The 54478-nt window shown below is 36.9% G+C and overlaps 8 protein-coding genes across 11 annotated transcripts; 3 read left to right on the plus strand and 5 right to left on the minus strand.

Moving 5' to 3' along the window:
- The first annotated feature begins 1493 nt into the window (after nucleotides 1-1493).
- On the plus strand, nucleotides 1494-6802 carry LOC122314190 (transmembrane protein 87A). The gene is made up of 5 exons (XM_043129607.1): nucleotides 1494-1845; nucleotides 3513-4449; nucleotides 4589-4684; nucleotides 5563-5699; nucleotides 6451-6802. The coding sequence occupies exons 1-5, from the start codon at nucleotides 1502-1504 to the stop codon at nucleotides 6617-6619; spliced, it is 1683 nt and encodes a 560-aa protein (XP_042985541.1). The 5' UTR covers nucleotides 1494-1501; the 3' UTR covers nucleotides 6620-6802.
- Nucleotides 6803-6945: 143 nt separating this feature from the next.
- LOC122314191 (adenylosuccinate lyase-like) lies at nucleotides 6946-12310 on the plus strand. The gene is made up of 10 exons (XM_043129609.1): nucleotides 6946-7524; nucleotides 7692-7835; nucleotides 9002-9217; nucleotides 9347-9529; nucleotides 10010-10231; nucleotides 10616-10732; nucleotides 10814-10957; nucleotides 11245-11346; nucleotides 11566-11634; nucleotides 11855-12310. Exons 1-10 carry the CDS (start codon nucleotides 7309-7311, stop codon nucleotides 12089-12091), a joined length of 1650 nt encoding a protein of 549 aa, XP_042985543.1. The 5' UTR covers nucleotides 6946-7308; the 3' UTR covers nucleotides 12092-12310.
- A 240-nt stretch (nucleotides 12311-12550) lies between these two features.
- Nucleotides 12551-16085, minus strand: LOC122314192 (probable dolichyl pyrophosphate Man9GlcNAc2 alpha-1,3-glucosyltransferase). 2 transcript variants are annotated; one of them, XM_043129610.1, is made up of 7 exons: nucleotides 15929-16085; nucleotides 14765-15224; nucleotides 14464-14647; nucleotides 14244-14351; nucleotides 13606-13767; nucleotides 13184-13436; nucleotides 12551-13072 (listed from the first exon to the last, which is right to left on the minus strand). In XM_043129610.1, the coding sequence occupies exons 2-7, from the start codon at nucleotides 15166-15168 to the stop codon at nucleotides 12636-12638; spliced, it is 1548 nt and encodes a 515-aa protein (XP_042985544.1). In that variant the 5' UTR covers nucleotides 15169-15224; nucleotides 15929-16085; the 3' UTR covers nucleotides 12551-12635. The 2 variants fall into 2 exon arrangements, with proteins under 2 accessions (XP_042985544.1, XP_042985545.1); XM_043129611.1 differs by having other exon boundaries at nucleotides 14765-15243; nucleotides 15929-15997.
- Nucleotides 16086-16311: 226 nt separating this feature from the next.
- LOC122314195 (partner of Y14 and mago-like) lies at nucleotides 16312-19236 on the plus strand. The gene is made up of 4 exons (XM_043129616.1): nucleotides 16312-16580; nucleotides 17371-17487; nucleotides 18150-18398; nucleotides 18908-19236. The coding sequence occupies exons 1-4, from the start codon at nucleotides 16371-16373 to the stop codon at nucleotides 19046-19048; spliced, it is 717 nt and encodes a 238-aa protein (XP_042985550.1). The 5' UTR covers nucleotides 16312-16370; the 3' UTR covers nucleotides 19049-19236.
- A 163-nt stretch (nucleotides 19237-19399) lies between these two features.
- On the minus strand, nucleotides 19400-22600 carry LOC122314197 (mRNA turnover protein 4 homolog). The gene is made up of 8 exons (XM_043129617.1): nucleotides 22320-22600; nucleotides 22008-22173; nucleotides 21143-21233; nucleotides 20973-21031; nucleotides 20666-20726; nucleotides 20492-20582; nucleotides 20328-20404; nucleotides 19400-19770 (listed from the first exon to the last, which is right to left on the minus strand). Exons 1-8 carry the CDS (start codon nucleotides 22345-22347, stop codon nucleotides 19654-19656), a joined length of 690 nt encoding a protein of 229 aa, XP_042985551.1. The 5' UTR covers nucleotides 22348-22600; the 3' UTR covers nucleotides 19400-19653.
- Nucleotides 22601-23146: 546 nt separating this feature from the next.
- On the minus strand, nucleotides 23147-28543 carry LOC122314194. Of its 3 annotated transcripts, XM_043129614.1 has the most exons (4): nucleotides 28205-28543; nucleotides 26317-26422; nucleotides 25070-25117; nucleotides 23147-24648 (listed from the first exon to the last, which is right to left on the minus strand). In XM_043129614.1, the coding sequence occupies exon 4, from the start codon at nucleotides 24639-24641 to the stop codon at nucleotides 23529-23531; it is 1113 nt and encodes a 370-aa protein (XP_042985548.1). In that variant the 5' UTR covers nucleotides 24642-24648; nucleotides 25070-25117; nucleotides 26317-26422; nucleotides 28205-28543; the 3' UTR covers nucleotides 23147-23528. The 3 variants fall into 3 exon arrangements, with proteins under 3 accessions (XP_042985548.1, XP_042985547.1, XP_042985549.1); XM_043129613.1 differs by lacking the exon at nucleotides 25070-25117 and having other exon boundaries at nucleotides 28205-28541; XM_043129615.1 differs by lacking the exons at nucleotides 25070-25117; nucleotides 28205-28543 and adding an exon at nucleotides 27723-27741.
- A 184-nt stretch (nucleotides 28544-28727) lies between these two features.
- LOC122314193 (mitogen-activated protein kinase kinase kinase 1-like) lies at nucleotides 28728-35342 on the minus strand. Its single transcript, XM_043129612.1, has 8 exons — nucleotides 34230-35342; nucleotides 32859-32943; nucleotides 32626-32688; nucleotides 32102-32259; nucleotides 31734-31806; nucleotides 31513-31572; nucleotides 30334-30444; nucleotides 28728-29565 (listed from the first exon to the last, which is right to left on the minus strand). The coding sequence occupies exons 1-8, from the start codon at nucleotides 35153-35155 to the stop codon at nucleotides 29353-29355; spliced, it is 1689 nt and encodes a 562-aa protein (XP_042985546.1). The 5' UTR covers nucleotides 35156-35342; the 3' UTR covers nucleotides 28728-29352.
- Nucleotides 35343-45807: 10465 nt separating this feature from the next.
- On the minus strand, nucleotides 45808-48824 carry LOC122312799 (translation initiation factor eIF-2B subunit gamma-like). The gene is given in 3 exon segments (XM_043127451.1): nucleotides 45808-46901; nucleotides 46903-47262; nucleotides 48691-48824. Coding segments are annotated over 3 exon segments (1434 nt in total). The 3' UTR covers nucleotides 45808-45961.
- Between the last annotated feature and the right edge of the window lie 5654 nt (nucleotides 48825-54478).

The following is a 54478-nucleotide window of genomic DNA, read 5'->3' on the forward strand; positions in this document are numbered from 1 at the left end:
TAGGCTTGAAGATGGTAACTTTATTTTACTTGTTTTTTTATTATTTATTATTTTAATTGTTTTTATGATTTCTTAAATTTATTTAATTTATATTTTTTTATCATTTCACAGATGTAATTGTGAACCCCAGTATAATTTCCGATGACTGATGGAGTATGAATAAAGATAAGTTGATATCAGAATTAACTTAATCTTTATTGGTATTAATGGTAATTAAATTTTACTTTTAATGTGTTCAATTTTCTGGATCAATATTTGGTTACATTTATTGATTGAATACTTTTTTATCTTAATTTCAGGTACTTCAAATGACTAACTACGATGCTGCAAATGATGTTTTTTTTTTTTGGTTGAATTAAAATATTTATTCTTATGGACTGTTTAATCAAACTTTGAAATAGGCTGTTATTTCTATTATTCATTGTTTATGATCTTCTGAATTATGTATAATAGTTAATTATGTAGTCTAACGTGTTCAAACAGATTTGACATTTTGGGATGAAAATATTGTACAAATACTCGTTGTGCCAGAAAAATTAATTAATTATATAATTTAACGTATTCAAGCTTTTATATATTTCAATTACATTGAAAATAAGAATGAAATCTATACAAAAATACATCAAATTAATAAAAACTAAAGTTTCACCTTTCAAGTACCAAGCTAGCATCACTGTCACCGTGTCACATACAAAAACAAAAAAGAGAAGTATTAATAGATTAGAAAATACTTAATACATATTCAAACTCCATTCAATAAAATAATTCCTATTTGTTTAATTGAGAAATAAAAAACAAAAATAATTTTATATATAAAGTGAGAGTTTTTATTAAATAAGGATAAAATAAATTTAAAAGAAGATAAAATCTATCAAAATAAAGAAGTCAGAATTACAGTCATAATTCGAAAATCCAATCGGAATTCGGAATTCCGACTTTCGTTTAGACTTCGGAAGTCGGAAGTCGGAATTCCGAATTTTGAACGGAATCGGAATCGGAGCTCGATTTCGACTCCGACAAAAGTCGGAATTCTGATTCCGACGATGTCGGAATCGGAGCACAGCCCTAGTTTTAAGTGTATTAGATCATCAAAATTTAGTAATAATATTTGAATGATTTTATTTCTTTTTTGACCCTTACTTCTTATGAATCTATGATAAAATGTTACTAATAAATAATATATATTTATAATATTATATATTTAAAGCATATGATCAATTAAATTTTCATGTTTAAGATTAAACTTTTATTTTGTAAATTATAATAACATTATCTTATATATAATTATAATTTATATTATTATATATTATATATAAAAATGATATATAATATAAAATATATAATATATAACATTAACTAAATAAATAAATAAATAATATATTAAGTAGTACCGGTCCGGTCTAAAAATGACCGGAACCGGTTTTCCGGCCGGTGTTAACGTGCTTCCCACGCGCCCGTAACGTTGTACTGATGCCTATGACTCATCCATCACTCATGAGTCATGACTTCCCCTCTCACCGACAGTGATATTGCTTCTCTCGCACTCTCATCCTCCCTCCCTCACCCTCCGCACCTGCCGATCCGTTCTCTCTCTCATTCTATCGGCATGGATTTCGCAGCAATTCAAAGAAGTAGCTTTCCAGAGCTCTTCTTCGCTGTTTCTCTCCTCCTCTCAGCCTTTGTAATCACCACCACCAATGCCTCAATTCACATCTACAACAAAGAACCCTTCGGGGAAGTCGGCAACGCTTTCCTTCTCTCCGGTGGCAGCGAAGGCATCGTTGCGTCTCCCACCGCTGACAACTCCGCTCATTCTTCGATCCGCAATGGCATTTCTTATATCCGGTACTCTATTTTTATCATACATGGACACAGATTTGTTCACCCCCCCCGCCCCCTTCTCTATTTTTGTTTATGCGGTGGTTGGTGATGATTTGGATGGAAGTAATCTTATCAAAAAGAAAAAGTATTTGGATTGAAGTAATAAATAAGGCGGGATGTGTGAATATGTGGCTCGAGATTTACATTTTGGTGAAATTGGGTAGATCCGAGGTTACAATATCTGCATTTCGTGGTTTATTATTATTTTTGGTTGCTTAGAAGCTGTAGGGAAAAAGTATAATTAAATATTCATATATCAATACTGAGCTACATTGATATAAGTATGAAGCCAATGCATGCCCCAGTTGGTAATAAATAAGATTCTTAATCTTAATAAAATTTTGTTTACCGATAAAATCAAAAGATTATTAATCTTAATACCTTCACTTTTCAATGCATGCTTTAATTGGTGATGATTAAGCAGAGACAGACTTCGTGTTGTTCTGTAGTGGACGCTCATAAGTATAATTGCAGATTTTCGAAATAAATATGTTGCAGAAACAAAAGGTAAATCACAAATTGGTTGAGTGGAGCCAAAATCTTTTTTGATAAGTAGGTTGAGTCCCGAGTGGAGCCAAAACGTTGGATGAGATTAACTGCCATGTTGTTCTCTCTCCCCTTCCTACTCATTTTGTCTTTCACTCTTCTCCACCTCTCGTTGGAGGATTCTACTATTCCGTTTCAACTACTTCATTATGTAGAAGAGGTTATACAAAAATTTAAATTTGGGTTTGTAAGTTTGAGGAAACAAAGAGGACTAGTGCAGTGGTTGAATTGGACAGAGAGTTCCCTTATGTTTGTAAACGCCCCTACTTTATGAGGAATTCTTCTCCTGCTTGGTTCATTTCTACTTGTTTACTTGATCCAATTTCTGGTTATGCTTGCAAAGTCTTTGAATTTACTATGGAAAATGACGAGCAAGAGACCAGTAGACATTTTTCGTTATCACTGCCTTTAGAGCTTTCATCAATTGAAAGGAATCTTGGAATCTTAGAGTGAAAGGAGTTGAAAAAGAGAACTTGGTGTAATGATCCAAGTATATAACACAATATAGACAACATAGATGTTGTTTAGATTTGAATTTTTTTTTGTACATGCATGCATGCGAACACGTTAATAAGATTTAGGGTGTCTGTGAACCCAATGGGTTGGCCCAAGTGGTGAAGGTCTTGGTCTTAAGGTGTCACTCCCTTCAAGGTCTAAGGTTTAACACCTCATGGGTGCAAACAATCCTTTGGAGCCACACCCTTTGGTGAAAAGCCAGCGATTTAACTAGTTCTGTGTAGGGAAACTTCCGATGGTGCGGTGCAGGGGACCAGGGTTTACTCTGCATGAGTGAGTCTGAAGGGCTCTACCTAGGAGAGGTTTCCCGACATCCAAAAAAAAGAAAAAAAAGAAAAAGAAAAAGAAAAAAGATTTAGGGTGTCTATGTATGAAAAACAAAAATTAGATAAGTTTTGATGAGTGAGGTTATCTATGGGGTGATATGACCAAGGACTGGGTGTAAAAACTTAATGTTGTAGTGGGGTATGTGCTTTTAAGATTTTGCATAAATGTCAGGTTTCCTTCTTCTCGTTATAATATATGTTATTACTGTAAGTGCAAAACTCTCACATTTTCAGTTTGTATAGATTTGAGAATATCACCTTCTGGAGGAGTAAGGCTGCAGCTCACAAGCATTCAGACATGGAGCATAGTACTGGGTTGGTACAAGTAATAATTTTTGAGTCGGCTGATCGCAATAATATCGGTGGTTCTGCTTATGGTGGACAAAGAGCTATATGTTGCACCCCTGATCTTGCTAAATTGGAAGGTTGTAAGCAGGGTGAAGTCATTAGGAGACCTTCAGCAACAGATATTAATTGGCCCATTGTTGAAGATATACAGTTCAGTGGAAACTCTTTGTCCACAAATATTGCTTACAAGGTGGTTCCTATCACAAAAACTGGGATGTATAACTTGTTTTTTGTAGCATGTGATCCACAGCTAAAAGGACTAATAATGAGTGGGAAGACAATGTGGAAAAATCCTGATGGTTATTTACCCGGTAGGATGGCTCCATTGATGAAGTTTTATGTGTTTATGTCACTTGCTTATTTTTTTCTTAGTGTCATTTGGTTCTCCCAGTATATGAGGTTTTGGAAGGATATACTGCAACTTCAGCATTGCATCACAGCTGTTATCGCTCTTGGATTGTTTGAGATGATTCTTTGGTATTTTGAGTACGTAAACTTAAATGATACTGGAATGAGGCCAATTGTAGTTACAACTTGGGTTGTAACAGTTGGAGCTGTTCGGAAAACAGTTTCCCGCCTTCTTATCCTTTCTGTTTCAATGGGTTATGGTGTTGTTCGGCCAACTCTTGGTGGTTTGACCTCAAAGGTCCTTCTTCTTGGAACAACTTACTTTTTGGCATCAGAGTTGCTGGATATTACCGAGTATGTGGGGACAATCAATGACATATCAGGAAGAGCGAGGCTCTTTTTAGTTCTCCCTGATGCTTTCCTGGATGCATTTTTGATTTTGTGGATTTTTACATCTCTTTCTAAAACACTAGAGCAATTACAGGTATCACATTTTTACCAGCAACTTCTTCCTATTCTAATTTGATTGTGGTAGCATTACTTCCTATTTACTTTCTGCATCACATGCATTATTTTTCTTTATTTCCATATAACTTCCAGAAACTTATAAAATTCCTGTGCAGGCAAAACGGAGTTCTGTGAAGTTGGATATATATAGGAAGTTCTCAAATGCGTTAGCAGTAACTGTAGTTGCTTCAGTTACTTGGATAGGATATGAGGTATGGTTTCCTAGTTGAGAGCATAAACTTTTTTTATGAAATTAACATTTATCTAGTATTTTTCGTCAATTCAATTTCTTGGTTACTCCTCTTGTATACATCCTGTGTACATGGGCTTTGCCAAGGTTTTTATTAATAGAAATCGGATAAAACCTTCCTGCATGAGGATTTCTAGAAGTTTTTTTGCTACACTGTTAACATGAAATGTAGAATGGTTTCTGTTTTCTAGGGTTTGGTTAGGGGTAGGGTGCCAAGAAAGTACAATTTTTATAGAAGTTTTTTTTGCTACGCTGTTAACATATTACAAATTTGCTTCACTATGATTCATAATCCCAAAAGCACAGCTAGTTTATCACCATCTTCCAGTCATCCAAGGAAGGACAATTGATATGGAATATTGTTCTAGTTTTCCTTGAGAATATCATGTTACAATGCAGAGGACAGAACTTTGGTGCTATCTAGTGATGTACTTTTGTGTGGACTGTATTTTTTTTTATGGTTCTCTGCTGCATGCAATTTCCTGTGGTTGAGATCACTGGCAGATGAGGGTTTGATGCCCACAAGCTCATCTTTTAGACTATGTTTGGGAGCCTAAGGGGGAGTAGTGAGGGAAAATAGAGGAAAGGAGGGAAGGGAAAAGGAACGGCAAGTGTCTCTTTACCTTTTTGTTTGGCGTGCACACATTTGCAATTGAATCCCTTTTATTTGTACCTCTATTCCTTTCATATATGTATTCTTGTCCTATCTTTTGCAAGAATCCCTGCTTCTTCTAAGGTTATTTTCTCCTGAATAATTGTTTTAACATACTTTCTGTCAAGATGTGATCAGGCTAATATGGTTGAACAAGTGTTATGGGTCTGATAAGCTTTATCCAACAGGTTTATTTCAAAGCAACAGATCCATTCAATGAGCGATGGCAGAGTGCTTGGATAATCACTGCTTTTTGGGACATTCTTGCGTTTGCATTGCTCTGTGTGATTTGCTATCTCTGGGCCCCATCTCAGAACTCTCAACGGTGAGTTATGGCATGCACGTTGTACACATCTATATGGTCATTCGTATGGTTGTACTTCTTTCTAATTGAAATTTCAGGCGCCAAATATGTTCCATGAAATGGTTGTCTGCTCAAGAATGATCAGAAAACGTTTTCTGAAAATTTCCTGTTCTCTCAGACCTTAAATAGCTGTGCTGAAGAAGGTTATACGGGAATATACTTGCCTCTCTATTTAGAAAAATTGAACACACTCCGAAAACTTAGAAATCTGCCCTTTTAGGTGGCCTGGTAGGAGATCCTTTGTCATGGGAGACAACCTGACAAAGTTTCAGAGTTTGAGTTGACGTTAATATTAATCGTGACTTGCATGTGTGACGTGCCTATGCCTGATAAAGCATTATAAGAAGCGGGATAAGCATATGATGATAAAGAACTGTGAGAAGTGGGACGTGAAGATATCATTTGCCATCTAGACTCTTTAGGGCATTGCTGGTCTTTTTATTTTATTCCTTTTTTAGTTGGCGCAAAACTGGATGAAGCTTAGAATTCTCAAATCGCTAGTTTAGCATTATTATTAAAACGGGTCCGACTGGCCAGATTTTCTCATCTCTCGTTTTTTTTGTTTATAAGAAAAAATATCAAAAAATTAGATACCTTACCTCTGATTGTTTGGTGGCTAGTTAAATAGGCAAAATAATCGCATAGTTAACAATTCCTGAAGCCCCTCAGGCTTCACTATTGTATTTTGACTTTTACTTCCGGCCATATGCAGGTATGCATACTCAGAGGAAGTGGGAGAAGAACCCGATGATGAAGAAGCTCAATGTCTAACCAGGGGAAAGGGGGAGGGTGATGTCAGTCTAGTCAAGCAAGAGAAGAAAGTAGGAGCAAATGGTAACTTCGAAAAAGAAGAAGATGCGGAAGAGGATAAGAGAGAATAATCACTGAAGAAAGTTTTTCCTTTTTTTTCTTATTGGGCAAGTGTGCTAAAATGGTCCTGTTAAGCTCTGGGATTGAGATCATCCTGTTCTCCCCGAGAGTAACTTCTATTGGTTGAGTGATGGTCCTTGACATGCAAGGAGGCGGTGTAAAATATTTCTAAAAAGGCTGCATACTTTCCATGATTTTTTTTTTGTCAATGTTTCATGGTAGTTGTACCTATTTACTCGGTGCATGTACAACTTATGTTGCAAATGATGCTATCAAAAGGAACCAAACCTTGAGAAAAACATGTTTGGAAGTATAGGATGTCATCGGGGCCGTAGATAAGCACAACGTCATGAAATGTAACCGAAGTTACCATCTTCCTTCTTCACATCAATTTATCTGATTTTGTGACAATTATTTTTTCAATAGTATTTAATATATAAGACATCAGTAGTGAGAAAATTTATAATGAAGATGGAGACATCACGTCTTCCTTTGCAGCAAACATGCTTCTCCGATCTAATCGTACTCAACTGACCTAAACGAGAGTCCAATTACAAAGTATTCCCATCCAACGGTCCAGTTCTCTCCATCATTGCATTAGAGTTGAGACCCCAATTCGAAACAGAGACAAAAGGACCGCGAGGTATACTCTCGAGCTTCAGCTCTCTGCCTCCTCTCTCTTCAAGCTTGTATCCTTTGCATGGAGTTTGGTGTAGCTTCTTCTAGGGTTTTTAACGCTTGTCAATTCTCTTGCCTCTGTCCCTCTCCAAGAAAGTTTCGGACGCCAGCGGACCTCTTGAGCTTGTCTCCTCGTCTTCGCCCTCTAAATGCTTCGTTTCCCCTTTCTACCCCAGTTTCTCGCAGATATTGCACGTGCAAAGCCACCCTAAAAGAAACGAATGCCTCCGTGGCAAAGGTATTCCTTTCCTTAGCCTCTTCTTTTTTCTCTTTCCTAGTAGTTTTTGCTGATTGGAATTCTCTATGTTGATACTTGTATAATTAGTCCTGGTTTTTTTCCCTGGAAATATATAATTCGTGTTATTTTAATTTCGTTTGGGGGATGGGTGAATTTTGTTGTTTCAGGTGAGAAATGTGGCTGCAAATGACTTTGAGCTTTCAAGTTTAACGGCTTTATCGCCGTTGGATGGTCGTTATTGGCGTAAAGTAAAGGACTTGGCTCCTTACACGAGCGAATATGGTCTGATCTACTTTCGAGTTTTAGTTGAGGTGCTTTTCTATCAACTTTTTTTTTTTCGAAAATGTTTTCTATCTTGAACTTTTATGGGTGTATGTGTGTGGCTAATCAAGTGAAAGTACAAGTCTTTTGAAAAATCATGCCCCATTCAAAGGAAAGGAAAATAGTTGTTCTTACGCTAAAAATACTCTTAACAGTGTTAACGGGTCCCCATATGTTTTTGTCATGCACGTATCATCTTGGCAGTTGTGTTCTGGAACTGCGTTGAGAAGTTTGATGTTAAGATTTATGAAGATTATATACGGGGTGGAGTCATAAAAAATATTTGACCTAGTTGAGGATAACTGTGTAAAAGAGTTTGATCCACCCAAAAACTTGACAGTTTCATGACCTGAATTGGGTATAAAGCTGAATAGCATGGCTTTGTCAAGCGGGTTATAAATTCTGGTTCGTTGGGGAATCAAGCAATTAAAAACTGCCTATACCTGCTTTTCTCAGATTAAGATATTCCTTTTCCTTGAGGAAGGTCTAGGGCTTTAGGTTAGCATAATTGGTGAGATTGATGGTATTTCCTCTTCAGCTCTTCGACAGTTCTGCTAGTCTTTAAATCACGCCATTTTACTTGCAGGTGGAAGTTAAAAGTAGTTAGGGCTTGGGACATTGCTTCTTCCCCTTTCCCCACAACTTAAAGCACTGAGTAAAAAGCCAAAGTACTGCTCCGTATGCAGGACTTGACAATACTAATGTCTCCCGTATACTTATTATTAGAGAGGAAAAAAAAATCTGCCTAGTGAATGTGGTGCCATGTCTAATTGTCTATGATGATGATGGCAAAAAACAATGATGATTCCTGAAGACAATTGTAGATTGGGTTTGCTAGCTCGTGAATCAAGATTCTGTGTTGAAAGCTTATTAGGTTATCCAGGTTATATAATCTAATATGACTACCTCTTCCTGTTATGGATAACTTCCATAACTATTACCAGTGCTGAATTTTTTCCTTATCGCAAAACAAATATATATATATATATGTGTGTGTGTGTGTGTGTGTGTGTGTAAGATCTTTCAAAGTTGGTTTATCTATGAACATTATCATGCTATGTCAATCATCTTCATTATTATTGTCGTTGTTCTGCTCTTTGCGGGAGTATTTTAATACTTTGATGGGTTCATCTTTAACAGAGATACTGTCTGTCAGGTCAAATGGTTGCTGAAGCTTTCCCGAATTCCTGAAATCACAGAGGTTCCAAGCTTCAGCGAAGAAGCTCAGTTGTATTTAGAAGGACTGATTAATGGCTTTAGCATGAATGATGCCTTGGAAATTAAAACCATTGAAAAGGTGACAAATCATGATGTAAAAGCAGTGGAATACTTCTTGAAACAGAAATGCCAATCAGATCCTGAGATAGCTAAGGTTGGGACTCACGTTTACAGTTCCTTCAGACATTGAGATTGCCTGGCTATTTCTGTATGGAACTATACGTGTTTACAGATTTCACTATGAAGTTTTATGATCACCTGACAATCCTCTTTCTCAATCCAGGTGCTGGAATTTTTTCATTTTGCTTGCACATCAGAAGACGTAAATAATCTTGCCCATGCATTGATGCTGAAAGAAGCAATGAAAACTGTTGTATTTCCTGTCATGGATGAATTGGTCAAGGCAATATGTAACGTGGCTAAGGACAATGCACACATTCCAATGCTTTCTCGCACTCATGGGCAGGTGATTAGCAATGTCTTGCATATAGTTAGTTAAGTTATGCATTAAAATGTTATTTGTCATTGGGGGGATGTAAAATGTATGTCGCTCATCTCATTTGTATACATCCTTTGTACTTGGGCTATGCCTATTTACTTGGAATAAAATTTCTCTTATTAATTATAAAAAATTTATGTCATTCTGTTTTTATCCAAAAAAAAAAAAAAAGAAGAATGTGTACATCGTTCTGTTATCATTTCTCAATCTCTTTTACCAATAAAAAAAAATCATTTCTCAATCTCTTTTACCAATAAAAAAAAATCATTTCTCAATCTCTTTCAAAGACTTCCACTCTTGCTGTATGAAGCCATTGCCAACATTTCATTTGGAAAAACATGAGGTGATAGAATTATTGAAGTATTGAATTTTGATCATTTATATATTGTTTAATGTAAAATCTTACATTCTCATAGATAGAGGTATTATTTTCACTGTCTCCCGTAGCCAGCTTCACCTACAACTTTGGGGAAGGAAATGGCAGTCTTTGCTGTCAGGTTAAGCAGAGAAAGGCGGGATATTTCTCAGATTGAGATAATGGGAAAGTTTGCTGGTGCGGTTGGAAATTACAATGCACATCTCGCTGCATATCCTGATGTTAAGTGGCCTCAAATTGCTGAAGAGTTTGTAAAGTCACTTGGACTGAGTTTCAATCCCTATATCACTCAGGTGTGTTTCTTGCTTTTATTTTTTTCTTAAAATTAATAACTTATTTTTTGGATTAATCCCACAGATTTTACATTCTCAAGCAATATAGTTCACTCATGTTTGGTAATTGGCTCGTGTGCTATTTCAGTATCAATCCTTGTTGCAAGTTTGTAGGGAATGAAACGAACTTCATGGAGTCATAATATAGACCTTCTAATTTCTTCAGAAAAATTTTCTGTCTCAATGGAATATCTTGTAGAGCATGACTACATGAAAAATTTTCTGTCTCAAGGGATGTCAAGTGTATGACATATGATGATGAATGGTTACTAATGCATTTATTATTCTGGTAATTTACTTATCCTAAAATTATTCTGCTAATTGAATTCTCTGCTTGTTTTGCAGATAGAAACTCATGACTATATGGCAAAACTTTTTCATGCAATTATCCAGTTCAACAATATATTGGTTGACTTTGATAGGGACGTATGGGGCTATATATCTTTGGGTTACTTTAAGCAGGTGAGGCTCTGATAGATTTGATATATGGTTCTCCCCTTATACAAGAAAGGTGACTCATTTCAGGTTTGAAATTTTGAACAGATAACTAAGGCTGGGGAGATTGGATCTTCAACTATGCCTCACAAAGTTAATCCTATTGATTTTGAAAATAGTGAAGGCAATCTTGGTGTGGCCAATGGTGGTTTATCTCATCTAAGCATGAAGTTGCCTATTTCACGTTGGCAGGTAAGACCTACTCCAGTTTCTATTTCACTTTCCCCTTCCTCAGTCCATGTTCTGGGTAAGCTCTGAGTCCCTATGGTACTTTTGAGTCTCGGAGAGATAATGAGAGCAATAGAAGCTACCATATTACAATACAAGCCTGTGCATTACCATTTTAAGCCTTCTTAAGCAGTTTTTAGCAAGCTGTTGCATTTAGTTAAAAAAAGAAAAAGAAAAAAGAAACAAGCTAATGCAATTTATGGGTTGCCCATTCTATCAAATAGATTTCTCACTGTATGTTGTATTTGCAGCGTGACTTGACTGATTCAACTGTTCTGAGGAATATGGGTGTTGGGTTAGGGCATTCAATTCTTGCCTACAAAAGTACCCTACAGGGAATGGCAAAGCTTCTGGTATGCAATTTGATATAGATACTTATTTTTTGTCATTCATTAATTCGGTGCTGTTAATTTTATTCTGTTACATATTAGTAAACTCGATGGCTGACAACTTCATATAACCTATGTAGAGATATCTCCCTTGGTTTAAAAAAATAATAGTAAGTAAAAGAAAAGATCGCATCTTCCATGTTGGGCATTTTTTTCCCTTACGGAGTTTGTTTTGCACTCTAGGTCAATGAAGACCGCTTGAGTGAGGACTTGAACCATTCATGGGAGGTGCTTGCTGAACCAATACAGACTGTACGTATCTATCTTGTTAAAATTTTTTTTTGGTGCTCGCTTCCGACACGTAGTCCCTTGCATTTAGCCATTTATTTGTATTATAGCATCTCGTTTGAGTATATTTGCTATGGTATTTAAATAAGAGTTTGGTAAGTTTGAGTTTTCCCTCAAGAAAGAAGCTATCATTAGGAGATACTGTTCTTGTATTTATTATACAGCGTTTGCCACTTGAATATAGGTTATGCGGAGATATGGTGTTCCTGAACCATATGAGAAGCTAAAGGAGCTAACAAGAGGAAGAGCTGTTACTAAAGAAAGTATAACTGAGTTTATTGAAGGCTTGGCATTACCTGAAGAAGCAAAGATTAATCTGTTGAAATTAACACCGCATACTTATGTTGGAGCAGCTGTTGAATTGGGCAGGACTGTAGACATGGCCGTGAAGGAGTTGAAACTCATAATTGGAGTTGAATAAGAAATTTATAGGGGAGACTGCTTACAGGGCATTGTTGTGACACAGGTTCGATCCCAAAATCGTGATTTGTTGGTAATGCTATTTTTTTTTTTTGGAATAAAGTAAAAGGTCAATTTTCATCTGATCAAAGTGTGAACGGCAACTGAAAATGATCGTATCTCATGTATTCGAAATTACCAAATGTCAAGAATTTTGTAGGCAATTTTGATGCAACTATAATCATTGGTTTCAAGTGCCTGTGATTATAGCCAAGTACTTACTGTTTTGAATGCCATAATACTGAGTGAGACCAAAACAAGGCTATAGAGTTGGATGTGGTGAATGACTTGCATATTGGAGGTAATCAGAAAAATGGCAAAAATCCAGAAAAAGGAAAAAAATGACAGAGTGGAGACATGTAAATGAATACAATATGATTGAGAAAAACTAAACAAGAAAATAAGAAAAAACACTCTGAAAGGATTAAAGTCGTAGAACCTAATCTAATGTATATATATATTAAAAAAAAAAATCAGAGTCAAAGTATTCTGGGGGTTAAAAAAGATCAAAGAAGTTTCTTTTCTTTATCCATGAAAATGGTGCGTTTTAACGACCATTGCTTTGCGTTACTGTAAAAACAAAGCACCACGAACTGTGAGAAGCAGAGAAACATAATCACAGCTTCAAAAAGGAAAGGATATCTATTGGGGGGCTGCATGGTTATGTAAACAATATGAAGAAGAACTGAGCACAACACCAGTAAGGTTGTCACAACGGAATTGAACGAAAGTCTTTTCCTTCGATCTTGCCTTCCACTTGGCCCGTGATAAATAAGGATGAATAGAGCAGACAGTGCAAAGTATGGCAGAATCAGTTCGTCACGACATAGAAGAGGGAACATAGAGAACAAAGCATAGAATGTGATCCATTTGAGAAGAAAAGGCTCTTCCAGTGCCAAAAGGCTTGCGGGCAGAAGTGGCAGCAAAATTGACTTCTCATGCACTGTAAATTAAAACATCACCCAGCAACGGAAACAATTTACATACAATGGAAAAAATTACTTAAGAAAAATAATATTAAACCAAAGTGAAAGGAACAAATATTTTGACATACCTTGAAATGAGAATATATAGAAAGAGAATGCACTATTCAGCAGTCCATAAAGGAAACCTTGGTTGCTTGGAGCACGTATCTGCTGAACCATTGAAGGCAAACAAGTAGAAACAGTAGCACCAAGGCTGAGAAGCTTCAGTGATTGTGTTGTGAACATTCTCTTCCATTTTATAAGAACCGAGGTGGTGCACCAAAAGTTAGCCACATAATCCTCATATATGCCCCTCTCAAAAGGAGCAAGACGAGAGAGAACCTGGGCATCCACCAAGCTTAAGAGTCATAAAGATTGGCGAGTCCATAAATAAACTCAAAAAAGAATCATTTCTGTTCAGCACCTCATATATCTATAACCAATTGGTACCACAAAGAACTATGGAGTAAAGTTATTGAGAAATAGAAGTGAATACACAACATCCGCTTACCCCTAAAAAGGCTTCCATGGAATGGAGATATGGCCACCAAACAAGAACAAATGTTCCCAAGACTACAAGGCCCAGTTTTGATACTTCAAGAAGTGGATTCTGGCGCCTAATACATTTTCCAAAAAGATGGCTGAAAAATGCAGGTGCAAAATATGCACTCATCTGCAGTAAACCACAATGTTCACCAAAGACAATAAGAGGTCAGGGATGAAGTACAGGCATAGCAAATATTTGCTGACATATTTAACTTGGTAAGGCCCCTATTTATTTCACACATTTGGCTGTATGGAAGAACATTAGATCAGACAACGTATCTCATAAGAGCATCAATGCATACTCCATAAGACAAGATATTTCTAGGCCTAACACTCAACAATATGAAAAAAAGTGGTACAACCCCTTCATCAACTCAAGAATTAAGGCATTCCCTACAAGAGACCGAATAGCAATAAGGGCACATGTAGTCATCCCATTGGAAGTGAAAAGCCACAGAAAACAAAGGAGCCCTTCCCTTCTTTTTTGACGTGAAGTTCAGATGTATATGCCATTGTAAACTTGAACAAATCAGCATTGGTAGAACCATTGCACCCACTATAAACAATAGATCATGATGCACACAAATTTTATTTATAAGAGACCTGTTTATGGTTGAGAGCAAGACTGAACAAGAAACAAGCTACTAGCTCTTTGTTAGAAAGAACAGCAGCAACAGCTCCAACAGTAAGGCCCAAGCTGATACAATTGTACTGACAGAATTAAAAAGGATGAGAAATCAAACATTAGTAACTTGTAGTAAGGACCTCGAAAATTTAAAGGGAGAAAACAAGTGAAAAAGAAATGGGAAATTCAGTTTGAAACCTGAAAATGACCATGATCTATTAGCATCAGACATGGATTCAGTAACATAATTGCAATGTGCCATGCTATATCAGTTTTCTGGCCATGAGGGCGGCTGGCATAGTATACAATGACAAAATAGAAGACTGCAGGAAAGAACATTAGTGCATCAGAGGATAAAACCGTCCACCTCATGAGGAGTTTTCTGCAAGAAAGAGCATAGACAAAACCAAGAAGCTCTATCAGTACCACTGGTCAAGGAAATCGAAATTTGAAGCCTGTGAAAAGGATAATTAGTTAAAGTATGCCTGACGATACAAACCCAAAATAAGATTCATGGCCTCGAGAAGTAAAGAGAGAAACTGATTCAGGATGGAAGAATCTGAGAAATAGACCATGGATATAACTCTGGTAGGCAGTAAGGGGAGGATAGTCTAGTCCCCAATAGCTGAGATCATTGGTTGTGCTGTTACGATACCATTCCTTAACTGGCAAATTAATGGTGATCTCCATCCAATGCCTCTGTGCCTCAAAGTCCCCATACTTAGGAGGATTCCCAGCACCAGAATAAGGATGTAATGATACGGCCGCTCTCACTAACAATGCAAACACAGCAATGCACAGAAATGAGGCCACAATTCCCTTGTGAACCAACCACCGCCAAGGATCATCATCAACTGATTCCTCCTTGTCTTTCATCACCTTCCTTCCCCTTCTCTTCTCCATCTGTCTTACACTCTCCAGCCCAAAGCTCGCCAAGATTCCATACTTTTGTCAATAACCTGTATAACACATCCAAAGCTAAAAGAAGCTATCAACCATTGGATTCCTGTAATACCGTGTATTGGCTCATAATTTGTATGATAAAAACAGGCAGGAGACAAGGTGCCAAATTAAACTTTCTTGAATCTTACTTTACAGAACAACATAGAACATGAAGCTAAAAAACATGGACATTTCCACTTTCTGGTGACAAAAGAACAGGACGGTAATTGAGATTTCAATTCCATCCCAATTGTGACCATTTTACGCCAAAGAAAAATCGACTCTTAGAAGTGTTCAGCTGGACAGACATTTTCCAACTCGCTTTCCTTGGAATCTTGTGAAGCAATAAAAACAAGAGCTTTGATACTTCACGTGACATGGCCTTATCATAACTTTAGCAGAAAATTAAGAACCCACAGAATGAAATATTCTCATGCCTTCAAATCAATTCATGGCAACAATACGATTGAAAAAATAAAGTAAACAAACGAACCTATCGAGAGTGTGATGCCAAAATACAAGTAAACGAAACAAGATGACATACCCAGAATCTTAAATAGCACATTGCGCGAGTTACAGGCATAGACAACAATAACAAAGCAAGAACTAGGATTTGACCGGGAATCATGGATGGATCAAATTAACGAAGGTACAAGACAAACAGTTAGAAGTACACAAAATCAAGGGAAAACAGAACAGAGATAGTAGCGAGCCGAAGTACCAAGTTGGGACGTCATTTTGCCAGATCTCAGAGTCGGAGTAAGAGAAAACGGAGACGCCATGAAGAATTGGCAAAACACGAATATCCTCTTCTTACCATTCCACCAAATGCATCATATTCGACAAGCGAGAGCTAAATGGGCCGTTAAAGCCCGATGATACACATTCCATGATTTGTGGTTGACACGCATAAGACGATTAGTCCAAATGAAGTTTGGGCCATGTAAGCCCGAATCGAAGGGTTCATAAAGGCCCCATAATATAATGGGCCATAATCGTAACTTCATCAGCCCGAATAAGTTGGGCTCGGTTCGGTTGATTTCTGTTTTGGGCTATACTGCAAAAATCTGTAAAAAATAAAGGGAAAAGAAAGTTGTGTTTTTACTTTTAGATGCTACTGAACAGAAACAGCGGGGAAGTCCCATAGAGGCTTGGTTGGCAAGATGGCGAGCAGCAATGGAGAAGAAGGAGGAAGAGGAAGAGAAGAAGAGGAGCTGCATCAATTGACGGATCTGAGCAAAAACTTGAAGGAAGGGGAGAGAATTCTCGCGCCAACAAGGAGACCCGACGGTACTCTCCGAAAACCCATCCGGATTAGGGCTGGCTATGTCCCTCAGGAGGAAGTTGGCATTTACCAATCGAAAGGCACTCTGGTACATACCAGCCCTTTCCCCTTGTTTGGATGCTCAGAAAACTCAGGCATCTCTAGGAAAATCATGATATCAGCTTTTTATGTGTGTTATGTGTACACACGTGCGTACGCAAAAATAAAACTCATCTACCTATACAAAGGCTTCTGGATTTATCAATAGTTAAGCGTATTTTGTGTGTTGAGAGTGTCTGAGCTTATGATTCCGATTCTTATGCTTTGTTTCGTTGTCGAGGAAAACTGTGGTTTTTTTAGTTCATTTGGTTGGCGTCAAGAGTGGAATCAGCCGAACAAGTTTTGTTCATTTATTTGACTCAATAATCTTGCCTTCTTAATTTTCTTAGGGCCTGGCAACACGAAAGATGCAAGAACTTCTAGTTTAGTTGCCATTTCTGTTTAGGTTCTTAGGAATTAAACGTAGTATTCGCTGTTTTCTGTGTGTGGAAATTTCCTTTAAAAAGTTAAAAAGAAATTTATATATGTACATTGCTTCTTTTATTGCTTGGTTTCTGGCTCAGCCAAGGAAAAGTATAGGGAAAAAAGGTGTCTTATTTTATGTTCTTTTCTGTTTACAGAGAATTAAAAATATATATGTGGAAATTATAGCTCAAGTGAATTAAAGAGTTGTCATAAGCTTAGTTAGAGTTTGAGATTGGCAGATTCACAAATACTCTAAATTCAGCTTACCAATCGCCCCTCGAAGCCAGATTCTTAGGTTTACTCAGCACGCTGGTTCTACTAGGTGGCTTAGTTATCTCAATGGATTTACACTTCTGTTGTGCTTCTTGATGCAGTGGAAGAAGGAGATGGCCTCGCAGGTGGGACCTCCAGGTTATGATCCTGAATTGGATGCAAAACCCAAGACTAAGGCAGTTAGGAGGAATGAAAGAAAGAAGGAGAAGCGGCTACAGGTACGTTACTTATCTTTTTGGTTCTGTAATTTCAAGTTTTGGTTCATTTATCGTTAAGTGGTTTTTTATAATTACTATGTTCAAGTGATTGTCTTGGCTTTAGGCAATCTCTTGAAGCCAAGACAATCACTTGAAGAGAAGAATTGGTTTCGTTTCACCCTCTCTCTCTCTTGGTTTTTTCCCTTCTAGCATGCTAGTGCCAGTTGAGATCATCTTTACTTAGATTACAGTACCCTTTGGAGATACTTCCTTTGAAGATAAATCTAGTTTTGTCCCACAAGATCCTTATGCTTTTACTCCTCAAAGGTTTGATGTTCTCATATGTTTGCAGTTTATGTTAGGGGGGAAAAAATAAGAAAAATAAAAGAGTCAGAGGTACTTAAAATTATTGGTGGCTATCAAGGATAAGAATAGCTATGCCCTAATGAAATGGATGGTTACTGTCGAGAGAACATTTTGTAAGCTGAACCCCTAGGATTGGTTAAAGCACAAAGTGCACCCAAGATATACGTGATGCCTTGAGATATTTTTGTGAAGCTCCTTAGATGAGGTAGCACATCGGCACAAGAACTGAAAAACTGTTTACACTGATCAATGTTGTTGTAAATTAAGATCCTAGTAATCTCATGCAAGTTGCTTGTTTTTGCTGATTTATGCTCCAGGCTGCTCTTGACAAGGACAAGAATGTGGAACAAGGAGTAGCTGGGGAGATACAAGAAGAAGAAGTCCTACAAGTTAAAGATTTGGGCACTGGATCAGAATCTGTCGAGCAGTTAGCATCTCAGATGAATGAGCTAACAGTTTCTGTAAATGCTAATATAATTACCCCTCCCTTGGAAGCTACTGAGGGTTCAAATTCAGGAAATCCAATTCAAGAGATTGATAAACGGATACGAGCACTTAAAAAGAAGGTATAATTCATGCATTTAGCCTTCCCTACAAATAGAAATGAATATGTTTTGTTTACTTTTCAATTGCATTTATCATTTTATTGATCCTGTTATTCTCAGTGAATGTATATGAGTGCCCTTTCCTGTTCTCTTAGAAGATTTGGGCATCAGTTTTGGATAACAATGTATAGGATGCTGATTTTCATGGGAATGGTAATTAATAATTATCTCCACTATGCAAGAGAAGAGTGGTCATCTTATTGAATCTTGTGTAGGAGATTTGGTGTGTTTTGCAGTCCCCAAATCAAAGAAACTCTGTTCTTTTGAAAGGGAAAAAAATACTATGGTATTCCAACTGTCTGAATCGAGTGCCTTGATGGACAAGGCACAACTAATTGATGAGATTGTAATTGTTGTGGGTATATAAGCAAAAGGACAGATTTAAACCCCTTTTTGTTGGTTCAATTGGAGGGAAGCATGAGGAAAACTGTTATCACTTAGCTCACCAAATTGTTTGTTCATTCCTTCAGATTCGACTTGCAGAAGGACAACAACAGAAAACTGCACAAGATATGAAGCCAGAACAGTTGGACAAATTGACAAAGCTGGAAGGCTTTCGCAAGGAGCTAAAACTTTTGGAGGATAAAAAGGCAGAAATGGCAGCATCATAAACAATTGTTGGGGAGGAGAAACAGAGTGTGGTTTCTTTCCTTGATGCTTTCTTGATAAAGATAAGAATCCTTGTAACGGTCGGAAGTGAAGTTCCATTTATCTAAGATTCAGTTTCTTATCAACTGTTTTATACCGCATCCTGATTGTTCAACCACGCTCGGTTATTCCATACAGTAATTATTCATTCCTTTTGAGTCTTCATTTAAATTTTAATCACCTTTTGTTCCACTACTCTTGCTTGCACGAGCGATCCCCAGATTATACACATCTCATATAAGAAAGTGCATGAAATTTCTTGACAACATCTTATGACTCATTAGCACAAAGGGTATTCCGGTAGACTTTCGATCGAGGAAGAAAAGGACCATTTCCCCACACTTTTATTTTTTGATAAGTAAGACCATTTCCCCACACTTAATTATAAAATAGCATGATTAAGTCCTTTGCTATAAAATCACATATTGTTCCTAAACCACTCTGACAAATACATGCTCTCATCCATTACCACAATTAGATGACTACTACACTGGCTGTGTGCCGAAACATATAACTATGCTCTCTCCCCAATTATCTGCAAAACCTATGGTGAACCTTAAGGAAGCGATTAGGCAGTTTCAACATCAGAATCATCTGGTCTTCCAACATAAAGCTCCAATTCCTCAGGGTTCCATCTGGCGATCAAGTGAAGTCGAAATGTAGCCATCTTGATCCCCAACAAACGCTGTAAACAAGAAAATGGTGGTCAATGGCGTTCAGTTTCTGAGACTTTTATTTTAAAAACTATAAAAAAAGTCAAAGGAAAGAAGAGAAGACGAAAACGAAGAAATGTGTAATATTAAGTTGATAGCTTGAAACTCAAAGACCCGAAAACAAAAACAAACAAATAGAGGTGGTGTCTCAATGGACCCTGTTTGAAGGATATCCCCAATCGAAATTATTAAGCATACAAAACATCCCTGGAACTTCAGGTACACTTACCTTTTCACATCCAATCTTAATATACTCTAACCAATGCAAAAATGGTTGATTTTATGGAAAAATAATCAGGTGTGCTGACCACCCAAGATACCAACAGAACACCAGAGGCATCGAGGGAATGGTATCATGAATGAGCATGTAATCATGAACTACAGGAAAGACATCCCTATTCCATTCAAAATGGAATCCGAACAAAGAAAAAAGGTATATTCTGGACTAAGGCTTCCACAAACACCATCCAATTCAAAGATGGAGACCCTAATTAACTAGCTGATAAAGCAATAAGACCATAGAACTAACCAATATGCGAGCTGACTCAGGTGACAAGGGCTTTCCCTCCTCACAAACAATGAAATCTGAAACAAGCTCCACATTACCTGCGTGTCATGAATAATATTAATGGATGTGACTGTAGCCATTCACAAACAAATAAGAGATAGAAGTAGAAAAGAGCAAATGCCCACCTTTGTTCAACCGAACAGGCATCCCTTGCTTGCGTAGGAATGGCTCCATCTCATGCGTAAATTGCTCCAGATGACCTTCCTTAAGCTCCACCTGAAACATCCAAAGTAAAATTTAATTCATTCAAAAAAATAGATTTTGCGTTGTAGCAGCATAAAAAATGGCACGACACTGACCTTTTCTGTTGCCATACTTCCTGTCCTTGCAAAGTCATATTCCTCGTATTCATTAAATAACCTATTATAGGATTTTAAAAAACACAGATAAAGTCATGGATAGCAACTGTGACACCCACACAGGCTGTATACTCAATTAATTGAGAAATGCAGCCGATGGAATACAAGGCATGGAGAATGAAGAGACGAAACAAAAAATTTTTAGCTATGCCTTGAGCATCCTAAAATCACTGAATTGAAAACTCCAACTACCTGTCCTAAATTATCACCTTTACTTGGAAACAAAAATCCGGGATAGGAAGTTTACCTTTCAACCTCTTCTTTTTGCAAATTGGTAAAACAAATCCCAGTATCTCCACGTAGAAGCTAGGAAAAAAATGGAATAAATGTCAGAAAGGCAAAAGACAAGCGATGTATAACTAAAAGGAAAAATAAAGCAGTAATAATTATTGCCCCCATGAAAGTGAGTGTGCTTACTTTTGAGACTTTGTGAATGCCAGGTGTAATCTCATCAGCAGCAGACCGACCGAGAGAAACCTGCATGACTTTGTTTGATCCAAGGAAAAATCTGACAAAATCATAAAAGAACTCATAATAAATATATAAATTCATGAAATTTATAAGATAAGAAAATAAGTACAATGAATGAAGAACTAACTAAATAGATTTTTCATAATAACTACTTGGAAACGCTCCTTGAAACTAAGCCATTTCCTCATGTTCAAGATGCCTTCTAGGCTCCCAAGCAAATATTTAAGGTATAGAGATATAACACTGCCTTTTGAACTTCTAAACCAGCAGAAGTATAAATGCAAAACAGTTTCAGATACATTTAATCTTTATTTTCTTATAGGTAATCAATAAGTTTTATTCATAAAAGTAGACAAAGCCCAAGTACACAGGGAGAGATATATTAAATCGTTATGAAAAATCCAAGTGTGTACTGCACATAACTGAGCTGGAAGAAGTCCCACTTGATATTGCTGAATCACCAATATCAAACTATCAAAACGACCCAATTTAACCCCATCAAATGAAGCAAAAGACGAGCACGAGTTTCTCCAAGAAACAAACAGATTTAACATCTTCAACACCCCGCTTAAACAGAATATTTCTCAGTGAATATTTTTCCACAAAAAATCAAAAGAGAATTATTTCTTCTTTTTTCCTTCAACACGAAAAACTTAACACGACTTTCATCTATATATCAAAAAAACAAATCACTTTAGTCGCATAAAAACAACATTAAAAACAAACTAACTGGATTCAACGCATGTACAGCACAAGAAAGAGATTAGCCGAAGGAAGCCGAACTTCATGAAAGCAAAGGCAACAACTTTACCTACTGGTGGACTTGAGCTGCTCTCTGAACTCCTTGAACTTGAGGTTTCTCATGTTCTCGAAAGCGAACACATAAACAGAATTGTACTTCTCGGCGGCATCCCTTATTGCATTCACGATCGCTTCTTTATGTTCCCTCCCCTTCTTCTTCGTCTTCGACAGCGTAACTACGTTTCATATATTCCACGATTTTTTTCTAATTAGTTATTTTGAAGCCTAAACTTCCTCGGGTTCCAGACAGAACATACCATAAGCCAGATAGGGTATATATATATATATATATATGAGAGAGAGAGAGAGAGAGAGGGCGGACCAGGTCTATTGCGCTTGGACTTTGGCATTTCGGTGCTTGTGTGGTGGCTCCTTCCTTGCCTCTCTGCTTTCTGCCTTGTAATTCAGCGTCTGTAGAACACTTTACTGGTTCCTTTGAATCCTTTGAAGACAGGCGTCTGGCTAGGTCACGCACCCTCCTAGGGTTTATATGGAAGGTAGGAACCCGAATTGGAGCGGTCTAATTGATCCGGGTTACGAGTGACCCGGCTCAATTTTAGACCAATTTTAATCTAATATTCAAGTTCATTCATGAATTTCAAATTACGTGAGATAATATTAATATAATATAAATTTTTTCTATAGAAACGTTTTGACCTCTCATTTATATAATTTTTAATATATATAATATTCATTTCCGAAAAAATTCGCTTTTGAAAAAAAACAAATTTACTTATTTTTTTAAAATAATTACACGACACTTGCATATCCTTAAAATTGTAAAAATCATTTAATATTTCAGACAAGTGATCAATTAGATCATTAGTTCAAGTGGTTTGGTTTGGTAAGTGAGAATTTTGAAATGAAAATTTTAAGTATTAAAATGAAATATTAAATATTATTATTGTTTTAAAATTTAAAAAAATTAAGAAAAAAGTTAAATTATTTATTATATTTTATATGGAGATTTGAAAAAGTTGTAATAATAAGATGAGAATTGTGAGATTGAGATAAGAATTTTAAAAAGCCAAACCGAACCATTAAATGACTCAAAACAAAACTACCATGAACGTTACTTTCAACTCAGCAGCATCAAGTGAGAAATGCAGCTGATTAAAGCATTGCTCCTAATCAACCTACACCACAAGATAAGCTTTTCAAGTCACAATTGGATTCATTATATGACATCCTCTGAACAATGCCAGATGGAGAAGAAAGCAAATTTCATGTTTACATAGACAAATTCTGCAGTAATATACGCTTAATTGAAAACAACAGGAGGATTAAAGGTAATTAGGAAATTAAATTTAAAAGAATACATAAGAGGGGAAGAAAAACCATCTTTCCACCTCTCATCATCAACCTGGCTATTCTACCGCACAAGTCATGCAATAAAACAAATGAGTAATCCATGCGAATGTGTGGTGTCAAATCCTTTACGTTATTTTCTAATTTCTTTTCCCTACTGAAACTATATACCTGAGAAACTTTTCCTATTCCTCCCTCCTTTCTCTAGTACCATTTTGATCTATCACAGATCCCTAATGGCTTCTCTACGTCTGCGTCTCCTACCTGATCGTCCCAATAATACTCTGCCATGTCGACGGAAGCGACTAACCAGTGATACGCCACCATCATCGCCACCGCCATCATCATTGATGTTATTGTTGTCGTCTCGATCGGAAGAATCCAATCCACCAACAGGAGAGGGGTGGTGATTCTGGTGAAGGCTAGCAGCATTCTGATCTGATCCATGATGAAAGGTTCTCTCAGGATGCCTCAGCCGTCTACTAAGGTCGTTCCCTGATGGTCCAAACGCATGCAACAGAAGAAATACATTCACCAGATTACTATCAAAGCCAACCTCAAGACCCCTATTCCTCTCTGCAGCGTTTACATCGAAGCCCCCATCCTCTTCATCTGTATCAAAACCATGACGATTACTTTCTATAACATAATCTCCAAAAACCATTGCCCCCGGCATTGTTGACCTTATTGTGCTGATCACATCATCCCGCTCCCTCTCCCGCTCAAGCCTTCTCCATTTCTGTTCAAGTATGGGATCCACTTCGCGTGGCTGTGCAGAGGGGTGCTCCACCCTAACATGTTTCCGCAGCTCCTTGTAATTTCCAACAAATGAGCAATTATCCTGCATGCAGCTTCTCTTTTTCTCATTTAGAAATTCTCTTGCAGGTTCGACCACAGTCCAACCTTTAACCTGGCCCCTGCAAAGGGGGCAGGCAAGCTCGGTGGCTTCACACCTCTCGACGGGCGAACTGGAATCCGGTAACACAATGGGATTATTGATGGAGCCATGCATATGTTGTCCATCATTTGATGAGATTGTTTTGGTATATGCTTTTTTGTACTGGTCAAGGCAGTTGGAGTACCGAAAGCTAGTTCCACACATGTATGGACGGCAACCCTTGTCATGAGAGGAACAGAGGAGAAGAACAGCATTGTGAGGGCACTCCATACACACAGAACATGTCACATCTTCCCAGTCTTTTTTATCCAAAGCCTTGGAGCATTTCTTGGGACACAAGTCCACCGAAATATCCAAGTTGTAAGTAGGCAGTGGGTATGGAGTTACCCTGGATTGCCGAGAAGAAATTCTGCGCCGTCCTCTGCTACCGTTCACCATTTCCAATCTACACCAGAAAAACCACATCGCAACATATTATGAAAATAAAGTTGCCAATTACAGGCAAAACATTATGCATGAACGAGAATCAAATTCAGTCATTTTCATGCTGATTTGGAATGATTGATCAAAACTGTCAAAGCATTTCAGTTCTCCACTTTAATTGTTCACCATTCCACCCCATAACAAGGAATTAGAACATGGTGTCAAAAAGGAGTTACTGAGCATCACAAAATTTTATCCAAATCAATTATTCGAGTATTTTTGCCTAAAGCAATATAGAGAGAAAATAATAGTCATTTTACAACAGGGTAATGTAACTGAACTCTGGTCACAAGCAATGTGACACCAGCAGCAATCTTCCTCAAAACATCCTTCCAAAAGACTTAAGTTTGAAGTGAAATAAGACTCTCAGTTTCTAACTTTACCTATCAGTTCCCAGTTACCTTGGGAGAGTGATTGGTGAGTGACGTCTTCTTTGAGAGTGACATTTTTGTAGAAGGCAATATGAGGAAAAAAAAGAGGAAAGATATTGATGTTTAATAACCTGAGGAAATGGAATATCATTGCAGTTGCATGGATTGATGCTGTATATATAAAAAGAATGTTCAAACCTTTGAAGATGGAGAAACTGCACGGGTAGAAATGAAAAAAAATTGTTCTCAACTCCCTCTACACATGGATAGGAGCTCATAATGGTTTGTTTTTTCTAATTTGTCCAAGGCCCGGTTCGATCTCACAAACCTTTGAAACCATCTCATCCCATCTCATCTCAGCATCCAAACACCATTCAAATACAAAAAATTTTCAATTTCAAATTTTAAACTTTTTCATTTAATCATTACCTAAAAATTACAACTTTCTCAAACTTCCAAACAAAATACAAAAAATAATTCAACTTTTTCAAATCCCAAAACAAAAAATTATATTCTAACCCTCTTTCATCTTTATAATTTTTTTATTCAACTTTTTCTCTCTTCTTTTTTAAAACCCCATAAAAATCTTAACTCAAACTATTTCACTACTATTTACAACTTATCTCACTACTATTCACAGATTTCTACCCTCATCTCATCTATGTAACCAAACAATTTTTGAGCTGTCGTTTCTCTCTTTCTCCCAAACAGGGGGGTTCTCTTCAATTTGTGTATACTTCCCGTGTATAAGGGTAGCTCCACCTCTGTGTTTTTATAATGAAATTAGATTACTTGCATAAAAAGTCATATAGAAAGGTCCTCAAGAGATATGCCCAACAGAGTTCTACAATCTAGCAACAATGAATGCTCAGCAGGAAGATTCTCATAGTTAGCTTTCACATAAAGACAAAAGACAAGTAGATAACCTCTAAGCCTAGCAAAATGCATAATTAAAAATTAACCATTTTATTTCAACAGCTTCCTAGATTCCCATGGTATAAATGCTCCAACATCAGCATCACATAGAGCTCAACAGATAGATTCCCACAGTTAATTCAAGTGAGTGATTCACTTGATCTCTCACCCAAGAAACCGATAATTTAAAGTCACCACTTATGCACCACAACTACATTCCACAAGCCAATTCATCCCAAAGCATTCTTCTATCACCCATCAATGTTATGGCCAAAGGGGCATATAGCTAAAGTATGATGCTAGAGGAAATTTCTATAGCATCGAAGGTAGTGGTAAGTGGATACCTTCCTGTGTATTTAATAGAAATTCTGGACACTTTGCTCGACGTTTTCCCCTTTTCCTTGATGAGAGAAATTACTCCAATGGCAGTAGAATATTTAGGATTGAGCACTATGTCGCACCAAAGAAAAATAAAACATATAGAATTAGCCTCAGAAATATAAATAGCAAAAGTAATATACGTGGAATAAGGAGACTCGATGCATGCACAAGAAAAATGAGCTAAAAGAATTGAACCTTTCAAACACGTAACCAATAAAATTCTAAAATCAAAATACGACCACAAACAACATGCCAACTCAACCCCCCCCCCCCCCCCCCCCCCCCCACCCAAAAAAAAACACAAAAAAAAAACCATCAAAGGCTCTCCTATTTCTATCATTTATGCACACAATCAAATGCAAGGAAAGACATTTCTTTAGAAAATAGCCAGTGAACTTTCCAAACTTTGCAAGGCCAAAAGCCTAGAAACTAACCAGGGTAATTTTGATCCAAACCTTGCCCTGTAATTATACTACATGATATTCTGTATTTCACAGGTTCACATAATCCATGCACTAGCAAGTTTATATTAACCCATCAACACCCAAAGGGCATACATTTCCCAGCCCCATATCGCTTACAAATTAATAGATGAGTCTTAAAACCCTTAAATTGGCTCTTTAAACCACCAGATCATCTCACATTTCCAGGCATTTGATGATTCTACGTTCACGCTGGACAAGGTAACTAGTGTGGTTGCCTAAAACTATACCAGTGAGTAGAAAATACACAGACGGGGATTCTACAATAACATGACAGAGTAGGAGCCCCAAAAAAAAATTAAACTTATTTCTTTCGTGAGTATTGTGATAAACAAGAAGAAAACAATACCATATTATCTCAACGAATATAAAAATAAAAAATAAATAAAAATAATAATAAAAAAAAATAACCGAAAGGATGAAAACCCCCAAGCTATCATTATTGAAGAGATCCAAATTATGCAGCACTCAACTGAATTATCAAACGGTAAAATAAAAAATCAAAGAAAATCAACAGCACATAACTCAAATTATATAAAGAGGTTGTTATGCATAAATATATTAGAGAGACCAATGAATCTCCAGAAAAATAACCACTCACAAGGTAACATTAACTGATAAAAGAGGTGGCAATATTCTGTGCACTTTTATTTTCATTTGGCAATTACAAGAAAAATAGAAAAATCCCAACATGTACGAACCAGCAATCAAATGACCAGAAGTAAGGCAAAGCGCTAAAGTTTGAAATGGCCCAATTTGACAAAGAAATGAGCATATACAAAGAAGAGACCGAATTCCAAGCATAATTTCGGTTAATCCAACAAACATATCAAAATTCGAACTTCCTAGGAATTAAGCCAAGTTAATCCAACACTAAAAAGACCCACCTGCCTCGCACTTCGGGAAAATCTAGATCGTAAAGTCGATTGCAAAAACTAAAGTGCGTCGGATAACACCAAAAACGATGCAAGATGAGAGACTTAAGTAGGAATTGCCTAATAGAAACAACAACGTGCATAGCCAATGAATCACGCGAAATAGACAGTTGATGAATTAATAAAATAATAAATGATGAGATACCATTATATGTGGCACATGGACGGTTCCTTTATCCGTCGGAGATCCAAAATAATATTACTTTATTAAAAAAAAAAAAAAAAGATGAAGAGCGAAAGTAAAAGTAAACGTATACCGAAAGAATTAGTTAAATAAAAAATAACAGGAAGTTTGGATGAAAAGCTACCCGCGTTTGGGAGCCGAGAAAATAAGGGTTAATTGAGAACTTGGAAACGGAAATGGAGTATCAAATACGATTTAAAATAAAGAAGTTAAATATGTTAGAGAGAGAGAAATCGAGAAAGAGCCGTACCTGAAATTACAGTTCAGAATTGGGGATCGGCCAACGAAGATAAGAAATTTGGATAGAGGGAGATTAGGGTATTGAAGAAAATGCAAAGGCGAAGAAATCGAGGGCAGAGACTTAGAGAAAGAGAGTTGAAGGGCGAGACAGGAGGACCATTCTCATCTCCATTTCTTTCTTCGTGTACGCGACAGTAGAGAGAGAGAGATAGACGGAGAAGGCGTTTTATCGGATTCGTGGGGTTGGAGTCATTGCTACGCTAACTCTCCACCTGGCTCTAACCTCAGAGATAGAGAGACACACAGAGAGAAAATAGGGATTATTTCTCAGGGAAAAGTCTCAGACTTCAGAGGTGGGGTGGCAAGATGCGAATGGGGATACTACACGCGCTGGTGGGGAGAGTGTAGGGAACGCTCCATTCTAGTGGGGGTAAGGTCACGTGCTGTGACGTAGAGTTAGTGCACTAACATTGTGCCGTCTGGTTAACCATGAAGTTACAAAAATATTAAAAATAAATAAATAGAAATCAAAATGAAAATAAAACAACAATATATATACACAATTAAAAAAATATATGTACATTTCATTAGCCAAAAACTCCTTTTTCCCTACCACCTACATGCGTCAAACTAATTCTATAATTACTTCTAATTACAACCATGGTGGCTCTGTTTCACAAGAAAAAACCAAAATATATATATATATGACACTTGAAAACTATAAAAATGGTCGGACGAAGGTTGCTCCTCCAGCTGCCTCTCTACTTGATGCAATTGCTCAGGGGTTCCAATGGCAATAATATTAACAGGGCTAATCACCATTCTGCTCAGAGTTTCCTTACTTCATGGATCCCCCCACTAATATTGAGCCACATTGCAGCATCAAGCAGCACTGCCGGTCTTCCACAAAACTGCAAACAAGGTGAGTTCTTAAGCCGACGGCCACCTTTTGACCTCCCCTGTGGAACCGATACCTTTGGTTGTTTGATGAGATTTGGTGATAGAAGAAACTAAATATTGTGGTACCGGGTCCCTATGATTATTTTACAAACAGGTTCCACAATGTTTTGTGAAATTTCCTGCTGTAGAATGTAAACTGCATTGGCTGGCAGGATTACCGACAATTCAACTAGAACATCACTGATTGTTCATAAGCTTTTAGGACCGCATGCCTCTGCTGTGAGGAGAAGCAGGGCCAAAGGAATTTTGAAGAGGTCTTCTCAGAAATGGATGGTTCAATAGCTGAGCTGCCGTAGGCCGATCATTTGGGTTAACTTGTATGCATTTGAGGATGAAATCGCGGGCATCTATTGATAACGAATCAGGAACTGGAGGAGGTTTACCCCTGCCAATCATAAATAGCGCTTGCATCTGTCACACAGAAAAATCTATTGTTACAAAAATTTTCCAGATCACCTCCAGAGATGGCTACAATGCACCAATATTATTAGCAAAACTGAGAGCGATAGACATTCGACTAGTATTTTCTAGGATCACATCTGGAATTACATGGAAATTAAAATGAATGCTTTTACATGATCGAGCACAGTATAATTCCGTGGAGTCTTTCTTTTTGGCACAACTCCACTAAAAAATTGATTTTTTGGCTTTTTATTTCTCTCTCCATATTGAAGTTCTCTATTTTTTTAAATAATTGTTGAAGATCCTTTCTTACGGGAACAACTCCAGTCTAACAATTGTACAGCCTCTAATTGCTGATTAAATAGGAACATTTCAATGTTAGGCATTCCTATACTAACTGGTATAAAAAAAAATTAAAAAAAAAAAGATTAAAAAAACAGGGACATGGGCATGGGCATGGGTGTATGAGATAGCTAGAATACCCAAACATAATTCCAATGCATGTCAACTAACATCTATCCCGTCTTATCTTCTTAAGGCCAAAAAAATCGGGTGGGGAATCAACTTCTTAGAAATAAGATCATTTTGTGATAAGGTTTCAGCCAATGTAATGAGTCATCATTAGTGAGCTTGAAATCAACTTGACCACTTGCCAGATGACATAAACTAACAGATATAAAAATTTAAAAAAAAATAAAAACTATATTTATGACTGTACTAAACAACGATACTGGGAAGATTAAGTAATGCTCCATATATATGAAATGTTATACATACGCCTTCCAAGTGAGAGTACGGTGGCTGGCAAGTCAACATCTCCAAAACAGTACATCCAAGGCTCCATATATCAGCTGCAAGCCCATACCCATGGTTTTTTAGATTAACAACCTGCAATTGCTGCTCATTGGTTAATCCTGATTACACAATATTTTTTGATGAATAATATACACTATAGATAAGCATGAATGGAGAATGCTAGGTCCAAGCACATAAATACAAAGGTAGCCTCGTAAAAAAAATACACAAGCAACTTGTTTAGTCACAAAATAACAAAGTAAAAATTATTGAAGTAAGAAAAGTTTTCACTATTAATAATCTATACAGCCCAGGACCATTTTTTTTATAAGTAATTATGCAACAGACCATTGAGTTTCCAAGTATTTTTAAGTATGCAAATTTGCATTTGGCAATCAGCATTTGAAAATATCACCAGTGGCATCCAGGTTCCATGAATGAGTCTCAGGCTATGATTATGGGTGGGGTTGAGGTTGAGCAACCAATAATTTGTGATATCCAGCCAGCATACCAGGGTTCAATCTTTCATCATCCAGGAGGACCTGATTCAGGCACTTGCTTGTTGGCACAGAACAAGAAGAGGTGGTGGAGGTGAAAAAGGATCGAAATCAGAAGGTGGGCTTGATTGGAGTGGTGGGTTTTGTGTTGTGGATGGGCCTTTTCAGGTACATATTCTACTTTGGTTTGCATGTCTGACTATTTTTCCAGGCCCATTGTTAAGTTTGGTGGGTAATTCTCAAAATGTAAATGATCTCTTTCATGTGTTTTTTGTTTACTTTTCTCGAAGAGTTATCATAAGGAAGAGAGATATCATAAGTTGGGGACGCAAAAAGACAAAAAAAAGGCAAAAGACTGAAATTTCCAGGCCTATTGTAGAAAAAACTGAAATAACTAGTTATGGCATGCATCAAATATCCATAATAACTGAACTCAAATAAAAAGTTAAAAAGAGTATGGCTATTTGATGCATGCCAAGCCATAAGTTGGGAGCATAATACAACTCAAATGCTTGACTTTGCATGATGGTATAGTTACACGTGTTACAAACAAGTATACGCAACCAATGGCATCAGCAGTAACATGCGTAGGGGTAGGTAGCATCCCTAATTGCATAGTCTAAAATGTGCAGTAAATACATATTTCAATAGAAAGGAGGCAAACCTCAGGGGCCATCCAGAATGCAGTCCCTTTGGAAGACTTAATGTCATTCACTTTGGTTGCCTAAGAAGAAAAACAACAAAGTAGTTTGTGTCAACTAGTTCTATTAAACAAAAGAGTAAGAGGGGTGGGGTGGGCTGTGGTGTTGGCTTTTTTTTTTTTTTGGGGGGGGGGGGGGGTTGGGACAGCAGTTCTACTGAATAAGTTCTACTGAATAGAGGTACCTTAGCCAACCCAAAATCTGCTAGTTTTACGGATCCACTTGCATCCACCAATATGTTAGCGCACTTTATATCCCTTGGAAATTGAAGAGGAAAATAAAACTTTTAGTAGAAACCGAATCCACAAGCTATTCAAAATATGGAAAGAAAGTCCTTCCCCATGTTCTGGTTCAAACATCTGTAACAGGTAGTCTTTAGATTTCACCCAATTATATAACTTAACATAGCTAATTACAAATATTTTCTCCTAAAAACCTAAACATGTGGTCAGCAATACAATAACTTAGAGAGCTATGAGATAGAGGAGGATACCAACTACAAAATTATGAGAAGAAAATATCCAAAAAATTGGTTGTAATAATCTGTATCACCTGTGAACCACATCCCGATCATGAAGATACATCAATCCATTCAAGATCTGTCTTGTGTAAGCAGAGACTTGAGAATCCCTCAACTGATACTTCTTGTAAAGACTTGCAAGTGAGCCTTTTGTTACAAGCTCAAGGAAGATATAAAGCTTACTTTCATCCTGGAATGATCATTTAATAAATAAGAAAGAAAAGCTTAAGTGACTTGGACACAAATTTCTGTTAAGGTATTACAACTAGAGACAAAAGAATCAAAACAGAAAATAAAGAATTTTAAATAACAACATAAATCCACGTAGATGGTCAAGAAAATGTGTTGAATCAAGAAAATGTTTTAACTGCAAATAAAGAAAAAGCATCACATCGCCCAAAGATGATAGGGATTGCATTAACAACCCACCCCCCTTCCTGCAGATTCATCATAGATGTGATGGTCAAGAAAATGTTTTATAAGCAGGAAACTGTTATTCTAATTCCAAGAATGTACATTGGAAAGAAAAAAATTAAGCAACACAGAAGAAGCAAACCTTGTCTGTACCAAGATACTGAACTATATTCTCATGTTGAAATTGACTTAGAAGAGAAATCTCCTGAAGCAAGTAACCAGGGTGTTAGGAAAATTATTACCAATATCCAGAAGTAATAGCTTAGGAGACTAATTGAAGTATTGAATTGGAATTAACTTTTTTATGTGGAAAGCAAAAGAAGGAACAATGATCCACAGGTAATGACCACTAGAACTAGATTAGCTCTTTTTCACCTGCTCAAGTTGGAAAATGCTCTGCTTGCCCTGGCTTCCTTGATCCAGCAAGGAAACCTCCTTTACAGCAAAAAAGAAGCCATCTCTGCAGAAAAATACAAGAGACGTGTGAGAGACAGACAGACAGAGAAACAGAGGGAAAGCGAGGCAGGGTAGACGGAAAAGCTGAAAAAATAGCAAGTAACAACAGTCAATCAGAATTAAATGCTTATAAGTTTTTGAGGTTTCATACCCAAACTCCGAGATAATAAAAACATGGTTTCTTTAAAAAATGAATATAGTAGAGACAGAGGAGAGAAAAAAAAAAATCACTTTGCTAAAGATGGAAAGTAAAATAAGACAAAAGTCAAGGTACTGGAAAAAAAAATCTGGTTTTATTCAAGGTTATGTCTTAAATGGTGGGTTCCGTTTTTCTTTTCACGAAGTCAGCATTATAAATATTCGAGTAACTACGTATGATTTGAGGTGCGGCAACTTGGCCACCTGGGCAGCACCTAGTTCCATCCCCTACAACAGCTAAACTCCAGTCCTAATTACTTCTCTAGAGAGGATTATCCACAAGAATCTTAACTTTTCCAGCAAAGGACGCTATGAAACGATATTAAGAAGTTCATCTAAAGTCCAGTTGAAATTATGTCACAACATCTTTTCCACCACTTTTTGACGCTTGGTAGAAAAATAGAGAGGCAATGGAATTTAAAACGCGAAGGTAATCATCAAATCAAACAACAAAATCCGACTATGAACAACCAATAAACTAACACATCAGAGGATGTATCGTGATACAACATATTACCATACGAGTACTTCCGAAATTCAAAAGTTTTGTCTTACTTTTTTTTTTTTTTGATGGGTCAAAAGTCTTGTCTTACTTCCAATGCACAATTGCTCTCCCATCTTAGCAAACTTCCTTATAAATTATAAGACATAAGTCACCACCAATGGAATTATCCTCGGTTCAAGTCACCCTATTACGTGAATACAGATCAATCCTTAAAGGTGACCTTATAAGTTCCACTACAACTTTACAAGTCTAGCGTCCTGACTACACAGCGCAACCTGAAACCGATCAAGTTGCAACATATCGCTCTTAACACCCGTTCGCCCGGCACACAACAATCTTGGCCTTAACTTTTTCATGATTTCTTAACCCCGCTATTGCATTTTATAAGACAAAGGGTTAACAACTAAATACATTTAATTTCATCCACGTTGTCAATCCATTTGCCGACACCCCATTCTCCAATTTCGGCTGAAACCATCTTTGAATAGATTAAACTATCACAAGAGCTACGAAAAAGAATCCAAATCATAGAGTAAGAAGTTTAATCGCTTAATCCAAAGCATAGAGTAGGAAGTTTCATTGCTTACTCGGTGAAGCCCTCATACACGGTTCCGAAAGACCCACTTCCCAGAAGTTCACCCTTTTGCCACGACGTAATGGAGCGTCTGAAATGTCCACTGGGTGAAATAGTATACACCATAATCACGCTAGATGTATGGATAGTAGCCTCGTGATCATCATTAGCATTACTATTATCATTCGATCTAGGAGAACAAGATTGGAAACGAGACTCTTCCCTTTTGCCAATTTCCCCACTAGACACCCCATTCTCTTCAGTTGCCTCGTCTTCATCCGAAAAGCTAACATCCGCATCGCGACTAGGCGGATTGGAAACGACGTCGTCTCGAGGAGCAAATGAATTTAGTATATCCCAAGTGGAACTCACGTTATCCACAACTGGACGCATCAACACCGGCGGCGGACTCAGGAACGGAGGCCGGGAGCCCTTGATTCCTCCACTTGGCCCCACAGTAACCGAATCAGAAATAACCTTTAGTCTGCTCTCGAGTTTAGCCGAACTCGAACTACTCTGCTTGGCGCACTCCGCACTGAGTCTAACCCTGGCTTGAAATTCAGCTGAAAAATCGTCTTCGGGCTCCGGTTGAGCCGGTTTAGCGGAAGAGGTGTGATCTCGGAGGCGAGAGCGGGAGGCGAGGTCAGAGGAAGAGCGGGCCTTTTGGGCCTCCCAGGCGGCGGCAGGGATAGAGAAGTCGTCGGGACCGGAAAGCCCTAAAGAATGGCAAATAAGTTCAAATTCGCCTTCTATGCCTCTGACTCGAAAGCTAGTTTGCTTCGGGTATAGGTCGAGAGAGCGAGACCGGATACCGGAGGCCGGCGAAGACTCGTCATGGTCGAATGTCGAGGAAGGGGACGGCGGCGCGTAGTAGTCGACGTTCCTGATAGCGTTTCGGCGCTCGAGTTTGGGCCTTGGACGCTTTTGCTTGGAGCCCATGCCCGCTGTTTCTGAAGATGGAAGGACAAACCGTCGGGAGAGAGAGAGAGAGAGAGATGTGGTCCTGGTGGAAAGGGCACAATGGATACGGAGAGAGAGATTAATGTCGAGCGTCGGCGTGACCAGTCTTGGTTCGTTCCAACTAGGCTGTGCTTTAGGCGTAACCGGTCTTCGTTCTAAACACAAGTGTTCTATTTTTAATATAAATATATATATAATAAAATTTAAATTTAAAAATAAATTTACCAATCAAACCATATGTCATGAAAGTATTTTTCTTTGTTAAATATTTTATCTATGCCGATTTTTATATATTTATTATTTTAACAAATAATATTATTTTTCTATGTATTTATGTTACTCGTGTGGATATTTCTCAACGATACAGACAAGTGCACCTTCTGATCGAGGACGGAAGAGTAATGTTGATGCGCATGTTTCTTTTTTCTTTTTGTTTTCTCGGCGATAGGCATGTTTCTAATCAGAAAGAAACACGCTTCTGTTTCTGTTTCTGTGAAGCTAGTGGCGTTTACCTGACAACGTTTTCCATTGTCCAGACCCACATCATGTTATTCTTCTCTGATGTGTTGCCAAGTGGCACGCCGACGTTCTTTATCATCAACCTTGGGAATTCATTGGGAATATTCTCGCGAATTATGTAATATATATAATTATTTTTATGTATTTTTTATATTTTTTATTGATATAATTAATTATATTAAATTTTTGAATTAAAAATAAAAAATAAAAAAGGTGAGAATGGATGGTGAGTTTCTCGATGGCCTCTAATAAGAAAATATACACTTGATCGTGAGTGAGTTTGACCTTGTTGTTTAATTTATAATAAGGATTATCTCTATTTTAAACGAAATAAATAGTATTTATTAATTTAAAATGTTAGGTAGTTTAATTATTTTACTGATCAATTTAATATGAAGAATCATATTATAATTATTAAAATATTTCATAAAAATAATCTCATAAATTAACGTGACTTTATATAATATATTATATCTATTTTTTCTTTTCAAGAAAGCATGCACTGCATTAACATCATCATCAATCATCAATTACATAATATTCTTTTTCAATACAATTCATAATCTAAGGAGGACCTTCATCCATCCATGTATGTTCTTCATCAAAATCTAATGCTAGTTTGGCCATAAGATGGGCAGCAACATTCTCATCTCTGGGAGTAAACCATAGGCTCCTAAATTGAATGAATCAGATGCCAAAAACTATTTCAAATCTTTAACTTTATGCCCATACCATGCCTAACTAGAATCTTGATTATGAATATCCCTAATCACTTAAGAGTGCATCCCCTTCAAAAATAACATGGCGTAAGCCAATCTCAGTGCTCAATTCAGTTGCTCTCTTCAATACTAATGTCTCGGCAATAAGAAGACCCTGTACATAAGCCATTGACCAACCAGCAGCTGCTATTAAATCCCTTTTACAGTTTCGTATTACTACCCCTCCACCCATTCTCTTCATCTTCACATCAAAAGTTGCATCCCAATTTAATTTATACCATCTCACCTCTGGTTTAACCCATCTCACCACACCATTAGTGCTCCATAACTCCACTCCCTGATTAATTCAAGCTCACTTTTTACAGCAAGCCATAATTGACCACACACCCCATTAAACACTTGCTTATTTCTCTTCAGCCACATGCGTCTAAAACCAAAAGAGATAAGTTCCAAAGTTGATAGTTCACATTGCATAATCAACCCTTCCCAGATGAAACTAAACTTCATCTCCATAATTCATCTCCATAATTAGGCCCGTTTAGTTACATAATTCAGATGAGATGAGATTAGGTGTTTTAAATAATAATAAATAAAATATTGTTATAATATAATTTTTCAATATTAATTTTGTATTAAAATTAAAAAAAATTCAATTGTTTATTATATTTTATATGAAAATTTTAAAAAATTATAATAATTAGATAAAATGAGATTATTTGGTGTTTGGTAACCAAATTTCTGTAAAGGACTATAACTATCCACCCATATGTCTTAAGCTGCCACACATCCCCACAACGCATGAGAATTTGTTTCTGCAGATTGAAAACAAATGGGACAGCATTCATCCTTAATCATATGTCTCTTAAAAATATTCCTCTTTGTTATATTTTTAACCATCTCACAACAAATATTCAAATAACCAAATTAATGTAACTGGTTGTAATATGCAATTAATTTGAACAAAAGACAACCAAAACTCTAAGAAAATCAAATGATTAACTTGATCAGTTTAGTTTTCTATTTTAAACACTTTAGAAACCTGAAGTCACAATATATACTCATGCTAGATTAAAAATAAAAGCAAGAATAATAAAAGAAATGTAAAAACAACACAATAAATTACGTGGTTCGACCTTAATGGTCTACATCCACGGTAGGAACCATTTAGGAGTTTTTATTATTGAAGAATGATTCAAAATATAATTTTACAATCACTTACAACTACTTCTTACCGCACAAAATAGGGAGTGGCTTTCTTGTATTATCTTCTAACGAAACCACACATTTCTTGCACTTGATTTTCACCTCAAGTGCTGATTTAATCTTGATGAAAACTAGGGTTTCAAACTCTATTTCTCTCCAGAGGACGGTGGCTTCACGAACGAAGAAGAAAAGAAATATTCGGACTCTGCACATGCCTTTATATATAAAACTAACTAATTACAGAATTGTCATTTACCCAATATTACAAAGAATGCCATTAACGAAATACAAAGAAATGGACAAACGACAAGTCGTTGGAACCAAAAGCTTGGCATATCTTCAACAAATCTCCACCTTGTCAAGTCTTTTATCCTTGTAAATTGATCTTCTTCTTCCTTTAGACTGTTGCTGCAAAGTAATCTAAGTTCTAATAGCTCCCCATATTAATCAAATTTAGGCAACACCTAAACTTGGTAGCTGGTAGCGATTTTGTCATCATATTAAAAGGGTTTTCCTCAATTGGAACTTTTTCTACTTTAACCTCTCCAGATGCTATTACATCCCTTACCAAATGAAGTTGACTGTCTATGTGTTAAGACCTTTTGTGGTATATTGAATTCTTGGCGAGATGTATAGTGTTTTGGTTATCACAGTGAACTATGATAACCCCTTTAAATATGCCTAACTCATGTGAAAAACCATTTAACCACATAGCCTCTTTTATTGCTTCTATCATAGCAATATATTCAGCTTCAGTTATTGATAGAGCAACTACAGATTGTAGATTAGCTTTCCAACTGATAACCCCTCCAAATGCTGTAAATACATACCCAGACAAAGACTTTCTAATATCCAAATTAGCAGCATAGTCAGAATCCACAAATCCCTCTAACTCATTCCCCTATTGCAGATCCCCTCCAAACCTCAAACCTAGACACTGTGTTCCAATTAAGTACTTTAATACCCACTTTATAGCATGCCAATGTGGCTTCTCAGGGTTATTCATAAACCTACTTATCATGCTAACAGTATAGGTTAAGTCAGGTCTAGAGCATACCATAGTATACATTATGCTTCCCACCATGCTTGCATAGGGTATACCTTGCATAAGTCTAATGTCTTCCTCGGTTTTAGGGACTTGACTTATGGACAGTTTTGAATGATGTCCTATTGGTGTGCTAATAGGTTTTAAATTAGACATAACAAACATGTTGAGGATCTTGGTGATATAGTTTTTCTGAGATAGATAGAGAAGTCTTTTTTTCCTATATCTAATTATTTTCATACCTAATATCATCTTAGTTAGCCCAAGTTCCTTCATCTCAAATTCTATTTTCAATATACACATAACTTCTTCAATTAGATCGGCATCCCTACATACTATAAGCATGTCATCTACATACAAGAGTAGGTAGATAATGTAGTTTTCGAAATACCTAAAATACACACAACTATCATAATGACTCCTTTTAAACCCATTGTCTAACATATGAGAGTCAAATCTTTTGTACCATTGCCTTGAAGATTATTTAAGTCCATACAATGATTTTTTAAGTAAACATACACGATCAGTATTGGACTTATTTACATAACCCTCAGGGGGTTGCATGTAAATAGTCTGATCTAGTTCACCGTGCAAGAAAGCTGTTTTTACATCTAATTGCTCTAAGTGTAAATCTTCACAAGCAGTATAGGATAGAATTAACCTTATTGAACTATGTTTAACAACAGGTGAAAAAATTTCATTAAAGTCTATTCCTTCCATTTGAATGAATCCCTTTGCTACCAACATAGCCTTATACCTAGGACCCTCAACTCCAGGTATGCCCTCTTGCCTTTTGTGGATCCATTTAGACCCTACCAACTTATCCTTTTCAGGCTTAACAACCATTTCCCAAGTATGATTCTTTTTCAAAAAATCCATTTCCTCATCTATGGCCTGTACCCATTTCTAAGACTCAATACTTTCCATGGCTTCTTTGTAGGATTTAGGATCCATTTCTACAATTTCATTTGCTACGGTCAAAGCAAAAGCAGTGAGCTTAGCTTGACCATACCTGATAGGGTTTTTATAACCCTCCTCTTTCTATCCCTGACCAAGTTGTATGAACTAACTCTATCTTGGTCCTCATCACCTAAAGTGGAAGTTTAAGTCTCAACATCCTGGCCTTTTAATTTCTTCAAATTGTTATCAGGTTGCTCCACCTCAAGATGTATCTTCTCCGGGGTAGTATCCTGAGTGGGTTCAAGTCTTTTAGTTTTAACCCAAGCCATTTTATGTTTATTAAAGACTACATCTATACTAATGATACATTTTTGTACTCCTGGCTCATCAATCCATAATTTGTACTCTTTTACTCCCTCAGGGTACCCTACAAAGATACATTTCATAACTCTTGGTTCCAGTTTGTCAGTTCAGGTATGAGCATATGCAACACACCCAAAAACCCTCAAGTAGTCATAGTTAGAAGGTTTTCCAGTCCACATTTCTTGAGGAGTCTTAAACTCTATGGCTGATGAAGGACTCCTATTAATTAAATGGACTGCAGTTGTCATAGCATCAGCCCAACAAGACCTAGGGAGTCCCGAGTTTGACAGTAAGCATTTAACTCTCTCCAATATGGTCCTATTCATCCTCTCGGCTAGACCATTCTATTGAGGGGTTTCTTTTACTGTTTTATGCCTAGCCATACCTTCCTTCTTATAGAACTGATTGAATTCACTTGAGAGATACTCAAGCTCATTATCAGTTCTTAATTTTTTAACCTTCCTTCCTACTTGAGTTTCTATCAATTTCTTTCATTCCTTGAATTTCTCAAAAGTATCACTCTTATTTTTAAGAATGTACAGCCACACTTTTTTGAAATAGTCACCAATTATAGAAAGGCAATAACTTCTCCCTCCATGTGAATTGACCCGTGCTGGACCCCAAAGGTTCAAGTGCACATAGTCCAGGGTTTGTTTTGTAGTGTGAGTGGTTGTTTTAAAGTTTACCCTTTTAGCTTTTCCAAGGATGCAATCCTCATAAAAAAAGTAAATTTTTCAGTTTTTTCTCACCTAACAACCCCTGTTTATGGAGTTTTAACAGTCCCTTGTGACTCACGTGACCTAACCTTTTGTGCCATAGAATAACCCTATCCTCACCCTTCTTTAGGATAGAAGAAACCTCACCTATAACAGTTTTCCCAATGAGAATATTTTTAATGACTTCTTTCATCACAATAAGTGAATCCTTAGCAACCCTCAAAGATTCAGATTCAGATCTAAAAGTGTACCCGGATAGGTCTAACACACCTAGTGAGATTAGGTTCCTTTTTAATTCAGGTATGTATCTAACCTTAGTTAAGAGTCTTTAAATACCATCATGAAGTCTTAGTCTCACCAACCCTATATCCTAGATTTTACAAGACTTATTGTTACCAAGCATCATAAACCCCCTCATCTAAACTAGTGAAGGTTTCAAACCATGTTTTATTAGGACACATGTGAAAAGAAAATCTTAAATTAAGGATCCATTCTTTTTCTGAATCATCATCGGACACATTTAAAACCTTGGCACTCTCATACCCATCACTCACAACCGAGGCATCCCCCTCCTCCTTAGACCCATTTCCTTTGTTAGATCTCTTATCCAGACAATCTCTTTTAAAATGTCCCTTTTTGTGACATATGAAGCATTTTAATTGCTTCCCTTTAGACTTGAACCTACCCCTCACATTGTTTTTATTATTCTTTCCCTTTTGACCTCTTTTTTCGGCTCTCCCCCTCACAGTCAAGCCCTCCCCAGTTTCATATTTTATTTTAGACATGGCTTGTAATTTTCTGGAGTGTAATACAGCCTGAACCTCATCTAAGATTAGTGTTTCCCTCACATACATCATGATCTCTTTCAAACTAGCATAAATATTATCCATAGAATATCCAGAGAACTCAACAATAAAATTGCTTGATCTTCATCATTAATTTTAATATCAATATTAGTCAAATCTAAAATAATTTTATTAAAAGAATCGAGATGGTCAGAAATCGATATACCTGCGGACATCTTGAATTTGTAGAGCTTTATTTTCTTGTACAATCAGTTGGCCAGAGATTTTGTCATGTAGAGGCTCTCTAATTTCAACTAAATTCCAGCAACGGTGTCTTTGTTGGCTACCTCCCTCAGAACTTTGTCTCAAAGAGAAAGAATGAGTGCGTTGTGAGCCTTCCTCAAGATTTCTTTCTTATCCTTCTCTTCAACAGATTCCATTTTCTTTTCTCCAAGAAGAGCTTCTTGGAGACCTTGTTGAGTGAGAAGGGCTTTCATCTTGATCCTTCACAGCCCAAGGTCATTCTTTCCATCAAATTTTTCAATATCGAACCTCGTAGTCCCCATCGAACCAAGCTCTTGATACCACTTGTTATATTTTTCAGCCCTCTCACAACAAATACTTAAATAACCAAATTAATGTAACTAGTTGTAATATGCAATTAATTTGAACAAAAGACAATCAAAGCTCCAAGAAAATTAAATGATTAACGTGATCAGTTTAGTTTTCTATTTTAAACACTTTAGAAATCTGAAATCACAATATATACTCATGCAAGATCAAAAATAAAAGCAAGAATAATAAAAGAAATGTAAAAACAACACAAGAAATTATGTGGTTCGACCCTAATGTCTACATCCACGGTAGGAACAGTTTAGGAGTCTTTATTATTGAAGAATGCTTTAGAATAGAGTTTTACAATCACTTAAAACCATTTATTACTGCACAAAATAGGGAGTGGCTTCCTTGTATTATCCTCTAACGAAACCACACATTTCTTGCACTTGATTTTCACCTCAAGTGCTGATTCAATCTTGATAAAAACTAGGGTTTCAAACTCTGTTTCTCTCCAGAGGATGGCGACTTCACAAACGAAGGAGAAAAGAAATATTCAGACTCTGCACATCCCGAAAGGCTCACATGCCTTTATATATAAAACTAAGTAATTACAGAATTACCATTTATCCAATATTATAAAGAATGTCATTAATGAAATACAAAGAAATGGACAAACGACAAGTCGTTGGAGCCAAAAGCTTGGCATATCTTCAACACTCTTAGCTGGAAGAGCCTCACTGACTACCTTCTTCATAAACACTTTGACATTATTAGAAACCTTTAGCTACCAAATCTTCCTCCACATACTAAAACTTAAACCTCCCTTTGACCCCCCCCCCCCCCACTTCTCAAAGCCTCCTATAACTGAACATGAAAATGGTATGCTAATTTCACAGAAAATTCTCCATCCCTAGATTGACCCCAAATCAGTTTATCTTCAGATCTGAATCTACTTACAGGGAGCTCTTTAACAACTATAGCCTCATCCGGATTAAACACTTCATCAATAAGAGCTTGATTCCACTCTCCATTATCTTGAATCAATTTTTTTACTTTACCTTCTTTACATAATACTCGCACTGTTGATTGAATCTGAAAAGTTGATAGTATTGGAATCGATTTATCACCCCATATTTTAACCTTCTCACAAACCAACCCTCCATCTCACCCCAGCTTTAACCAAATTACCAGCCTCTCATGTACTCTTCCAAATAAAAGAAGAGGAAAGACCCTTCTTTGCTTGAAAAATATCACTCTATTTGAAATACTTCTCACTCATCATCCTAGAAACAAGGCTCCTAGGATTAGTAAGAAGTCTCCAAAATTGTTTTGCAAGCATGGCTTGGTTAAAGCTCCACATATTCCTAATGCCCAACCTCCCATTTCCTTCGAACCCCGGCTAAACTCCACTTCCTCCAATGCACTTTACTATTATATCTAAATAGCCCCACTAAAATTTAGCCATTAATAGAGAGAGCTCATTATAAAGTTTTCTTGGCAACTTAAAAATAGACATGGTATAGGTAGATATAGCCTGTAAAACAGACTTAATAAGAGTCTCCTTACTAGCCTAATTTAGAAACTTGTTACTCCAGCAATTTATTCTAGTATACCATATGAAACTACATTAGTTTGTATTTTTCTTTTCTTTTTATAAAATATTTTTGTGAATAAAAAACTTCTCTAATATGAAATGACGAAAATATCATATGTTAGTCTCATAGAACTTGTGGATTGAAGAGTTTAACTACACCTAACCTAATTCCTGAACTTATAAACACGTGATGTATGTTACAATAATGCGTTGCTAGATTAAGGATATGTCTAGAATTAGTTTTTATCTCATTTTTTTAAACATCACTCAAATATAAACACTCTTAAGTTAATCATTACAACTTTTTTAAACTTTTAAACAATTTAACTTTTCAAATCTCAAAATAAAATTAATATAAAAAAATTATGTTCTAACAATATTTTAAGTTTATAATATTTTTTTTTTTAATTTTTTCTATTTCATTTCTCAAAACTGCATAAAACATTCAAAACAATTATCTCTTTACTATTCATAAATTATCTTACTACTATTTATAAAATTATTATCTCATCTCATTCTCCAAACAAATGTGAATTATTAAGAGATAAAAGAGTTTAGGATATAAAGTACATGCTAAAACATGTAAAGATACATTCGTATCTCAAGTAAACTTTTGAGTAGAACCTTTCTCGTGACTCGATCCTTCAAGAAAATTAAAGAAATGAGGGAGAAATTCAAAAAATGTAATCTTCAGTGTCATTTGGAATTGAACTTTTGTTGTTACAGATTGAGATTGCAGTGGCATTGGACTTTGATTTGGAAATATGGTTGATAGATATGGAGTATAGTTTGTTGGTAGATGAGAAAAGAGCAGAAACACAGACCATTCGGCCGAAGTTGTCCTTGCACGTTCTTGTTGGGTGATGCCAGAGATGAAGGGCCTAGACTGTGTTTGGTTTCGTAATATCTTTGAAAAGAAATTATATATATACATATATATTTTTATATTTAACTTCAATTTAAATATATTTTAACTTATCATAATAATTGGATTTGTAAGAAGATTTACTTTTAAATTTACTTAATAAATTAAATTATGACATATCAACAGTATGAATATGTATTATCTACATTGATTTATACATATGATTTTCTTAAAAATATATATATTAAAAATATATATAAATCTAAATATATATATATTTTTATGTCGATTAACCTTTTGAAAGCATGACCCTTCAGATCCATATCTGCAGAATAAATCTTGATCTCGTGCACTGCATCTTCACAAATTTTTCAACACAAAACTAATTAAATTTTTGTCTTTTCACCATAGGATCACATAAGAGAAATGAACTTTTACGAACCAAAGGACTATTTCCGACGAGTATGTTTTCATCGAAAATAATCATTTTGATTACAAAATTTTTGTCATAAAAATTTATTTTTCTTGTAGTAGATGTGGATTGTGCTTAAATCCAATATAATATATATATATATATATATATATATATTATTCAAGTAGTTACTCATTTTCACAAAGTCCAAAAAAATTTCATTTTTGTTTTAAACTCCTCAAAAGTATGTAAATTTATTATTCTAAAGGATAAAGAACTCTAAAATAGAATCGATAAATATTAGAAAATCGAATATAATATATTTACTATTACAACTGAACCTTTTAACAGTGGGCAACGATATAAGTCAGACCCCCTTCCCTCCTCGTTTGTTTGTTTTATTTACTAGTAGAATGAAAAGACCGAAGGGACGTTTGCCTAGTAGAGGCAAAATATAAATGTAAAACTTTCTTATAAAAGTAAATAATAATATAAAAAATGATAAAAACATGATAAAAACATGTGTTCGTTACAATATAACATAAAGGTTTTGATATTAAAGTAGTAATAACTTAAAACATAGGAAATTACTTTATTTTAGACAGATCTCCATGCATACTATGCAAACAGTTATCAATTTATACTATGAAAAGTAAAGAGCAGCTTTGGTGCCTGAAAAATAAATAAGGAAATGAATTATTTCAACCTGATGGAAAACTGAAGTAACATGAGATAAAACAAATATCGATAATATATATGTTAACAGGGAATGAAATTTGCACAATTATTTTTCTAGACCAAATTACAATAGTAGGATAACTCAACATGTGAAGTCCTGTGTAAATCACCCCATCCCAATATTTCAGGGAAATTCCCATATTGAGAACAAATAGCCAGACTCAACAAGATGGCCACCCCATTTCTAGTGACCCCGCACTTTTTTTTTTTTTTCAGAGAAAAACTTTTCCTTCAACCTACTATAAAATCAAACAATAATGCTATCTATTTGGTCTTGTTTAGTCGCAGCAAAAATACAGGCATTGATGACACAGCCATAAGAGCACCTATCATACAAAAATGAAGGCAAATGTGAGATGATAGTACACTCAAGCAGAACAGCAATCCCCACTTCTTGCCAAGGGCATCACCATGTACTCTCTGCAGCAGTTACCACAAAATCTGCTCCAACCTACAGTAAAGCACACTGCCAAAAAGAAATTACCAAATCTTTTCCCAGGGACTTCCCTTGTACTCACTTCTCTTTCTTTGCCAAGGCCTCCCTCCCCTTTGCACTCACTCCCAGCAGTAACCACAAAACCAGCTCCAACTTGACAATCTGTCAATACAACACGCTCTTGGAGTTGTACATTGCTGCAAATCACAGAACCTTGGATCGAGCAACCATCCCCAATGGCGACACGATTCATGATAACTGAATTAGCAACCTTCACATTAGAACCTATCCTACAGTGACGACCAATAACAGACCGTTTCACGCTACATTTGTCACCCATCTGTGAACCTTCCTCAAGCATACAATGCGGTCCCACAGTTGTTTTCGACCCAAGCTCTGCTGAAGGATGGATGATATTGTTTTGAGCAGAGAAGGAATACCCAGACAGATGACTAGCCTCACCAGTGACATCTCGATTGATGTCACTGAATGCTTGAATGGAATTTAAGCGCGCATGGTACTTTCTGTTGCTGGCAATGTAAACACAGCATTTATGGGTTCGTGGAGCAGAATAATTGGTTCCCAGTCCAGAGAACTCATGAAATCTTGGAGTAGATGCATTGGCCAGGATTCGTGACACCATGACTTGGTTCTTCTGGAAATTAACCTTCTCGTTTCCATTCTCTTCTGCTTGCGGTGCACCATTTAACAAAACTTCTGACTTCAGCTCGCTCCGAACAAGATAAGGCAGTACATCCTGCTTTAAGCTTTGAAATGTATCCTTTTGATCTAGACCTTCTTGTAGAACAGACCTCTTGAACGCATATAAATGAGCATCCATGAGATCAGCTCGAATTTCCATCTGGCCAACTCTGTATTCGAATATCTTTCTCTAGTTCAGCACCTGTAGCTATATATAACAAAAACTCTTTAGTGGGATCCAGCCCTATAATATTGTAGCGTCCTGGCTTCTTGGTTTTGTCTTTTCCACTAGAGGAACGGGACTCTGAAGGCCCACTAACAGGAGCAGAGCAGAGCATTGCAGTAACTGCTGCATCATGTCGTCTATGAGCAGCCGCCACTGCACCAAGAGGAACATCAGAAACAAGATCACCATTTACAACCATGATGTCCTTTGCAGTCAGGTGGCGAGCAATAGCACGAAGTGCACCAGCCGTTCCGACATCTTCTGGGACTGCAGCAACCTCAACATGTAGATGATCAACATTGCCCCTGAGATCATTTCGATAATGTATTATTATTTTATAAATAAGACTTTATTAACATATTAGAATTTTATTTGTTAATATTTCTTTATTAAGATTTTATGAACATTTGTCATATTATGTAAACAAAATTGACCATATAATTAGCATAGAATTTTTACAATCAAAAGCAATATTCATATACTAAATGCAAAAATTTAAATAAACCATGTGCTAGTAGCTAGGCCCACAAATATGTAACAATGTGTTTTTTCCTCACTTGAAAAAAAAAAAAAAAGAACAGAAGATAATATATGTTGGACATATATGATAATATATTATTAAAAACTATTGACAGCTGACTTTCCAAATTAAACAACAATTTTCTCTATTTTTGTAACAACATGATTTTAGGAAATTAGCATTTACTTTATAATTACCATATTCAATTAGTTACCTTAGATAGATTATTATTGTATCTATTTATTCAAATAATGTCTCAATGTAAAAATCAAGAAAATGAAATACAAAAGTTTGTATTCTTGACATGGTATCAGCCTAAATCCAATCCTCCCTCTCTCGTGTTCATGGCTTTTCCTTCCAACCCCCCTTTATCCCCATACCCTCTCCAACCCTCTCCAACCCTCTGACTCTCCTAGCCTTATTCTTGTATCCGGTCTCTTCATCGGTGACAACTTTTTCAAATGGCAAAAAGCCATGACCCGTGCCCTTAATGCCAAAAACAAATTAACCTTTGTTGATGGCACTCTTTCCCCACCCGAACCCACCTCCACAGATTACCCACAATGGAACCAAACTAAAGAATGGTTCTTACCTGGCTCCTCAATTTCATCAGCCCTTCCATCGCCAACTCCCTTGAATGTCATACCGACCCACGAGCCGTGTGGCTTGATCTTCAGTCATGTTTTTGCCACGGTAACAATGCTCGAATTTATCATCTTAAGCGAGAGTTATCTTCCCTACAACAGCACACCCATTCGGTTCATGAGTATTACAACCAAATCAAGCAAATTTGGGATGAACTCAGCCACTCACAACAGACCAATGATCTCAAAGAAATGCAACAATAAGCTGAAGATGAGAAAGTTTAACAATTTTTACTTGGCCTAAATGACTCATTTTCCCAACTCAGAACCCAAATCTTAGCCATGGAAACCCTTCCTCCTATCACCAAAATTTTTTCTATTCTTTTTCAGGAGGAACAACAGCTCTCCTCCATGTAAGGCCTGCGGCAACAACGGAAACCCACATCTTCACCGCTCACTCCAGTGGTCCTCCACGGAAACCCCTGCACTACACTGAGTGTGGAAAACATGATCACACCTGTGACCGATGCTGGCATCTTGTGGGATACCCAGCCGGACGAGAACCTCAGGGCAAACAGTAGCCATCCCTTCTCGGAAAACCCCCTCCCCCTTCGCAGCCGATGGCTCACCAAGCCTCTCTTTCCTCTCCGATTCCTGGTCTAAACCGAACCTCTACCACAAGCTTTTTGATCTGCTCAAACCGACTCCTCCCGTTGCTAACTTCATCGGTAACGTTTCCTCTCTTCCTCCCTTTAACAGCCATCGTGACTGGGTGGTGGACAGCCGTGCCACCGATCACCTCTGCCATGACCAAAGCTTGTTTTCTTTACTGGTTTCTCACTCTCCTGACCGTAAGGTCACTTTACCAAATGGCCATTTAATTCCAATAGAGGGTGTCGGCACATGTGTCTTAGCCCACAATGTCTTATTTGTCACTCAATTCTGTTTTAATCTCATTTCTGTCTCTCAACTCGCTCATACTAATTCTTGTATTATTTCTTTTTCTTCTTCAACTGTTTCTTTTCAGGACCCGCACTCGATGAGGCTGATTGGAGTGGGTGAACTTTGCAATGGACTTTATGTGTACCGATCAACCCCCACCACGACCCTTTCTACTCAGATCACTGCGAATAAGCTTTTATGGCACCAACGCGTACATCCTTCCCGTTTAGTTATTCCTAGTCTTTTCAATAATTCTTGTGTTATTTCTGATTATGATATTTGTGCTCGTTCTAAGCACACTAGACTACCTTTTCCTATTCATGCCAATAAAAGTACTATGCATTTTAATCGAATTTTTTGTGATATATGGGGAGGCTATCCTACTCCTTCCATTTGTGGTGTACATTATTTTCTCACTATTGTTGATGACTTTTCTCGCACCACTTGGATTTATCTCGTGTGCTATAAATCCGAAGCATATACTTATCTTATGCACTTCTTTGCTCTCATTCAAAATCAATTCAATACCACCATTAAAAAAATTCATACTGACAATGGCCAAGAATTTCTTTCTCATAAATTTCAACATTATCTTCACAACCACGGCATCATTCATGAGCGTACTTGTGTTGAAACTCCCCAACAAAATGGTGTTGCAGAACGTAAACATCGGCACCTCTTGAATGTCACTCGTAGTCTACGTTTTCAAGCTTACTTACCTTTGAAATTTTGGGGTGACTATGTGCTCACTGCTGCTTATCTCATAAACCGCACACCTAGTCGTCATCTTCAAAATAAATCTCCTTTCGAACTTCTCTTTAATACCCCATCCAAATATGACCATCTCCACGTTTTTGGATGTCTTTATTATGCGCAAACTCTTCATGCTTCACGAGATAAATTTTCTCCTCGCGCCTCTAAATGTCTTTTTCTCGATTATCCTAGCACTCATCAAGCCTACAAAATTTACAAGCTCAAGACCCAGGCTATTTTTTATTCTCGTGATGTCACTTTTCACGAGCACCAGTTTCCTTTCCAGGATATTCCTCATTCTTCTTCCACCTCACTACCTTTCATTCCTCTCCCTGTTCCTGAACCTATTTTACCATCTCTTCCTTTTGAACCTTCTCCTTCCGCACCCTTTCTTCCTAACCCTTCTTCTCCTTCCCCTCCACTTACTCGTACCCGTCGCACCATTACTAGACCTGCCTACCTTTAGGACTATATATGTCCGACCATACACACCGAGTCCACTGCATCAACCTCAGGTACTGCTCATCCTTTATCTACTTTTCTCTCTTATTCTCGTTTTTCTCATTCTCATCTTATTTTTTTTGAATGCTTTCACTGTTTCTACTGATCCTTCTTGTTATTCTGCTACTATTCGCCATGCCCATTGGCATGACACCATGTCTACTGAACTTCATGCCCTTGAAACCAATTCCACTTGGACGCTTGAGTCCCTTCCTCCTGGCAAGAAACCCATTGGCTGCAAATCAGTATTCAAAACTAAACTCAAAACCGATGGTTCTATCGAAGGATACAAAGCTTGGTTAGTCGCCAAAGGCTATACTCAAGTTGAAGGCCTCGACTATCATGAGACTTTTGCTCCTGTGGCCAAAATGACTACCGTTCGGTGTTTGTTGGCTGTTGCTACTTCTCGCCAATGGATTATTCATCAACTTGATGTTAATAATGTCTTCTTACATGGGGACCTTGATGAGGAAGTTTACATGACCCCTCCTCCTGGTTATTGTTCAAAAGAGGAGACTCGTGTCTGTCGTCTCCGCAAATCCCTCTACGGCCTCAAACAAGCCTCCCGCAATTGATTTTTTAAACTAACCACTATGCTTCTTCATGCAGGTTTTTCTCAATTTCAGGCGGATCATTCTTTATTCACCCTGGTTACTTCTACCAGTATCACTCTTGTTCTTATTTATGTCAATGATATCTTGGTTGCTGGCAATGATCGCTCCCAAATCGAGGTCTTCAAAAGTGTTCTCTCCACACACTTCAAAACTAGACTTTAGTCCTCTTAAATATTTTCTTGGTTTAGAAGTTGCTACTCACCTCAAGGCATCTTTCTCAACCAATGCAAATATACTCTTGATATCCTCTCTGATAGTGGTCAACTCGATGCTCGGACTGCTTCCTTCCCGATGGAATAGAACTTAAAGCTTACCAACTACGATGGCTCTCTTCTTCCAGATCCTGCGCCTTATCGCCGACTTGTTGGTCGTCTAATATACTTGACTATCACTCATCCTGACATTGTTTTTGCAGTGAACATTCTCAGTCAATTCATGCACGCTCTTCGTGCCCCCCACATGCAAGCTACCACTCGCGTTCTTCGCTATCTCAAAGGTAGTCCCGGCCAAGGCATATTTTTTGCTTCCTCCAATTCTCTCCATGTTACTGCCTACACTGATTCTGATTGGGCCAACTGTTCCACCACTCGTCGCTCCACCACCGGCTACTTTATTCAACTTGGCTCCAGTCCCATCTCCTGGCGTACAAAAAAAAAAAAAAAGCCTACAGTGGCCCATTCCTCTGCTGAAGCCGAATATTACGCCATGGCCGTTACCACTTGTGAACTTACTTGGTTGAAACAGTTTCTCACTGATCTTGGTATCTCTCACTCAGCGCCTTTCAGTCTCCATTGTGACAACCAATCTGCTCTACATATTGCTCATAATCCCGTGTTCCATGAGCACACTAAACATATTGAGATTGACTGTCACATTGTTCGTAATAAAATCCGGTTTGGCCTCCTTACTGCCATTCACACATCCTCTCATGAGCAAGTTGCTGACGTATTCACCAAAGCATTAGGCCGAGATCTGTTCCTTCACTTTCTATCCAAGTTGGGTATTAAGGATCTCCATGCGCTAAATTGAGGGGGCATATTGACAGCTCACTTTCCAAATCAAGCAACAATCTTCTCCATTTTTATAACAACATGATTTTAGAAAATTAGCATTTACTTTGTAATTACCATATTCAATTAGTTATCTTAGATAGATTTATTCTTGTATCTATTTATTCAAATAATGTCTCAATGTAAAAATCAAGAAAATGAAGTACAAAAGTTTGTATTCTTGACAAAAACCAACATGGAATTTATATTTGATTTAAACGAGAAATGCAATGAACTTTTTTAGATAAGTTGTTTACCATGTATACAATGCAACAACAAATGGTAGAATTATACCTGTACCCAAAAAAATTAGGGACAGACCCCAATTCCTCACTACCCAATTTCGTTCCCAAGCCCCAACTATAAACATAGCTACATAAAAGTGCAAACACCCCGTAATCTTTACTCCCTCTCCCATGAAGTGACTACACATTCTACCACTTACCCACTTTAACTAACCATGCATTGCAAGTCACACACACCCCTAAACCCACATTCAAAGATCCACTTAACAAAGCCAGAACCACAAAACCAACACTTGAGGAGTAGATAGAACTTCACAAAAGAAACACGGCAATAATTTTAGAAGAACTGCATGTCTGGGAAATTGGGAATATAATTGAAAAATATCCAATGAAGTTAAGCATGTATTTTCTAAAGCCATTTTTTTTTTTTTTGGTTGCACTACATACTTATCTTTGAGCTAATTAACAACCCATCTCCTACAATAATTATAGATTGTGGCACCCAAAGACATGGTCTCCTACAACAATTATAGTGGAAGATACTCACTCGAACTTGGCAAACGCCATAACATGTCCAAATATTTCATTCTTTGCTATCAACATTTCTTCCTATTTAATCACCAGCAAATTGTACGTAAAAGTGATAGATGAAGGGAAATGAGTAAAAATAATTCCTCTAAAAAGTGTTCTCACCCAAGGGCTTGCCCCTGATTAGTAGTGTTGCTTCTCTTGCCATGTTGCTTGATGTAGGAAAGAACTTTTTCAAATTGCTTCTTATCTACCTGCAAGTTAAAAAACAAAAAAACAAAACAAAAAAAAAAACAAAAACAAAAAAAGAAGAAGTGATTTTACATAGGAAGATAGTTCAAATAAATATACTTTATTTTAGCTCTTAAAATATAAATCAAATAATTAAATTTATCTCTTCTATCAATTTAAATGTTTTAGACAAACAATGACTAAACCAACAAAAATAAAAAGAGAGATTAAAGCCTAGCCCTCTTCGTACATGAGGTCCTTGTTGAACTTTAGGATCAAAAGGATCCCCAACCACTTAAACTTTTGCTTTTTCCACTAATTTCTTCACAAGTTCCTTATATATCCCATTCTTGAACTTAAACATGAGAACTTGTGATGCATATTTCTCCCTATCAATATAAAACCATGACAAAAATGTCATTAAAACTACTTTTTTTCCTTTTTGGAAAAAGAATATATCTAAATTGCATGTCTATCAGAAGGAAGCAAAAAGTAAAGAAAAAAATCACCTTGTTATATAGGATATCGAAGAGATCAAGATCAACAGCTACTATATTAACATCGGCATTGTCGAAAATTAAGAGGGAGGGGGGGGACTTGCCTCCTAATTCAAGTGAAACAACTTTCAAATTACTTGCAGCTGACTTTTGCATTACTTTACGTCCTACTTCTATGGAATCAATGAAACTAATCTGAAATAATGAGTGCAAGCACACAAAAGATTCAATAGCACACAATAATTAGGCAATGAAGTTGGCATTCAACGAAAAAACAAACAAAAACAGCAATTACTGCATCAATATCCATTTGAGAGCTAATGGAAGAGTTGACAGGACACAATCATATGGATAAAATTATACCAAGACGAATTGATACCATTAACTACATAAGGCACTCTGTAGTCATACGTGAACTTCCAAGGTGCCAAGATAAAGTTGCCTGGAAATATATTATCAACCAGTAGTGCAATTGTAGGCATATGTCAAATTTTGTCATGCTAATTGAAGTAGAGTAGCTAATAGTCCACTTAGTCTCACTCTTTCTACTATTGGGTCTTCTCTCTCTAAGAACTTAAGTAACGAATTTAAGCTCGGCCAGTGTTGAGTGCAGGCCAATTGCTAGTCGAACTACTTTGGAGAGAAAATCATTGTCTCAAGCTCAGAGTCGGAATGATTTCTTCAAAAGTCTTTTGAGGAAGAACACTTCTATGAATCCCTCTTCCGCTGTCCCTGATCCTGGCTCAGTTGTCTCTGTTGTAGAGATTTCTGATAAATTGGCCACGGTAGCTTTGCCTAATATGTCTGTCCTTTTTCATAGTAGATATGCCCTTTCGTTGGATACTTATATTGCAGACTTGTCTAAAAGAAGGGGTGAGAATTGAGATAGACCACAGTGACAATGCTTGTGATGTGTCCTAGAGATGTTTGAGAGATGCAGAGGAGCACTCCATCCCTGGCTTGATTCTTCATCCAGATGAGGATGAGACTGCATTTTTACGATCACTTGGATGGGAGGAAAATGCTGGAGAGGATGAAGGCCTTACAGAGGAGGAGA

Source organism: Carya illinoinensis, chromosome 6 (genome assembly GCF_018687715.1).
Source record: "Carya illinoinensis cultivar Pawnee chromosome 6, C.illinoinensisPawnee_v1, whole genome shotgun sequence".
Lineage (NCBI taxonomy): Eukaryota > Viridiplantae > Streptophyta > Magnoliopsida > Fagales > Juglandaceae > Carya > Carya illinoinensis.

Bases quoted from the DNA above. Each gene is read 5' to 3' on its own strand.
- LOC122314190 (XM_043129607.1), top strand. From the start codon at position 1,502: ATGACTTCCCCTCTCACCGACAGTGATATTGCTTCTCTCGCACTCTCA. The intron at 1,846-3,512 runs GTACTCTATTTT...CAGTTTGTATAG, and splicing joins AATGGCATTTCTTATATCCG to ATTTGAGAATATCACCTTCT. The intron at 4,685-5,562 runs GTATGGTTTCCT...TTTATCCAACAG, and splicing joins TTACTTGGATAGGATATGAG to GTTTATTTCAAAGCAACAGA.
- LOC122314191 (XM_043129609.1), top strand. From the start codon at position 7,309: ATGGAGTTTGGTGTAGCTTCTTCTAGGGTTTTTAACGCTTGTCAATTC. The intron at 7,525-7,691 runs GTATTCCTTTCC...TTGTTGTTTCAG, and splicing joins CGAATGCCTCCGTGGCAAAG to GTGAGAAATGTGGCTGCAAA. The intron at 7,836-9,001 runs GTGCTTTTCTAT...ACTGTCTGTCAG, and splicing joins ACTTTCGAGTTTTAGTTGAG to GTCAAATGGTTGCTGAAGCT.
- LOC122314192 (XM_043129610.1), bottom strand. From the start codon at position 15,168: ATGGAGAAGAGAAGGGGAAGGAAGGTGATGAAAGACAAGGAGGAATCA. The intron at 14,352-14,463 runs GTTTCAAACTGA...TAATTCTGTCAG, and splicing joins TAGATCATGGTCATTTTCAG to TACAATTGTATCAGCTTGGG. The intron at 13,768-14,243 runs GTCTCTTATAAA...GGTTTACTGCAG, and splicing joins TTGCTCTCAACCATAAACAG to ATGAGTGCATATTTTGCACC.
- LOC122314195 (XM_043129616.1), top strand. From the start codon at position 16,371: ATGGCGAGCAGCAATGGAGAAGAAGGAGGAAGAGGAAGAGAAGAAGAG. The intron at 17,488-18,149 runs GTACGTTACTTA...TTTATGCTCCAG, and splicing joins AGAAGGAGAAGCGGCTACAG to GCTGCTCTTGACAAGGACAA. The intron at 18,399-18,907 runs GTATAATTCATG...TCATTCCTTCAG, and splicing joins TACGAGCACTTAAAAAGAAG to ATTCGACTTGCAGAAGGACA.
- LOC122314197 (XM_043129617.1), bottom strand. From the start codon at position 22,347: ATGCCAAAGTCCAAGCGCAATAGACCTG. The intron at 22,174-22,319 runs GTCCGCCCTCTC...TATGAAACGTAG, and splicing joins GTCCAAGCGCAATAGACCTG to TTACGCTGTCGAAGACGAAG. The intron at 19,771-20,327 runs GTTAGTTCTATG...TCTTGTTTACAG, and splicing joins CTGAGTCAGCTCGCATATTG to CGTTTGTTGGGGATCAAGAT.
- LOC122314194 (XM_043129614.1), bottom strand. From the start codon at position 24,641: ATGGTGAACGGTAGCAGAGGACGGCGCAGAATTTCTTCTCGGCAATCC.
- LOC122314193 (XM_043129612.1), bottom strand. From the start codon at position 35,155: ATGGGCTCCAAGCAAAAGCGTCCAAGGCCCAAACTCGAGCGCCGAAAC. The intron at 32,689-32,858 runs GTGAAAAAGAGC...TACTTGCTTCAG, and splicing joins GCATTTTCCAACTTGAGCAG to GAGATTTCTCTTCTAAGTCA. The intron at 32,260-32,625 runs GTTTGCTTCTTC...TGATCATTCCAG, and splicing joins AGTATCTTGGTACAGACAAG to GATGAAAGTAAGCTTTATAT.